This window comes from Sciurus vulgaris (genome assembly GCF_902686455.1).
Source record: "Sciurus vulgaris genome assembly, chromosome: 2".
Classification (NCBI taxonomy): Eukaryota; Metazoa; Chordata; class Mammalia; order Rodentia; family Sciuridae; genus Sciurus; species Sciurus vulgaris.
The window spans coordinates 22,727,252-22,799,340 of NC_136462.1; positions in this window are offsets into that span (position 1 = coordinate 22,727,252).

Consider the following 72,089-nt stretch of genomic DNA (forward strand, 5'->3'; position numbering starts at 1 on the left):
CTCAATGCTAGCCGCCATCTTAGGGTTACCCAAACGTGTCTTCTGCAGTGTCATACAAAAGTATCTGTGGCCTTTATCAGCTGCCTCAGATTTTCTCCATCTTACACATGGCCCCATACCTGAATTTATGGGCAGGAACAACAAGGAGGGTTCCTGCTATGGCCTACAAGCCTCTGTTCAATTTCCTTATGCTTTAATTTCTGGAATGTGACAAGAGTGCAGATAAAAGAAGAAAGCTATCATGTAACTTGTAAGAAATGTAATCTAACTAAGCTCATTTTCTTAAAAATTTGACTCAAATTACTTCCAAAGCCCTTTACAATTAGGTGAATTTTGATGAAAAGATTGAGACTAAGTTAAATGCTTTCAAAGTTTCTGTCCTAAATATAGGAAATGAGCTTTCCACTCTCCAAATTTGAACAAAGGCTTGGATGCCAAATATAATGCTTCCCAATGTGTTTGGGAAAACTTCAAAAATCATCTAATGGGTATTTGGCATAACAATAATAATAGCTTGGACCTTATGGGGTTACATTATTACCTCCAGGACATTCAGAAAAGCAGGATCCATCTCACGAACCCTGTGTCTCTAGAGTGAACAAATACTTCATGAATTAAATGACTTTAGTCCTGGAAATACGTTGAAACATTCTGCATGGTATATTATTGGGATGATATGTTTGCTACTAATTCTTTTTTGTGTTGTGATAATACCTCATTGTACAAGGATCCAGGAACTTCATCCTACCACACACCACTTGCATTTAAAAAATAAAGAAGGGGGAAGTGTCAGAAGCCATTATGAACTATGGATTTGTTTGAGCCATCATAAGGCAGGGAGGCTGCTTTTCTGGGAACTCCTGGGTGAAATTCCCCTGTTCAAGAAAGCCCAGATCATGTTGGTGCCCTGCCTTAGCTCACAGCCCTAGGTTCAAATGCGGCCACTCACAGATGGGTGTAACCTGCCAAGTCAGGAACAACCTGTTTTCCCCACTCTTATCCTGTTTTCCTGAAGAAGTTCCTGACTGAATCCGTTTGGTGTGTTTCACTATATGTAAAGCATTTGCAGACTTTTCTCTGTTAGGATCAGTCCCATCAGGTCTCTTCTACCCGTCAATGCCCCCGCTTTGAACGTGTGTGTGTGTGTATGTGTGTGTGTGTGTGTGTGTGTATTATGTAATTCTCATATTTTGTGTTCATTTCTTTTTTTATTATTTTTATTTAGCTTTTAATTTTTTACAGACTGCATTTTGATTCATTGTACACAAATGGGGTTCATAATTTCATTTCTGTGGTTTTACACAATGCAGATTCATACCATTCGTGTAATCATACACGTACATAGGACAATGATGTCTGTCTCATTCCACCATTTTTATACCCCCCTCCCTCTCATTTTCTTCTACATATGCTAAAGTTTCCCCATTATTCTTTCATTCCCCACCCCCACCCCCATTATATATCATCCTCCACTTATCAGGGAAAACATTCGGCCTCTGGTTTTTGGGGCTTGGCTTATTTCACTTAGCATGATATTCTTCAATTCCATCTATTTATTTGCAAATGCCACAATATTATTCTTCTTTATGGTTGAGTAGTATTCCATTTTGTATATATACCAGAGTTTCTTTATCCATTCATCTGTTGAAGGGCATCTAGGTTGGTTCCACAATCTAGCTATTGTGAATTGAGCTGCTATAAACATTGATGTGGCTATGTTACTGTAGTTTGCTGATTTTAGGTCCTTTGGGTATAAACCGAGGAGTGGGATAACTGGGTCAAAAGGTGGATCCATTACAAGTTTTCTTAGGATTCTCCATACTGCTTTCCAGAATGGCTGCACCAATTTGCAACTCCACCAGCAATGTCAAAGTGTGCCTTTTTCCCCACATCCACGCCAACATCTATTATTGTTTGTATTCTTGATAAAAGCCATTCTAATTGGAGTAAGATGAAATCTTAGAGTTGTTTTAATTTGCATTTCTCTAATTACTAGAGATGTTGAACACTTTTGCATATATTTATTAATTGCCTGTGTATCTTCTTCTGTAAAGTGTCTGTCTATGTCCTTGGTCCATTTATTGATTGGGTTCTTTGTATTTTTGTTGTAAAGTTTTGTAAGTTCTTTATAAATTTTGGAGATAAGGGCTCTATCCGAAGTGCATGTGGAAAAGATTTTCTCCCACTCCGTAGGCTCTCTCTTCACATCCTTGATCATATCCTTTGCTGAGAAAAAGCTTTTTAGTTTGAATCCATCCCATTTATTGATTCTTGCTTTGAATTCTTGTGCTTCAGGAGTCTTATTGAGGAAGTCTGATCCCAAGCCAACATGATGAAGATTTGGGCCTACTTTGTCTTCTATTAGGTGCAGGGTCTCTGATCTAATTCCTATGTCTTTGATCCATTTTGAGTTGAGTTTTGTGCAGGGTGAGAGGTAGAGGTTTAATTTCATTTTACTGCATATGGATTTCCAGTTTTGCCAGCACCATTTGTTGAACAGGCTATCTTTTCTCCATTGTATGTTTTTTGGCTCCTTTGTCTAGTATGAGGTGACTGTATTTATGTGGTTTCATCTCTGTGTCTTCTATTCTGTACCATTGGTCTGCCTGTCTATTTTGGTTCCAATTCCATGCTGTTTTTGTTATTATTGCTCTATAGTATAGTTTAATGTCTGGCATTGTGATATCTCCTGTTTCACTTTTTCTATTCAGGATTGTTTTGGCTATTTGAGGTCTCTTGTTCCTCCAGATGAAGTTCGTGATTGCTTTCTCTATTTCTATGAGGAATGTCATTGGGATTTTAATTGGAATTGCATTGAATCTGTATAGTGCCTTTGGTAGAATAGCCATTTTGACAATGTTAATTCTGCCTATCCAAGAACATGGGAGATCTTTCCATCTTCTAAGGTTTTCTTCAATTTATTTCTTTAATGTTCTGTACTTTTCATTGTACAGGTCTTTCAACTCTTTTGTTAGATTAATTCCCAAGTATTATTTTTATTTTTTAGCAGTGCCAGGGAATTGAACCCAGGGCCTTGTGCTTGTGAGGCAAGCACTCTACCAACTGAGCTATATCCCCACCCCCTTTATTTCTTAATATTATTTTCCTACCCTTTATTTCCAGTCAGCCCATACCTCAGACGGCTACCTACTCCCTCCCCATGCAGGTCGTGAACAGGATGTATTCAGTTTATACATACTTCATTTGATTAGTAATTTGAAAAGGAACTTCTCCTTATAACTAATCTAAATCTTCCTGCTACACACAAAGACTTTTCTTACCATGTTACCTTCAGTATACATGCATTTTCCATATATCTCTTCTTAATGTATGTTGAAGGCAGATTTTAAATCTTCAGTTTTATTGCCTTGATCTCTTTATACCTTATGATGGGTTTTCTTTCCTACCTTAATTCTGTGATCTACTCTCCTCCCTCAAGTACAGTGCCAGAAAACAACATGGGAAGTAATAGTGATGATCCTTCATAGACCAGGGCAGAGGACTTTTCCATAAAGAGGAGGTAGAACTTCATGCCAAAGTCCATTACTCCTCTAGAAGTAGTATGATCTCAAGGTCTTTGGTCTGTTGAGGTTACTATAGTGTATGGGTTTATTAGCAGAAAAATATTGTAAGTAAATACAAAAGAATTACAGGTTACATTTGTGTTTCTAGATAAATGGGTAAATTACTCAATTTCCTAAACTATGAAATCAGATATAATAGTACCTCACATTGAATTAATACTAATTGCTCACCACCACATCCAGCCTAGAGCAGGTTCTAACAAACACATTATATCAATCACTAATAAGGTCCACAGTATATCTGGATTTCTGAATTGATATCTGGGATCTGATTTTAACTCATTATCTGTAGATTGTCTTATGCACACATTTGATAATTATCTTGCAGAATTTATCTCTCTAACCATACAAACCATTCACTTTTCTTTAAAGCTCAGGGTTTTGCCCTGAGGTTCATGAGTGTAGGCATCATGAGAATGTGCCACTCAGATCCTCTGCTGCAGGGAATGTAATTGCCTTCTGCCCTCTGGTATCCATTAACATGCATAAAGCCCACACAACTCTCCCCACCAATCTCTGAGACTGACAAGGATACTAAGATGTGCCTGTTCCTGGGAGATGGGAACTATCTTCAGCCAATTACTCAACTTGGGAAATCTCTAGTGGCTGTGATGAACCCTCTTAGAATTGTACCACAGTCTAAGGTGGTTCCACCCAATATTCCTTACTTTTCTCTTTCCTTTACCTAAGTTAGACCTGCATCTTCTTCTTTCCTTAGTTCCCTTCCTATTATTGCTCAGAGACCTCACCTCTATTTAATACTTCATATTTTAGTATCTGCTTCTAGAGAAGCATGGTAATTGGCATAATTGAACTAGTTTTTGTTTAAAATTTTATGAGCAGGAACATATATGTCTTTCCACATTAAGATTATCTGTAAGTTTTATTAGCATTTTAAATGACACTGTGACCAACAATAATTTTTAAAAACTTTCTCTTCAAGTTCTACTCAAATTATGGATAATACCACCCCATTGCACTTAACCCAAAAAGGTGCTTAAGACTATTGTAAAAAGCATTGTGTGCTTCAGTGTTCTTTTGACATGATTTTGACATACCAGGATGTTATTCTTAGTGCCAACATAAAATTACATGAAACTGATTATTTGTACTCTTGATACTTGTACTTATATTGTTCTTCTATGGAACTTAAGTCCTTTTGTGTCCTTCTATGGACATTTTATTTTTGCCTTCTATTTCTAAACTTTGCTTTTCTTCTCTTCTCTAAATTAATTCCTTTACATCACATATAACCTGCTGTTTTGTATTTACACTTTTAACATTCTGAATCTATTGAAGGTAGCATTAGGAAATGCTTGCTTTTATTAAGAAAAACCAAAAATTACTTGTGAAAACTGTTTTATTCTTCGGAAACCCTTGAAAGCTATTCTTTGTTTACATTAGGAAAACATCATTAAAATTTGAAGACAATTTCTTTTTTACAAATTAAAAACTGCACAAATGTTTCCAAAATTTAAGTCGTAAAAGTTAAAGTGTATATTTTGCATTTTAATACTACTAGAAATCCAAACAGTTGAAACTCACCAAAAACAGACTTGCATTAGACTATACTAAATTTTTTATTTCATATCTCATGTTAGCTATCATCAATGAGAAGACAGGACTACCTTTAAAACAGTTCCACTTGTTGTATTTCATATTTTTCAATAATGTCTTATAGTTTATATTCCAATAGCATATATTATTTATCTTCTCTTTAGAATCAAGCAAATAACTTATTTGTATCTTCCCATCTACTCTATTTAAGCACAGTTTGGGTTCTTGTGATTGCTTATAAACCAAATCAATATTTGGCTCATTAAGATTCTATGATCAAAGTCCTTAGACTCCATGTTGATCTCTTTTTATCTGTAAACAGACCCTAGTCATCTTGTCTCTCTAATTGCTAAAAGACCTTTACCACAATTTGGTATTATACTTTCCATCAGGCCTGGTTTGAGACTCTCTGTCTCCCGAATTTAATCACCTTGCTGCCAATTGGGTTAACCTGACAGATTCATTCCCCTCGTTAAAGTAAGTTCTGTCTCATTTGCAAAGGAGGGCACCTTTTAGAATCAGTGTTTACAACTACACTTCCAGTCCAGAGAGGAGGACCTGACTTCAAGCAAGTGACAAAAGAATTATTTCGGCCCCATGGGTCAAATGAATATTTATATATAGCTTTCTATAGGTGGTCTTCCTCCAAAAACCATCTTCACCAATCCTACTTCTAAAGTGTATAGTTTGTAGAGATTAAAGAGAATAGAAATAATCTTTTAGTTCAAGAAAGTGGTCTAAGCATCAAGAATGAAGTTCTCATCCTGGTAGCTATGCAGGGACTATTCACATCTCCAGGCAGACCCTTCCATAGGAATTTGGAGGGAGAAAAAAGTTATTTTAATCCTGGTTAACAGTTTGACTTAGTTTTATGTTCATATTATCAAATAATACAAATAGTAAGAAAAGTTTATTTACTTCTTTTGTTATGTAGTGTTGCTGAAAGATTAAATAGAATAACAAACATCAGCTAACATCATTTCACACTCTGTAGTTACTCATGTAATGTCAGTTATTCCTTCCTAGCTCACCCCCTTCTTCTGTTCACCCTTTCCAAAAAAATTTTCAAGGTTATAAACCCCATGAGGCCAGGGACCTTGTCTAATTTAGGTGGCTAATGTGTCTCCAGATCATAGTGAATATATAAATTGGTTACAAAAAGGATTTGCACCAACCATCTTTAATAAATGTCTGCTCATCAGCCCTGTGCTATGTGTGGAATATGATGGATTAGGCAGTGTTTCTGCCCATAAAGAATTTATAAAATATATTGACAGACACATACAACTCTAGCTATCACGTAGAGCAATGAAAAGGCCACCACAATAGAGAAGAAATGTAGTACAAAAGAATCTGAGTATATTGGTGTTCAAGTAAGTAAATGCTGAATCCAGGAATTCTTGTGAAATACAAAAAATAAGATCATTGGTATTTTAAGAATAGGTTATGAACCATTAATTACTTTGTTATTCTTGTTGTCTACCTCTCTAAGAGGGAAGAATAGAACCATTCCGATTATTGTACTTCTGTATCTGTGAGTAGAAATGTTTTGAGCACTACTTCAAAGAGTATCAAGGCAAAAAAAGAAACCATACTGAAGAAAGTCACAGAAAAGAGCAAAGGGAGAGAAAAAAAGAAAGAGAAACTAAGTAGCCTGAAGGAAAATTCTTACTTAAGTGGACAAGAGCAGAAATCTTCATGACTTCGATTATGCTTACGACTATATGAGAAGAAATAGGCTTGGTTTGGATCAATAAATGAAATATGACATAGCTGAATACACAGATGCTAATGATGATCATAACTGATATTTCATACCGAATTTCAGCTTTCATAAACAAAGTTGAGGATAGAGAAGATCTCACCATGTCTCAGCATCTCTGATAGCCATGATACATTGCTAGCAACAATAAATGGTTGTTGAGAGAGGGAACTCAAATTGATGAAACATGACAAAATAGACAACTCATCTGACATTATAGTTTTCCCAAACTAAGCTCAAGGGTAATAGCATAGAGTCTTGGGATAACCACAGATTTGAAAAAAGACTAAATTTGAAAACTAAATCTAACTTTTGTTGTATCTGGAACCTTGAAATTTTATTTTGCAGCTTCTAAAACTCAGTTTCCTCATTTGTAAAGTATGAATGGTAGACTAACTCATAGGATTAGTGTATGACTTAGTTTCATGTTCATGTTTTATATGCACACATATGTATGTACATATGTTGATCCTATATATACCAATTATATATATAATGTCTATGTATACTCTTTGTGTCTTACACATATTAATAAACCAAATTTTGGATATTTTTCATGCTCTAATTTGTATTTATTTTAGCTGCCTGAAAACCTATAATTATAAAATTAAAAATACACCAAACTTGGAAGAAACAAATAAGAAAGTGAGACATCTGAGAAATGATCTGAAAATAACCGAAAATAAGGTAAACAGAATTATTTTCCCATGTGATAATGAAGAGTAAGGAGCAGAATTTGAATGTAACATGCTTCCCAGCAATTTGACAAAATTCACTTTACATTATGTAGATGCCAACTGAAGCAATTTAATTAAATAATCCCTAACAGAGAGGCTGTGGGTTAACTTCCCTGCCATCCAAACTGGTCTTCAGGGGCCCTTCTAACTAAATCAACTAAGTCAAAAGCTACTCGTGCCTTTTTTTTTTTTTTTTTTTTTTTTTTTTTTGTAGGCTCGACATGATACAGATTCAACACTGTAGTCAGCAATAGATTGATTGTGGCCTTTGGGAAGTCACATGGTTCGAGTTCCAAATTCCCAGCTGCTTCTCAAGGTCAAGCATGCCTTACTTGAAAGAGATATTTATTCCTGAGAACATGCTGTCAGTCCTGAAAATATCTCGAGGACCTAGATAAGAACATTACCCTGAAGAACAGTTTCTTTGGGGGAACCTTATGGTTGCCAGTGTAGTCTGTCAGAAAATAATCACCTGAAAATGTGCTTAACCTGCCTTATTACTGAAAGAAAAATGTATTGCAGCACTGCAGTAAAATTACTCTACAATAAATATGCTTCTTAGCACCTTCCAGTATGTAATAATGAAAAACTATAAAATGATTTTCTGAAGGAAGATATGTATATATACATATACATATGTATACATATATATACACACATATGAAATCTACATGTATATGTATATGAAAAATTTAACCTGAAGTTGCATATTTTAAAAAGCAAGATTTCTTCTTTAAGAAGTGTCTCTTCATGAATTCCATGCTTCAATAACTGCACTTTCCAATGAGTTTCTATACATTATTACTAATACATGTTTATTTCTAGTGTGTTGTTAGAGTTCACAGTTTGCTTTAATTTTACTTTACTTTCACTTGTTCTCTGTAATAACAATTCATATCCATTGACAACAGACGAATTGAATCTTCAGAGTTTATGCAACAAACATTATTAAGCACATACTGTGTGGAGGAAATTCTTATAGCCTAGAAAACAACATAATATAGTAGTGGAAAGTGTACAGTTTGCCTGTGACCTTGGGTTTAAACTCAGCTTCTGCAGTTACAGTTTTATGACCTTTGGCCATTTTTCCATCTCCTCCCAGAGTCTCAGTTTCCTCATATACATAACTGTACAAATGGCACCTTATTGACAGAGTCTCTTTGAGAGTTCAATTAAGTAATATACAGAGCACACACATTTCCTAATGTACAGTAGGTACCCAGCAAATGTGAGTTACTCCACAAACTTGAGGTTCCAGTTGCTGAAGAGACATGTGACAAATGTATCTTACTCCCCAGGGCAGAGATAACTATTATGTTTATCACTCAAATCTGTGTTGCCATATTAATCATGTTAAAGGCATCCTGCATTACACTAGTTTCTCAATTATACCAAACAGCACTAAAGGAGACTGATATTTTTCAGAACTGTGTTATAACTCATTTGAGATATGTCTTGAAGAAGTACACATTCATAGATTTGTCTTCAGCTTGTCTGATCCATTGTCTTAGAAATAAAGCATTTTATAGTTTATTAATGAGCACAGTTAATTCACACGCCCCTGGGTGGTTTTGATTTGCTAGCACTTAAAAAGGAGCATGCTATCCAATGCTGGAGTTTACCCTTTCAGTAATTAGGAAGAGTTCTATTAACTGCTGCCAAGGCTATTCTTTCAACTTATAGGTTGCAATCTCTATTCAGAGGAAAGATTTTAATTATCTCCTTAACCTCTCTCAATTCCACTATGATTAATAACTGATTGTAATTTGCCTCCTTCTGGGCTTTTCTGGGTTTGGTATCCACGGCTCTGTATGCCATCCATCCTAGCCTAGCCACCTTCTCAAAATTGGAAATTTGTTAACACTTTATTCTTGTTTTTTTAGGCCTTTCACCATAGTGAAAGGGGCATCTGCTGATCTTCTAAAGTTTCATGGAGACTACAACATTTCACTTTCTTTAGTCAGTAAATATTGTTGACTAGCAAATTTTGTCCCATTAAAGGATTAAATGTGCTCCCTTATTATGCATCTGTGTGAATAAGCTCTTCTAATCCTCTAGGTTCATCTCAAACATCAACTAAATGAGAGAGAAGTGGATAGAAAAGAGAAAGTTATCCAGGCTACTGCTAAGAAGACCGCAGAGAAGTCACAGGTGTCCAATGCTTCTATCCCTTTTGGGTCTATCTGGTTCTATTTTTACTTCTGGTGTTACCTTTTTCTAAAGTCACAAATGTCGTGGTGAATTCTTTGGTAGTGTTCACCAACATAGCTGGTTTTGGCTCTTAATTCTTTGTGAGAGTTGGCTAAGCTCTTACAGTCTTTTCCTGAAGTGAGTGAAAATACAGCATCCGCTTTGTCTAGTTTTCAAAGAATTAATGGATTTTCAGGTCCCCAGAAGATTTTATTCCTCAGCAGGGCAGTAATAATGATTAAAATGATTAATGAAACAATGAAGACATGAATTGTCAATAAATAACACAGCAGAGAGATTAGAAATATGAATACAAATTCTGGAGTCAGACTCCCTGAAAAATGAAACCCAAGCACTACTTTGTAGCTGCATAATCCTGAATGAGCTACTTAAAGTCTTTGAGTGTCTAACTCTTCTGTAATATATGGATAATAACAGTCTCTACCCAATAGAGGTTGTTTGAAGATTAAAATAAAAATCCTCAGTATCATCAGTATCATCAGTATTGCATAGTCAGAAGGAAACAATTATTACCTAATTACTGTTACACAAGAACATTTTGATTTAAATTTGAATCCAGTTAGAAATCAGAACACCAAAGAAACAGAACCCACAGAGAAAATGCCCTGAAAAATGGGCACATGAAAAACTGAAGGTCATAAACCCTTTATTAACATATTTCAATAACAAAATCAAAAACAAAAAGACAAAAACAAAAAAACATCTTCTCTTCATTTCAAGAGAATCATTTAGATCCTTTGGGATTAAAGGAAAAGGAAAAGGGCAAAAGCAAAAGAGCACAACTGTATGTGACCAGTCCCTGATGGCTCTCCTGTGATGTAACCATCAGGCTGCAATCAGAAGGTTAAATGAGTAGAACTGTTAGAGGGACTGAGAATTCACTAAGGAAAACTCCTGCTATGGATCTTGAAAATTCATCTTTCAGAAAGTGAAACAAAAAAATTGTGCCAAGCCTCTTTAATCAATGAATAATTTATGGATGATCAGCAGGAACATCCATCCAGACAGCTGATTAAATGCAAAGTATTTTGATAACAGAAAGTTATGTGTAGACCTCATAGAGGAAAGGAAGCAACCCCAGCAGTCAGGGCCAGTCCATATATTGATGGATGTTGCCCAGTGTCTTCCCAGCAAGTTATTTCCCCATTCCATTCCCCTGATCACTGGCAGGAAAAGTTACCTCCTCTGTGAGTTGTCTTTCTCCTGTCAAAATGATAGAGGTTAAATGTGGATAAGAAAGGCAATTAAAATAGATCTGTCACAAGTGTGCTATCCCAGTGTGCCATCCTGATTTCCTTCTCTAGTGTGAACTGCTACGAAGGATGGTAATTGAAATTTGCCAATGTTGACAGCTGATGACTAATATGGAGATTTTCATTACTTATCCCCCCTGGAATAGAAAAGAGATGAATGCATATTAAACTCCAGATGGAGGCAGCCGTGGGACAGGGAAAAGCAGACACTACTAAAGTTAGCAGTTCAGTAAGTGTTTGGAGAAGCCTATGACCCTCTGTAATTAAACAGAGACAGCATTAGCTTTCTTCATCTCCATCTCAGTCTTTCCAACATGACTGTGAGTGGGAAATTCTGAAGGGATCCTAAATAAAGTTGTTTCCTAAATTTGTGATCTCCCTGGGATTAGTCTTTTCCAGGAGTATCACCCAGAATTTGTATGTGGTTTCTGTCCTGGCTATATCTGATTGGTTACAGTCTCTGATGGAAAAAAAAAAAAAAAACAAGAAAAATCAAACAAAACAAAGGTCAGGAATTTCACTTCAGGAGATATGTTCAGTCCCATGTTAGTGGGGAGAGCGACATAAATACAATGATTATTTAGAATTAGGAAATAAAAATAGCTCCTGGAGGTGTACAAATGCCTCTGATGAGTCACTAGTGTTGGTTTTGTATCCTGTTTGTTTTCTGATCCACATGCTTTCTAAACATGTATTAGCATTTGGATATGATGAGAATAATTTGCTCTTACAGACTGAAATCAATTGAAATGGGAAAATGATGAAGTTTAAAAGTGAGTAACTCAATTGATCAGTCACCAGCAAGTTAATGGCCCCAATTTTACCAGAGAACTTTCCTTTGGGACCAGCTGGCTAAGCACTAAGTCTCCTGCTGAGACTGTGTTTGGTGTTCTTGGGCAAACTCAATGTCTGATGGAAATGTGTCACCACCAAAGAAGGAAGAGAATGCAAAACAAGACATGTTTCACTCTCTTTAGCCCTAACTACCACAAAAATATTTAAATGTGCAATGAAGCATTTTTGAATGCTTTATCTATTTATTTTCTATCAACATGTGGCAAAATATGAGTATATCCTGAATCCCCTTACACAAAGAATATTACAAATGCAACTGCTTATATTTTACTTAAAGCATTATTCTGCTAGTCTACATTCAAGAAATTATTGCTTTCCTATCACCAGACAATTGTACTATTTTACATAATTAGTATTCACCGGATGGTATTTTGCTAATAGGCAAAATCCTACAATGACAATTTAAATGGTTGGCAACATGCACAAGATAATTTGGAGTCACAGCTCTGCCAATTGCTAAGCAAGTGCAGCAGGAATGTAGGCTCTCGAAGCATAGAGAGTGCTGTTGGGGAAACAGCTTGTCCAGTTCGATCAAGTAAGCTTTGCTCACATCAAGTCAGAGCTCAAGTCAGCTGAGATCATTTCAGACTCTTACAAGAGGAGATGAAGTAGCTTCATTGGATAATTCCATTGCTCATCGTGAGTGGGAACATAGAAAAGGCAGATGGTTTTTAGTAGTTAAGATTGCAAACTCAGGCTGGAATAATAAAAAATCCTCTGTCTGAGACTGTGTTCCACTGCCAGTTAGCTCTGTGCACTTGGGTGAGGAAGCTGGTTCCTCTTAAAAGGATTCTTCATCGGTTTCAAAAGTAAAACCGGGACTCACCACTTTGAGCTGTGAGAATTAATTGAAATAGTTCATGAAAAACACTGCGCAGTCTGACAAGTGGTAAGTACTCAAAGTTGACTTTTGCTGTTTAAATGGGAAATGAACATATTTTGGAAATGATGAACCCCATGTAAATGGGCTTTAGAGGGCCAAAGATGCTCCAGAAAAATAACAAGGCTCTGGGAAGATATCTCATAACTTTCATCAACAAAAAACAAAAATCACCACCTTGTTATTTTTCAGTATAGGAGAGGTATGTTTATGAATTTTCAAACATATTCCTAAAAGTTCTACTAAGCACCTGGCACCCTGCTAAATCCTGAGGATAAAACAATGGGTCAGAACCTGAGAAAGGTAGGTACAGAGGAAGAGAACACAGAAATCAGCAACGAATTCATGAATAAATGTGAAATGTAATAAATTTGAAAATGAAGAGCCAGGTGTTACTGAAGCAGACAGTAGGAGAAAACAATCTAGATTGTTTATTAGACAGTTGCTCAGGTCTAACAGGTCAGCAGATTTAGCTCCCTGTGGAATGGACAGGGGTCATTCCCCTCACACTTCATCAGAGATGAATTAAAAACCAGTATCCTCAACCCAGGGTCCTGTGGTTGATGCAGTTTGTGTATTTGTTAAATTTATTGCTTCTTCTCAGTTATTTTACCTAGTGTCTTACCTACAATGAAATCATCATCATAACCACCATCATCATCATAGCTTAAAAATAATATGTAACATTTTAAATTCTCTGTACAAAATTTTGAGATGTTTTAAGCCAAACAAAAAGTAAAAACATTTTTTGAAGTGCTTTGTCGTCATGAACTAATGATTGTGTTTATATCGTCACCACAGGAAGTCTGATAGATCCTGAGGTGAAGACAAATTCTTCCCAGGGTGTCAGATGAGTGACACCCCATGGACTATAGAAAATTAAAAACTTCACAGATGAAATTGACAACCTGTTCTAAAGTCTGAATGTTGATCCTCTGGCAAGTCAGTCTCAAAAAAAAAAAAAAAAAAAAAAAAAAAAAACCAAGATTGAACTATTACATGCAAAATAGAAACTGAAGTCACTTCTGCAGACGCATCTTTCTAAACAGGAAAGACATACCTCAAAGCAGACCTCCCTCAGACCCAGGTTTCTGCTTTGCAGGCAAATGGGACTGAACTCAAACTCTGTCCCTGGGCTGATTAACATTAACAAGTCACTCTGCCTTGCTGAGCTTCCTGTCCTCATCTGTAGGCAGAAAAATGGGATAACATCTGGGTCAAGCACCCAGAGCAGTACCCAGAGTCAATGTATGAAATGATTGAATGTTAACCAATCTCCATGGAGATGACTGGACTTGAGCGGGTGCAGGTCAAGTAGACTAGTAGACTCTTTGAAACTCGAATGATAGAATTATTTTAGTGACCCAACAGTTTCTAACATACATCACTGGGTGGTGGCGCTCATTGGAAAATGTGACACTGATTTTTCTCTGTCTCATCAGTTAAATTTCCAAAAGTCAAGTGCTAGGTTGATACTCTGTGGTTCAAATTATTAACTCTAGAAATGAATACAGATGCTTCCCATTCCACACCACTGAACGGTCGGGGCTGATGCTATACAAGGAACATTAAACCTGGGTCAAGTTGCTTCCCCTCTCTGGATATCAGTTGCAGGGGACATGGTGTTCTGAGACCTTATGTAGTTCAGTACCTTGAAGGGCTGCTACCTCAGGAGATAAAAGCTATGGAGCAAATAGAGAGATCTGGATCCTCAGAATACCCCAATACCCCTAGTCCCCAGCCATTAATCGGAGTAGCTTCAATCTTGCCCATTATATGCTGTGACCTTCTATGTAATATGGTTTTAAAAGTTTTATAAGTCAAAACAAATAAATAAAACAGTGTTTTAAAAGAGCACACTCTCTGCTGGTCTGACCCTGCTTACTTCTCCAGTCCCCTTCCAGGACATTCTCTTTCTTAGTCACTTGACACTAGCAGCATTGACCCTCCTTCCGTGTCTTCAGTGTGCAAAGCTCTTTTCCACCTCAGGGACTTTGCATATGCTCTTTCTTCCGCTTTCGAATCTTTTTCTAACACTTTTCAATTGGCCAATGAATACCAATTCTTTATTTTCTGGATCTCTTCTTATTAATCACTTCTTTGGTGGGCAGGATCTAGTATGTTCATTTTTCTTCTGTATATGAAGCACTTAGTGCAGTGCCAAGCACAAAAACATTTTGTATCACTTGATTTAATGATTGCATACATATATTAATAGAATGAAAAAGGAATTGGATTTTTATTATCATTCATATTAGAATCTATCTTCACAACAGACTTTAGATTGTGAAAATAAAGGACAAATTAAATATGGTTTTGTTTAAAAAAATAAAATTATGCATACCATGGTATAGTGGGAAAAGCAGGACTTTAAAGACAAATGGTCATAAGATCTAATTTGATATCTGCTAATCACCTGCTGCATCAGTCAGGATTCAGTGCAGGAAACAGAATCCACAGTGAATTTTTAAAGCAGGAGGGAGTTTAATGCAGGGGATTAGACATTTATAAAATTGTTAAAGGGACTGGGTGGGCAGACTGAGCTGGGCTCTTTGAAGTGACTCCAAGAGTGATACATAATTGCTCTCTTAGTAAAGCACTACTGTAGAGATCCCCCATAATGACACTTGAACCATCTGCTTCCCAACATCAAAGAGATTGGGCAATGGCACCAGACTACTGCTGTAAGAAAGCCTCGCACTCTCAAGTTCTTGTGAACCAACAACAAAAGCTGAGAAGATAGCCTTGACTTCACCTCTATTGCCCAATTCCTGCATACTTCTACGTGTAATTGGTAGTAGTGAATTCAAGCTAATGGGAGGGAGTCCCGAGAAAAGCAAATCTGTACATAACAAGGTGAAATGAAGGTTGACCAAAACAACTCAGAATACTTTGTTCATTCTCTGTTTGAATTAGGACAAGTGTTTAGATTTTTCTTTTCAATGAAATGGATCTAGTACCTAGATCAAAGTTCCATTCAAGGACTAGAAATCATGCTTTTCTTTCTTCAACTTAGTGACTTGGGTCCTACAAAAAACTAGAATGACAAAGAGTCTATATACCTGGTTTAGATTAGGTGTCCCCCAAAAGTTCATGTGTAAGACCACACAAGAAATTTTAGTTGTGAAATGATTGGGTTATGAGAGTCTTAATCTAATCAGTGTACTAATTCCCTGATAAGGATTAACTGGGTGGTAACTTTGGGTAGATTGACTTCTAGGTCAAATTTTGACTGGGGTCCATCTTACTTTAACAAAATGACAACAATAATGACTGTGACTGTGGTATTACAATATTCTTAGAAGCAATTTAAGTAGCAAACTAAAACAAGAAAAGAAAAAGGCAAGAATATCCCATCTAACTGGAGGTAAATCTGACTCACGCATAATATTTGAAGAACTTTTGCCTAGAAACGTATGTAAAATATTGTGCATTAAAATCTTTTATGTGAAATCCAATTGTAATTCATTCTAATAGCTTCAATAGAATTGCAATTATTTTCCACATCCAAGTGTTTTCAGAAATAGTCATTGTGTTAAAGAGCAGCTTTAATGCAGAACCAATATGAGGTTGTTAAATATTTTAACTACTGAGTGAGTGACTAAGAATTAATATTTTAGGATTAAAATTCATTGATTATTGGAGTTTTGCTATCTAGTCACTATAAATCAATGATTAGTATTCTCTCTATGGAACAACTTTTATTTAAGAAGTTGATAAATCTAATAGCCCAAGCAGGGACAAAAATGCTGCCTATAGGTACCACAGCTTTTCAAAGTAGTTTTGAAGGAAGTCAAGACCTCTTCATTGCAGAGATATTTATATTTCAACAAATGAAACAAAAATCACAAAATTTTAAAGTGACATAGACCATTTGAAATCATGAACTTTAAACCGTTTATTACAGAAAGAAAAAAAAAAAAAAAAACGTGATTCATGGAAGTTAGAAGTCTCACAACCCATGAGCAAAAGTGCTGGTGCTATCTGGGTACCAGATCTTGTGACAATCAACTCAGCATTTTTATTCCTAAACACTTCCTTAAGAATTCAGATAGAAAAGCAATAGTCCTGAATCTGGAAAACATATTTTTGGAAACTTTTAATATAATACTGTATTTGGTCATATTTCTATTACCATAACAAAATGCCTGAAACAGGCTGCTTATGAAGTAAAGAGAGCTTTATTTTGGCTCATGCTACTGGAGGACCATGTACAAGATCAGACAGCCCGATGCCTATGCACTTTTGGTGATGGTGTCACATTATGGTGGAAACAAACCACTCACATCATCAGTTAGGAGGCAGCGAAAAGGGGGATGGGTAGACTCCTGTATCATTTTTGAGATCCTGTCCTTTATGACCCCATGGCCTCCCCAGATGCCCTAACTCCTAAAGATCCATAGCACTTCCCAATACCACCATTCTGGGGACCATGCCTTTACATTTGGAAACCATAACAAATATCTGAGTTTTTGGGTTTTTTTAATTTAGAAAATTTGCTCATATGCACTCGCTAGCTTTTAAACAGGTTACTCCTAGCTAACATGGCAACTTTGAGTAAGGAAAAAAGACAACTCTTGGGTTTTTGTAAATGTGTGTCAATCTAAAATTATTCTAAAATCAAAAGCTCATTTTGAAAAACGTACATTAAATCTAATCATCTGAATCTGAATATCTTTGGACTTTTAGGAAATTCCTTTTTCTTGATTTGCAAAGTAGATGATTAGATCATTACAAGGATTAAATTAAATGATAAATGCATGCAAAGGGCTTACCTCATATTCTGACACTTCAAAAGAGCAAATTTGTTTTCCAGGGCTATGGATACTGATTAGTGGTCGAGAACTTACCTAGCATGTATGTGTCCCTGGGTTCAATCCTTAGTACTGTTAAAAAAAAATAAACAGGGTGAGTGGGGGAGGGTTGCCATTATTATTAGCAAAATCTCAGAGGTATCCTTTCCCTCTTCCTACTCCCTTTTCTCCTTATTGTTGGAACGAGCAGGGATTGTAATCCTTACTGTCAAACGTCTTCAGGCCTTTCCATCCATGGTAATGATAAAAAACAAATAGTGTATATCACCTTGTCAATCTTGGTGCACATGTGATTGTCTATACGTCACTGTATACTATGAATTACAAATAAGGAGGGCCATTAAGGGAAAAAAAACTCACAGGGAAACAAATATTAAAGTACTTTTTTAAAAAATAAAATGGATTTTAAATAGGGCATGGTGGCACAAACCTATAATTCCATCAAGTTGGGAAGCCAAGGTAGGAGGATCACAAGTCTGAGGCCAGGCTCGGCAATTTAATGAGACCCTTTCTCAAAATTTAACCAAGTAAGCTAGGCGTGGTGGTGCATGCCTGTAATCCCAGCAGCTCTGGAAACTGAGGCAGGAGGATCACAAGTTCGAAACCAGCCTCAGCAAAAGCAAGGTGCTAAGCAACTCAGTGAGACAGAATCTAAATGAAATATAAAATACGGCTTGGGATGTGGCTCAGTGATCATGTGACTCTCATTTCAATGCCCAGTATCCTCACAAAAAAAAATTTAACCAAGTAAAAATAAAAAGAACTGAACTGTGTTTTCATGGCAGATTGACATTCCATTCAATCCCTAGTACTGCATAAATAAATAAATAAATACGAACTTTAAGCAATAGCTTTATTCACTATAGAGCTGAACCCTAAATGTTTTAGATGCAATTTAATATACATATGTTAAAAATTACTATGCTTAAAGGAAAAAAGAAAATTAGAAGAAGTTTAAGGTCAATATTTATTCCAAAGGGTGTTAAATCATACTGTAAATAACATCAACATAAAACACTTTAATTATATACACATGTTACTAGGGAGAAATATATGAAGACTTTTATCATAGTTATAAATTTTTTAGATCTGTCAGTTTAAAAAATTAAGGTTATTTTATTAGGGAATAAAATTAAGGAACTTTGAAAAAATCTTTGTTATTGACCTTTACCATCCAAATTACAAAGTGACATTTTCCTACACTGTTTAAGTATGACCAAGCAACAGACCAAATCTTTTTTTATTAGACTACATCTTCTATGTTATGTTATCTGACTAGATAAGACCCAAAGTCTTACTTTCATTGGCTGGGGTGTGCTTTTCAATTATACATTAATTACCTTTGTAAGAGAGGGATGGACTATTTAGGACTTGCTCAAGATCTGGAAGTTCTTAGGGGGACATTAATCTGAGAGAAGGGCTATTATGTCTTCCCCAGTCAAAACAGAGATAGTGGGTGTAGGAGCCATGGCGGGGGGGCGGTCTTCATGGGCACTGGCTTCACTAGTCTGATTGTTCCCCTTGGTAATGATCTGGAGGGCCTATCAGTCAGAGATGACCATGAGGCCTTCTTTTGCCCTTCTGTAATATTTAGCTACTGGGAGTATAACTAATGGGCTTCCCAATCTCTCCCCCCACACCCCTGCTCCTATTTCCTATCTCTCCTTCTATCTCTGTTTTCCCCTGCTTCTTGGTTTCTGTGTCTCCCTGTCTATCAATCTCCCTCTTCCTCTCCCTCTCCTTTCCACTCCCTCCTGTGTGTGTGTGTGTGTGTGTGTGTGTGTGTGTGTGTGTGTGTTCACTTTTTACTCAAATCTGCACTTCATTTTCCCTCCCCTCTTCTTCTCTAGCATCAGTTTTAGTTCCATATGGCATTGTCAGGGTTTTTAAATTAAACTTTGATGCTATGAGAATCTATATACAATATAGTGATTTAAATCTTTGACTCCAGAGTCATACAGCCTGGACTGAATCCCAGCTTTGCTATTTACCAGCTGTGAACTCTGGCAATTTGTTCAATCTCTCTAAGACTCGGTTTTCTCATCTGAAAAATGGTGACAATCATAGCTTTTCTCTCAAAAGAGTATTTTAAAGATTGAATGAGTCAATATGTACAAAGTATTTTAACCAGTTCCTAATTCATAATAGTCTCTGTAGAAATGTTTATTCCTATTGCTACTTTCATGTTTCCTACCAGAATTATCTATGAGAGGAAAATCAGGCAAATAATCTATGGGACAGGAAGTTGGCAAAGACGGTAGCTCAATGACCAAAAACCTGATTTTGCATTGGTCAGACGGCAGGCAAATGCTTCCCATTAGGAAATGAACGCTAATGTGAAAAGAGCGGAAAGGGGACTAGAAAAACAGGAGGCTGCTCCACAGCAGAGAGGGTGTCCCCTGCCACAGCTTTTGAATTTCTGAGAGCTTGAGGAGATCAAGATACCCATGGGTCAAATAAATGATCAGTTGCTTATGATCAGCTGAATAATGTCCTCCACACCAAAAAGAAGACTGTTCAAATCCTAATCCTCAGGCCTGTAACTGTGTTACCCTAAGCAGCAAAAGGAATTTCCCAGTCATGATTAAATCAAAGATTATGAGATGAGGCAATTATCTGAAGTAAATGCAACTCTGAGGGTCTACACATAATCACAGGGGTGAGACAGAGAGCTGTGGAGGTACTTAACTTCTGGTTTTGAAGGTGCAGAAAGGGTCCATGAGTCCAGAAGCTGGAAATGGTCAGGAAACGGATTCAACACTAAAGCCTGCCGGGAAGAATGCAGCCCCGCCAATACTTTGTCTTTTGTCCCATGAGGGATTCATCGGACTTCTAACCTATTAAACCATAAGATAATAAATTTGTGTTGTTTTAAACCAGTTATTTGTTATAGCAGTAACAAGAAACTCATAGCTTCCCAGTGTTTCTAGGCCTTTTTTTTTTTTTTTCCAACCAGGAAACACAGCAAAGTATCATCACTATCTATGGCTGCTTTAAAGACACTGAGGAACCAGGAGGCCAGGCCATGTGGATGGGTGGCATCAACATTTGCCCCGCCTGCTCCACACATTTCATTTTAGTTTCCTCTCCTAAGCTATCCAAAAAAGATTTGATTCTATTTTCAAGGTTTGAGTGAAAATTATTTGTGTATAAGTATTTGTTAAGAATTTGAATATTTGTAATTTTCATAAACAGTGCACCAGAAGCTCTGTTTCCTGTTAGTGGCAGAAGAGGAAGTATTTTGAAATTAAAGGCTTTCTCTTGATTCCACAGTCATTCAAGGCCAAGGTTACCTGAGCCTTGAACTCCTTCTTACCCTGTGTTTACTCTCTAATTGCTCATTGAGATGGTGTTACAGTGTACCCAACTAGTTGGCTTTTCTTCCCAGGTCTCTGTTCATCTTGAGCCAATAATAGTTTGGTGACCTAAATTAATCTCTTATCTCATTTCTCAGCCTGAGAAATACCAAGATACTGGTACCAAGAATACATTGTCTTTGTTCCCCTTCACTTCATACATGGCTCAGTCTTTGACCCAGTTCCCTGATCTGTGAGCTACTCAGCAAGGCATTGATTGATCAATGGCCATCACTTTCTGCTCCAGCCAAGCATTAGCTGACCTATGTCTCATCAAGAACTGAAATTCATGTTTCTATCAAAAAGGAAATAAGGAGAGGAAGATGAGAAAGATAGCATTGACCCTGGGGGATACACAGAGACCCCAGCTCTGAAGAGCAAATTCTACTTGCCTGGACTTGTAACTGAGTGTTAGCTACTATGTGATGATTTTATTCAACTCATTCCAACAGAAATTGATTGAGACCTTACTCTGGGCAAAGAATAATGATAATTAAGTCATGCATGGCATTAGGGAAACTGCTGACATTTGTGTTGATGACAGATACTAAAGAATTAACAAAATTAGAAGGGAAAGCCTAAAAAAAAATCACTGTGGTGATATAAGAGTAATACTAATTATAGTAATTTATGGGAACTGCTTATCACTAATGCCTAATTATTATGCAGCACAATCATGATTATGCATGCCATTAAATGTGTGTATGAAGGACTTTGCTGTGTGTTGTATTAGATTAGATTAAAACAATGAAATATAAACATGCGTGCTCAGTCCTCATAATGTGTTACTCATGAAGTAATTTATCATCTGCTCATAATTTTTAAAAATTAGAGAAAAATGCTTAGTCTATGAATAAGGTAGCTGGCTCTTTTCTACCAGGGAAACGATAAATTGATTAGTGCACTTGATTTTCTAAATGAGTCTCCTATCATTGCCATCAAGAATTGTAGAGTTTTTTTTCTCCCAGGATTTCTTATAAATAATTTTAATTTCCCTTTTCTAGCATTCTATTTGGAAATAAATGCATCTCTGAGAGTCTCATTATCTTGATAGTCTGCAGAAGGGATGAGAAAGAGTGAGTCAGACCAGTTTTGTGTGGATAAGCCAATCCAGGCATCATTTGTAGATTACTTGTCAATCAGCTAATCAAAAAGACCATGTCCAATTACCTCAGAGTTCAGTTAAAGCAACAGAATAAAACAGCATAAATGTCTCTGTGGTTGAACTGGGAACAAGGCGACATTCATTTCTCTTCTCAAAAATTCAACAGAAACTTCTAATATGAAAGGATTTGGAAATAAAGAATGGCCCCAATTCCATGAGACTGGGTTCTGACTCAATTTATTCATTTTAAGTCACAAAGTATTAGTAACATGTTATGCATCAGGCACAGTGTTATACATTGAGAATGCAAAGTTTCTACTTTCCCCCAGGAAACTTGTGGTCCAATAGGAGTTTCTGTGGGGTCTACATAGTGTAAGTACTGCTTTCAAGTACATGACCCTCTTTGGATATACAAGAAAATAAGCATGAATAATTAACTTTTGAAAGCTGTAAATAACTCTGATGTTGGATACATTAAAAACCTGGCAAACGTATATTTGTCCCATCTTCCCCCACCATGCCATTTATGTCCATACCACGATCAACCTCTGAGGCCAGCAGTGCACAAGCCTATGCTGCTACGAACTCTCTTTTCTGTTTCATGAATCCAGCTACATCATCTGAAGCACATGAAGTCTCTGGGAAATATGGCACAGAGATAGAAGATAATTTATATACTATTTGAATTGCTACAGCTATTTGTTCTAGTAAACGTCAATTCTTGCTACTCATTCCTTACCATCTTGCATTCCCAAATCCATCACTAATATGTAGCCTACCCCTCCCCATCAACCTCCTGCTTCATTCAATGGACTAATAAAAATGAGACCCCTTAGGGAAAATTCCTACCTCACTTTTATTTCTTGCTGGACTCTCATTCCTATTGACCCTTCCCAGGTCTTGCCTGCAACTGGTCCAGCTATTGTGATTTCAGGATCTCTGCTTTATTCTCTTCTTCAAACATTGCTCCAACTTCCTTCCCATTCATAAATGAAGATTGACTTTCACATTTGGGAAGGAAAATGCTTCCTTGCAACTGACTGCAATAAAAGCCATTCCTCTCACTGAGATGCCCAAGTTTAGCAGACATTGTTAATCTATAATGTCTCTACAGGTGGATACACACAACCTTGTTTGAATCAACTTCCAATCAAACTTCCTTACTGAAAAAAATGAGAAGACTAGGTTGTTTGGGTTAGATAATGACAAATGCTCCAAGGTTTCCATTTCTTCCTACTGAATTTATCCATTGTTTTTGGTTCTCAGAAAAGACAAACACAAATCATAACATTTACTTTCATTCTCTTGACTTTTAATATAAACAGGTTAAGAGGTAAAGTGTCAAAGATGAAGCCAGAATGAAGTAGGTAGTGCTGAAAAATGCTTAAGTTAGTGCCAGGTTACTGAACAGAACAAAATTTGAGTGGGAAGGATATTTTTCATGACTGTGATGTACATCTTCAAATAATTGTGTCTGAGTGAGACTCAAATTTAGAACTACACTGGATTGATGCAATTAACTGTAATAACCATAACTACCCCAAAATAATTCACAAGTGACAGTATTTCAAATCTATAGATGGAGACACATTATAAAATTTAGAAAATTAGAGTTGTACATCACCCATTGTACAAAATGAAGTCATAAAATGGTCTTAATTCTGTGTACCCAACTAGTTTCCTGTATCAACTCTCCACACTTAAAAGCTGAAAGTTCATGGTTTTTTTTTTTTTTTTTTCAATATTTTCTCAACTTTTAATATATATCTAGAGGAAAGCAAAGCCCAACAAGATTCAAATACATATTTTCTTATTTTTGCTTTTTCTAAGGAAAGAAACACTTAAACATGACAGAGTTTAATAGCTTTGTGAATGAGGAAAATAAATGCCAGCTAGGAAAATATTGGCTTCTCAGTAATACCTCTGATAAGCTTCCGTGTCTGTGAATCTCATGGGCCAGTTGAATGATTTTAGGTTTTACTGAAAAGTGAGGGATGGATCTAAATGATAATGATGTGCTACCTTTCACTGTGAGATATAAAAATCCAAGAAAAATACAAATGACTTAGAATATGTCAAGGGGAAAATTGTAGGTAAAAACTTTAGAATAAATTAGAATAAATGCTACATATGGAAAATGAAATATTAAGAGAAAACTTTGCACTCTTTTCAGGTATGGATCTTCAAATAATTAAGGGGGAAAATTATTATTTTGTAAACCTGAGAACTCAGGTAATTGTTATTTCATTTATATTATAATTTCAAAATGTACAAGTGAATAAAGTTTTAGGGTTTATTTAAAAATGAGAAAGGGTATTTCCAGGTCAGATATTATTTGCATGTAAATATCTATACATCCCTACCTCATCAGAGTCCAATTAAACAAAACTATATAAAAATAAAGTGAAAGTATTGGAAATTAGAAACAAGTATAATTTTTTATCATAAATTTGAGGTCTTTTGAGAAAGTACCAGTATGTATAGAACCAGCATCAGCTGGCTTCCTGATGAAGCAAGGCTCTTTAAAGGTGACAGATGGTAGCACAAGAAGGAACTCAGGCATCCACAGCACAGAGTGAGCAGCACCCACAAAGACCACTGAGTCAGGAAATCTGGAGATGAAATCCACTTACACAGGCCATGTGAGTCTCAGGTTCCCTTCCTCCTTCCCAGAAACTACTAAATTAATAAAGTAGTCCTCAAGCTGAATTATTCAGTGGGTTAGTTCTAAATGAAAGATGAATGGATGAAAATAGGTAAACATTCCTGATGGGCCAACATCTTCCCCATTCCTTCCACGAAGCGAGCCCATTAGCACAGCACTCTTCACCTCTTTATACTTACCGCTCATTTCCAAGTCAAAAGTGACTTCATTGATAAGGGAGGTTTTTGAAGAATAAACTGGGCATGCTCAACTCAGCTTACTCCATTGCTCTTGAGAGTGAGCTGACCAATGTGTTCTTCTCCTCTTCGGAATAGAAAATATGCAAACCGTGTACCCTGACTACAAAGCAATAAGCATAGGAAATAACATTTGGGGGAAAAACATTCAGGTACATTGAGTGTGTTCATTTTGGAAAAAAACCTTTTGATATGCAGACAGTATGTGTGTACATTTCTCTGTGTGTGCTTCATTTCTGATAATAGGAGGGAACCTATCCTCTATTTCCTTCCATCTCCACAATCATTTCACATATTAAACATTGAAAACCTATCGCTGCTGGAAAAAGTTCTCCAAAATAAAATATCTGAACCACGATAGTCAATAAGAGAGTCCTACACACACCACACACACACACACACACACACACACACACACCCCACATGTAATTTAGTATATCTAAATTATACATATACTTTTATATACACAAATTTCATTCAGGTTCTTTATACAGGTCAGAAATTTATACATATATATTCTTTTTAATTACATGTTCAAAATGCTCGTTCCTGATGGCAATGATTTTTACTCCTTGGGAATTTTATTTCCTCTAAAAATTACGTTAGAATATAGGAACATGGATATTTTAGTCCCATTTAAAATCAAAGATCCCTGCATTCATGATGAGTCTACAATTCTAGTTATCTGTGTAATCGTGGTCAAGTTATTGCAATATTTCAGTTCCCTCTACCGTTAAAATGAAATCCCCCGACAAGATAATCTCCGGGACCCTTCTTTCTACAAAATTAAATGTAAAAGAAACCCACAATTCTCCCAGCACCAAGCACCTTTAACTGTGCCTCATAAATAATAATAATAATGTTTCACAGAGTGTATGGCACCAAGTAAGGATTGTTTGCAAAATGCAATTTAAACAGATCGCATTTTACGGCTTGCCATTTACCATAGTAGTAAATAGCAAATAGGCAGTTGTGCCTACGTGTATTTGCTGATCTGTCAGACACTGGAAATAAGGCTGGTGCATTATCCCTTTATAAACCAGGGCACGAATTCATTCTCCGGGAGAGGCATTAAGTTTTTATTGAAAACGACAAACCACTGCAGCTGGGGTGAACCGCAGAGGGGGCTCCTTTCATTACTGTTTAACATATGCATGCACATTTTTCAGAATGAGTGCCTGGGTTTTCTCAGCCTGCCACTGCCAAGTTTGGGAGTCAGTATCCCTATCTATTTCCATGGTTTTAAAGACAACCGTTTGCTCATCATATTTTATTTACCCACGTCGGGCTCCCACTCAGCTTCATTCAACAATTCCAATTATGTGCTTCCTTCTTCTGATTCTTCACCTCGATGTTTCCAACATTATTTGATTCTACAGCTTCCCCAACATCCTTTTCAAGCCCCAGATGGTGATTTCTTCACAGTTGAAATCGCTAACACTCTTAAGATAATGTCCTGTAGCCTCGGAAATGGGAAAAGAGTGGTAATAATCGCTGATTCTCAGTGTGAAATCTCAAAACACTTATGCCTTCCTTTTTTAGAATATAATATGAATAAAAAGAACCTAGGTCTCATAATATTAACTGTCTTCTACATCCAATAAATAATCAAAATTGCATATGATTTATATAATTATAGAGTAATGAGTTGGGGTTGTATTTGGTATATCTTCATATGTCTTATTCTTATAAAATTTTCAATTGGTATAATTTGTTCTATCTCAGTTATCGTCTTATGCATGGCCTGAAAATGGAGACACTACTCTGAGATGCATTATACAAATTGGAGAAAATTTCATTCAGGCTCTTTACACAGGTCAGAAATGAAGAGTATTTAAATAATAGGACTGATTTGGTAGAACTTTCACAATTTATGGGCAGCTGATCAGATGGTTGAAATGTTTGCTGGTATTTTAATCTGTATGTAAGAAAGATAATTTGTATTTCAAAAAACATGACTGATTACTGTTGCTCAATAAAGCAACAGTAATCCCAAAGTATTGTAGAACTTGTGGGTGAGTTCAACTGAAGTTGCATGTACTCTGCACAGAATGGAGCGTGTATATTTAGGTTCGTGGGGAATTGATATATTCTGGTTGGTAGGTGGTTCTCTTTGTGTTTGAATGAAAATGACGGGTCACTTTCTCCTCATGGTGTATATATGGGTAGAACAGTATAGGTGCAAAACTCCCCCAAGTTCACGTACACACCTTAGAAGTTACTCTGAAATCTAATGTTCTTTCACGAGAATATGATGCATAACTTGCTTTCTCACCATAGAATGAGAACAATATCTTGAAAAGGGGAAATGTCCCATTTAACAGGAATAGCATCCAGAAGTCAGTTTTAAATACAATGTCCAGAAAATACAAATATATCAAGAACTCAATTTGGGATCATTTGAAGTAGTATCTAAATACAATCAACTATTATTCTTCTGAGTGGGTTGAGTTTATTCAGTATTGTTCACACAATGCAGTAAGTATGGTTTAAATGCGATTTAAAGTAAAAATTAAATCCCAAGCACAATTTATATAAATAACATAAATAAACAAGAGTAGAAAGAAAGCTTCCTTGATTTTGCCTACTTACGAATCCACTCAGGCCAAATCATGGAGATGAAACTGTTCAGGGACTGTGGACTCTATCCTAAGGATTCTAAAAATTGTTCTTCTCTTCTTTCATCACACATTGGCACAAATTTAACTTCCATGGTGGTATTCCCAATTAATAGAAAATGAGGTCTCGATCATCTTGAATACCATCAACACTAATGCTTACATAAGAAAGTCCAATAGTTTCATATGCAGTGAATTTTTAACATAGTACTTGACAGTTGAAAGTCTAAAAACAAAAGTAGTGTACTTCCATGTATTAAGTGAAGATTCTATCTTCAAAAAATTATTGTTAACTATCTAGGCTTGTTGCTATTGTTTTTCTTTAGTTTATCCAATTTCTAAAATTATTTTAAAGGTTAACAACATGGATTTCTGTTTTCTACAGATTACACAAATTAATTTCAGTACTTTAGAAAGTTAACAGTTTAATTTAGTTGGGATGAAATTGGGTGCAAAGAAGAAATTGAAAAACATTATGATTGAAAACATTGCAAAGGACTGAGTCTGGAATTAAAAGGCTGATTGTGTATTTGTGTTTGTGCACATGTGTGTATACGTGTGGATGTGTGGGTATGTTTCACAGGTAGCAAAATGCAAGAGAACTGGGAATGTTTTCTAAACAAAGAAATTTCTGGTAAACTCTAATCCTACCAAGAGCTAGGTAGAACTATAAACTTCCTTTTGTATTTAGATCACTAGAGTGATGTTTTGATACCAATTTTTACAACCTTAATCGGGTTATAGAAGATCTCCAAGTCTGTTCCCTTATCTTTAAATTGGGAATAATAAAACATATACTGTTGAAGATAATTTTCTTTGAGTCCTTCACATTTCTGCCTATCTTTTAACTCAAGACCCTGACAATATTTTGTTCCAAATTATCTTTTCAAGAATATTTATAGAACAACCAACCTTGGAAGACAGAGATAGTGCCAAGGTAGAGGCAGTACTTTGCTGCCCAGAATAAGGGCAATAATGTCTTCCTTTGTTGCCAAAAGCTCAGTTCTTGTCCCCAATGCCAATCCAATAACAAGGACAGGGTTTTGATAAAAAGGAGAAAGAAGGTTTATTGCTTTGCAAAAAGGAGAAATACAGGGGACTTCTGTCCCAAAGGCTGTGATTCTGCCCACCAACAAGAATAGGTTTTTAAAGAGGTGACCCAAAGGCTACATTTCACATGTTCTCTGTTGAAGTTGTAATTCACTTGCTAATTTGAGAGATAGTCATTTCTGAGATCTTCTGGTAACCATCCTCAAGTCTGGATTACTTCCTTCCTATGATGTGTGTGTACTTAGGGAGACATAACTCTGCCTAGAATGGGAAAGAAAGGTAATCCTGTTTCCCCTGAGATTAGGGAGGGGGAGTGATTAGGGAGGAGCAGGGAGAGAGGAAAAAAAAGAAACATGTCTATTTTAAAAATAAGTTACAGTGGCAGAGCTTCAAGGGATATATTTACAGCATAAAGTGGACCATTGTTATATGTTCAGGGCAAAAATCTAGCAGGTTTGCCTTCTAGACGCTTTTCAAAATGGGAACTTCCTGAACTTGAAATTCTCCTATAATGCAACCCAGGAGTCCCTTGGTCCTCACTGCACGACCTGACGGGGATTGGACTTGGGGAACTGTGCAATGTGAATCCTGTGGATTCCACTATTTCTTTAACAAACAGTTCTTTTTTTTTTTTTTTTCTCACCAAGTCTTATATCACCTACCTGCACTTATGAATCTGTGTCATGCTAAATTATTAGTTGGTAAATACAGAAAATCTCAGACCCTTCACAGTTGTTGATGCACATTTCATTTTGTGTGGTGATCATGTTATACAATACATTCATAACTCTTAGTGCTATGCTTAGAAAAGGAAGCATTAAAATTTTCAGTTTTAACGTTATTAATTATTACAGAAACCACAGTTTAATAACTTCTTATAATTTATCATTAAACCTCACCTTTCAAAAACTGTACTCAATTATAGATTTCTAGGATTTCACATAATTTAGCTTTTTATTTTCTTTCATAATTAAATTAAATTTAATGGACATTCAAATGGATTAAAAGTTTCACTTTCTTATGCTTAATAGTTTCATCTTTTTAACACTTCCAATTTTCTACTCATTTCAAAAAGAAAGACATAGTGACATTAAATAGTCAAGTAATTGCACAAAATTTTCCATACAGAGATATTAATATTGCCAAAATCAAAGAGCTGGCAGAGAGACCAAATCTAAATAGTGGCATATATTTACCAACTGGTGTATGAAAGCAGATTCAGCCTAAGGTTAGCATTGCTATTCACAGATCCTGAGAAGAAAGAGCACGGCACACCATGGGGGCTGCACAGGAAGGCAGCATTCACTGGAAGGTAGAGGGAGCAGGGGAATTGTGAACATGAGCCTTCACTGTGATTTCTGTGGGAAGGAACAGGAAAGGCAGGCTAAGTAGGCATAGAATTCACTAGTTTGAATGCCAGCACTTCTGGGGCACAGGTATTATCTCTAGTTGTCAGGTCCCTGGATGCTGTGCTTTGAAGGTGTCCCTTCCAAAATTCAGGTATTGCAAGGTGACAGAATAAAGAAGTAGGGCTTTTAAAAGGTGATTTGGTCATGCGGGTAGAGCCCCTGTGGATGGGATTAGGTGCCCTTAAGAAAGAGCTGGAGGGAGGGATTTCACCTCCCTTGCCTTTCTTCCTTCCACCATGTGAGGATGCAACATTCTTTTTCTTTGGAGGATACAGCAATAAGATGCCATCTTGAAAGCACAGAGCAGCCCTCACCAGACAACTGAAAGAGATGGTCACTTGATCCTGGGCTTCCCAGCTTCCAGAACTGTGAGAAATACATTTCTGTTCTTTATAAATGATCCAGTCTTCTTTTATAGCAACAGTATTCTGGAATGACAAGGATAGGGGAATAGCGGCCCTCAGTATGATAGCGTGTTAAAGGAGGTGGTTGGTGGTGTGGTCTCTGGACAAGATGAAAGGCACTCTTGCAGGTACTTTAATTCTCCATGAGTTTACTAGCCCTGGAAGGAGAGGCTGTTCCAGGGTCAGCAGATTCCAAGTTGTCAGGAACTCAGAAACACATGAATAAAACACTCTACTTCACAGGAAAGTTCTGAGATTTTATTAATTAATGTTTATGAACTATTTATGGATATTTTCGTGATATTTATCAAGGAATAGTATAATAGATTTGTATATATCAGGGATATTTCAGAGATACAAAAGAAGCAAGAGATGCTTCCCAATAGATAAATGAGATTGATGGGCAGACAGATGCTCCTTGCATCTATGGGGCAGGGGAAAGAAAGAGGGAGAGATTGCAAGATTTAGGCAAGTCAAAAATCCCAAGACCTTGTGTAGTATTATGCAGGGCAGCTCGTCAGGAAACCCAGTTAGAAACTCACCAGCAGTCCATAAACAGAATTCCTTCTTCCTCAGATACTCCTCAGTTCCCATACTAGTCTTCCAGTTGATTGGATCAGGACCACCCAGTTACCCAGAACAAGTTCCTTTACTTAAAAGTAAACTAATTATAAACATTAATCATATCTACAAAGTATTTTTATGACAACACCTAGATTTGTGGGAGTTTTGTTTTTGTTTTTTTTTTTAGTACTAGGAATTGAACCCAGTACCTCGCACACGCTAGGTAAGCACTCTACCACTAAACTATGTCTCCTGCAATTTTTTCTTTTTTTTTTTTTGAAACAGAGTCTCACTGAATTTCCCAGGCTGGCCTCAATCATGTGCTCTTCCTGCTTCAGCCTCCCAAGTATCTGGAATTACCAGCATGCCCCTCTGCAACGAGAGTAGTGTTTGATAGAATGTCTGGGTTCTAAAACCTAGTCACATTAGCAGTAACACTGACCACAATAGGCTCATCATTTCAGAGGGAATTTTATTTTTGGTCTCTTTCTTATTAGTAGTTATTCAAACAATAGTTAAGTATGTAATGAGAATAAATTGAATCAAAATAAAATTAAGTTGATTAAAATAATTTTCTATAAAAAAGACTAGAATTATTTTGTTGAATACTTAACTGAAGCAAAAATGAAAATTACAAGAATTGATTTTGTTATACTTGATAAATGTTTCTCTTCAACACTCTATGTTGAGTGTTTTCAGAAGTATTTTTCACTGAAGCAAATGATTTGATCAATTAAAAGAAATATTGAGTTAAAAATGTTATTAACAAAAATATCCATTAGTATCTAATTAAATACATCATAAGACAAAATATTTAATGAAAAGAAGAGGGTCTTATTGGGAATAAACTCACTAGCAAATTGAAAGTTCAATTCATATCAACCAAAAATCTCCATAACAACTAATATAAAAATTGTCAAAGAAAAATTTTCAGAAAGAAGGAGGTAAGGAATTCCACATTCTTGATACTGCTAAGATTTTAGTTATATGTTCTTAACCTAGCAAATAAACTTTCCATTTTTTTTGTTGCTTTCTCAGAAGGAAAATACAGAATATTTTATTGAAAATAACAAAAGTTCATCACCACCATTAGATATTCAACTCTTATTTACTGAAGTAGGTCATTAAGTTGCTATTACTCTGTTTTGTACTACTTAAGTTTTCAAAAGAAGGAAAAAGTACTGTCAACATAGGGAAAATAATTAAAATATGTGATAATGTTGAAGATAATTTAAAAATATCAAATAGAAATTACCAAATTTTTGTGTATTTTAAGTCAAAGAATGCATGTACATCTTCTAGGCTAGAATATCATAATGATCCAAAAGTAGAATTGCAATGTGTTCATCTTCGTGTAGTTTTTTAAAAATTGCAATTTAAAAAGTAGTAAGTTTCAAAAACACAAGGGACATACACAGCTGGGAAATTCAGCCCATTAAGATTAAGGAAGATTTATCAGTTCCACAAGTATACATGAACTCATACTAATGCCTCAAAAAACAAAACTACTGTTTGTATAACACTGTTCATCCTTAAAGTGCTTTAGCAACGCTATCTAATTAATAGGAATAGACAAATCCTGCTGTGTCCTTCAAGGCTTTCAATGGCATTTCCATGATTTGGAGCCTGATTAAATCCAGCATGTACTTGTTTCTCCTCCATAAAAATTTTGCAGCAATTACTTAAATAGCATACATATTCCAAGGAGCATATCATGGGAACAATCTTAATTTCCATGAAACTCTCTGCCTTTCAGATTTGTTTCATACCCCACACTCTCTTCTCTCCCTAAATCTTTATGATCAATTCCTTTTACCTTAACAATTGGTAGTCTAAACTTCTATTTGATCTATGTAAAAGAAAATTACAGAAATTACAGCTCACATAGTAATTTTAATTTACAGGAATAAAAATATATAACTAGGAGCTGGGGATGTGGTTCAAGGGTTGAGCCCAGCCTGGGTCTGATCCCCAGCACTGGAAAAAAATAAATATAGAAAATAAAAAAATTTTTAACTGTAGTTCAAAAATAGTCAATGGATACTGCTCTTCCCAATTAATGATCTGACTCTCATGTTAAATAAATAAATAAAAATCTTGAAACAAAAGAATAATTTACTTTTTATTTTTCTCCTTTTTTTTTTTTTTTTTGTTTTGTTTCGTTTTTATTTTTGGAACAGTCAACTAATGCTTCCCTAAGCTTCCTCGTTTGTCTTGAATTTTATTTAATAACTCCCCAAGATCTTGTTTTCTCAGTCAATAATCTGATACAACAAGTAGACTGGAATCAGAAAATGTCTGTCCCAGAGAGATAGCAAAACCGCCTAGCAGTCAAAAACTCCCAATTCAGAGTGCAGCTGCACTTACTCACGGTTTAATTTAAGAACTTAGAAACGAGAAAAGAAGTTGTAAGTGCGAGAAAAACTTGGAGCTTTTGGAATGCCTTTACCCAGATCTGTGGTTATTAATCGAACACTTACCTTTCTGGATATTTGTGATACGTATTCACAACACCCAAATTGTAAATGTAAGCTCGAGGGCGAGGACGCGTGGCCAAACAAAAGTCGGACAAAAAACGGCAGAAGCAAGCTTTATTGGAATTTGGCTCTGGCGAAATTCCCAGCCCTCGGGGTACAAGTCAGGGTGGAGAGCTGGAGAAAATCGCCCCTGGCCCAGGCTTCCCAGGATCTTTATAGACCAGAATAGGTGGGAGAAGGCTTGAGGGTTTAGCGTCCCCCTGGGTTTGGCTGGGAGCTCTGTTGATTGACAGGCGATTGCGAGAGGCCACTAAGGTTTATCTGCCGGTGTCTGATTGGTTGTTCTTTGGCCAAACCGGCTGCCTGATGACCCCACTCTCTGCGCTTGCGGGTGGTCGCCAATCTTCCTGCTCCCTCCCGTGTAGCTGCTTAAATCTTGACCTGACGGTAAACAGGAAGACAAAAGCTTGTAGTCATCAGAAAAGGAGGTTATCAAATGTAATCATTATTTAAAATCAGCAAAGAAATCAGTATCAAAGAAACCCTTCTTCAATGTTATGAGCCAGGAAGAAAATAATCTTTACAGACCAAGGAGCTAACGAAGAGTTTTACTCTCCTCTTTGAAAACTTTATCAATGACTGGGGAAGTCAGTGGTTCTTTCCCTCCATAAGCTTTCATTCCCAGAGAAAGGTAGTGGGGATCTTGGAACAATTCTGATAATTCAAATTCTGACATTCAAATAATGTCATTTATGGCCTCACTAGTACTTTATCTAGGAGAAGCATTAGGGAATCTTTATCACATTAATTCTGGCTTATGTAAGGAAAAATTCTAAAACCCATTCTTTACAAGGGCTTCTCCAAGAATCACCCTATCCTCACCCATTGACACAGAACAATTCCATGTCAAAGAACAAATGACACTAGCAAGGATTTCCAAATTCACTCCTATATCAGTTCCTTGTCCAACTAGCAGGCATTTAGCTTTAAAGAGACCTGTAGATATTTTACTCTGTTGCCTTATTGTGACTCATACTTTTCCGAGGCTGGATTTCAAAAGATTGATTCAAATTTTTTAGGAGCTGTCCTGCGTGCTGAAGTGGATACCAAAGAAATAACTGTAGACAACATAAATTGAAAGAGCTTTTATGAATTTTTTTTTTACTTTTTTTCTTTCTTTCTTGTTCATTTTGTCAGATAGAATAAGATTTTATTTCTGTTCCACCAAATACTATCTATGGTATCCTATCTGCAAGTCTTTATTTTCTCATAGTCATATTAATGGGTAGCTCACAGGAATTTTGAGAATTAAAAGTCATGATAGAAACAAAGGGCTTATCACATTTTATCACTCAAAATAAGTACTTATAAAATGTGGTTATTATTTTTGTTGCATTAGTCTGCTAAGAACTGATCCTTGTTTTCAATAAACAACTATCTACTTAGAAATACAATACAATCAGCAAAAAGATACCATTAACTTAATCATAACAAATGGCTAAGACAATACATTTAGAGAAATACAAATAAAGGATGGATTAGTGAAAATAATAAATCAAATATTTGAAGGTTCAAATTCATTTCCAGTGAGACTTCTTCTTTTATATTGCCATTCCAACAATTCTTGCTTCTAACTCTTGCCTGATCTATCTCTTTGGAGAAGAAAGAGAATAATAAACAACCTCATCATTTATGTCTCAAGTCTATATCACATTCCTGGCTCTCAAAATATAAAGGCCAAGTTTATAAATCAAGTGAGAGAGAAAACATATTAGAGTGTAGGTGTAAGTGTTTTTCAACTTGAGTTGAATCAGTGACAAGATGTAGTGACTCTGTCATAGGCAGTTATAAAAGCCAAGGTTTTAAAAATAGCTCACTGTTCAGCAACCATACCTGGGACAACAGACTCCATGACCTTCTGAACATATAAAACAGCTAATGCGTTTAATATACTTCTTCCTGAAATCAGGCTGGAAACAGATAAGCCAGTTTCTAATACATAGTAGAGTGAGCTCATTCAGAATCTTGAACTCCTGCTCATGACTGGGATAAGACTGAACATTGTTAGCAGGAAAATGATTCCCTCAAAGACAATTTCACAGGAAAGTGTAATTAACATGAGGAAAGTTGTTCTGATAAAATTACTCCAGCTTGGGAAAGACCATCAGAGCCCTCAAAGCCCTTAGTTCTGTTCCCCTGTTACTGCACAAGAGAGGTTCATTTTGAATCTCAAACGTTCTACAGAACACACTTTGGAAACCACTGTTTCAGCAAACCTATAATTGTTCAACCAATATCTGTGACAGAATTGGGGATAAGATTCTCAAATGGAATCAGTTCCTCTGCCAAATCAATTTTAGGATTAAAACATGACATTGTAGTTATCCAAGTTCACTAGGCTAATGTACCAAAATATCAGGTGAATAATGAAAAAAGAAAATTTTCATTCTCCTATTTTAATTGACTTAAGTATGGTCAGTTTAAGTAATTTTTAAAACTACATTTGCTTTAGGTGCCTATATATAATATCCAATAAACTACACACAATTTTAAAAGAATTATTTACTACAATAATAAAGGAATTTTTTACTCATTTACACCATTGATTGGCAAAAAAATACACTTCCCATATTTTAGGATGGGAAGGACAGGATGATTAGAAATACAAATGAGAAAAATGAGGAAAAAAATTAAAAGAAAGTAACATCCTATAGAGAGCGTAAATGGGAATTTTTCAGAGTAATCCTTTTAGTCAGCTTGGGTTGCTGTAACAGACTACTACAGATTGTTGGGTTTAAACAACAAAACATTTATTTCCCATAGTCTGAGTGCTACAAGTTTGAGGTCAAGATGTCAGTATTATTGAGTTCTAGTGAAGGCCCTTTTCTGATGGGGGCTGTGCCATGTGGACTATGCCAAGATGGTGCCTGGCGGCCAGCTGGAGGTTGTTTTGATCACATCAGCAGTGAGGAGGTTGATTGATATAAGCACACCCAGGTGATTTATCATTGGCTGTATTCAATTAAGTCCATGCACACAACACGTGCACAGGTGTTCCCGAGTGCTCCTGCTCGGTCCTGCTCGTTTTAACCTTTGCCGTGATAGGGCAGCTGGCTCCTCACCTGATCTCAACTGGTGTGGCCCCGCCCTCCGCCTCCTGGAGGGAATATAAGCAGGCAGTAGGCAGAAGGCAAAAAGAAGCAGCAGCAAGCAGAAGAAGCAGCTAGCAGAGAAAAGAAGCAGCTAGCAGAGTGAAGAAGCAGCTAGCAGAGAGAAGCAGGCAGCGGCAGAAGGCAGATCATAGAGTGGAGAACTGAGAACACACCTCTAAGTTGTAGAGCTCAGATCAAAGTACACGCACCTCAGATAGATAGCACCTAGTTCACAGGATGCGGGACCTACCTCTAAGAAGAAGCAGCAGAACTCTAAGAAGAAATAGATCTCTGATAAGCGTAGAAGCCTGTCTTTCTCTAAAACTTCCTCTATAAGCAAAGCCTATCTTTCTCTCAAAGCTTCTCTTCCTCTAAAATCAAGCAAGCCTCTTTTTCCTCAATAAGCTAGGGAATAAGCAAGCAAGCAAGGAAGTAGCACAGAAATAGAAGTAGTTTATTTCCAGTCCACCTCCAATAAATACCCGTGTTATTATTGCTGCAGGCGATAACAAATATCCGTGGGATTGTTGCCGTGGGCGGCGACACTTTTCTCAGTTGCAAACTGCCAACTTCTTGTTGCCTCCTCAAATGTTGGAAAAAAAGAACAAGAATTCTCTAGGGTCCTTTCCGTGGGACATCAGTCCCACTGATGAACACTGTTCCTCCATGGCTAGTTACCTCTCAAATGTCCCACCTCCTAATACCATTACGATAAGTGGCAGGATTTTAACATCTGGATTAGGAAAAATCAACATCCAGTCCATAACAATGATCTTACATATTCTTTCCACAATTTTTCCAGTTTACTCAAAGAGTAAGCAATATTATTATTCTCTCTTTGTAGAAAAAGAACTTGAAAGCTAAAGTTTAGAGGACAAAAATGGCATTTGCTTTTGTTCACCTAAACAGAAAATGCCAAAGTCATGACTCAGAAATTCACTTGAGTTGTGAAGAAGAGAAAAAGGGAAAGAGAAAAATGCAAAAATGAAACATCATGTGTAATTCATGAAATAAAAATTTCGTAAGTGGGACTTTTTCAATTAAAAACTTTTGCTCTATAAAAGATATTGCTAAGAGAATGACAAGGAAATATTTATGAAACACATGCCTGATAAAGATCTGTACCCACAATATACAAAGAAGTTTTAAGAGGCAACAATTTAAAAGCAATATTGAAACCTGGGTAAAATATCTGAATGGTGATTTACCAAAGAAGATATACAGATGGCAAATAAACACACGTCAAGATTCACAGCATCATGTCATTAGGGATTACACATTAAAACAACAAGATACCACTACATAATTATTAAAATAACTAAATCCAAAATACTGACAACACCAAATACTGGAGAGGTTATGGTGCAATAGGAACCCTCCTTCGTTACTGAGGGAGTTCAAAGTGGCACAACCTCTCTGCAAGACATTTGACAGTTTCTTGCAAAGTTAAAACTAGGCTTAAGCATAAACTCAGCTAACACATACCTTGGTACTTACCCCAAATAAGTTGAAAATAGGTGTGTGCACAAAACTTGCACATTGATGCTTATGCAAGTTTCTTGTCAACTTTTCCAAAACTTGAAAGCAACCAAGTTTATTGTTCAACAAGTGAAAGAATAAATAAACTGTGCACATTCGTACAATTTTATATTATTTCAATGACAAAAAGAAACGAGCTATCAAGTTACAAATAGATACTGAGGAACGTCAAATGCACAATGCTAGGTAAAAAAAAAAAAAAAAGAAAATGGAAAATGGAGAAGGTAAAACTACAAAGACTATAGAAAAAAATCAATGGTCTCCATGAATTCTGGGGAAAAGACAAGGAGGAATGATGGATTGAACACAATTAATTTTTTTTAGGACAGTGAAATTATTCTGTATGATTTTGCAATTGTGTACACATTTCATTATGCATTTGTCAAAACCCATAGAACAGGACAAAACAAAGTGGCCACTCTAATACAAGCTAATTCTTAGTTAATAAAAATTGAAAAAAGAAAGAAAGAAGAAGAGAGAGAGAGAATACAATGAAGGAAGAAAGGAAAGCTGGAACAAAGCCAAGAAAGCAACTACTTGAAGCACTACCACATATTTTTAGCATTAACTGCATAACTGTCATTACATTTGTTCAATTAATATTATTATGTCATGGTAATATTTATTTTACATTCTTCCTTTCTATTTAAATATCTTCACACCAAGTTGGCATGTTGGTGCACGCCTCTAATCCCAGCAGCTCTGGAGGTGAGACAGGAGGATGGCAAGTTCAAAGTCAGCCTCAGCATAAGCTAGGCACTGAGCACCTCAGTGAGACCCTGTTTCTAAATAAAATATAAAATAGGGCTGGGGAAGTGACTCAGTGGTCGAGTGCCCCTGGGTTCCCCAGTACCAAAAAAGAAAAGAAAAAACAATTTTCACACCAAATCTTCTGCAAATTAATCTTTATCCATCTCTGAATCAATCTTGTCTGGATACAACAGTTGATAGACCGATTTTTCTTTATTAGGACTTAACAATCTTCCACTTAATTGACTTACATTTTTTAGATCTCTCTATTGGCTCCCTTTTAAAAATTAACATCCAGGCAGACATGAAAGGCACTCATACACATGCATGTGCGCGCGCACACACACACACACACACACACACACACACACACACACACACACACACTTGACAAGGGGTCAAGTCTTCTGCTTTTTATTATGATTCTGATTAAACCTGACTGTAAAGTCTTTAGAGAACTCAAGGAAAAAGAAATGCCAACAACTCTTAACATTTCAAAGTATAGGAATAAAAAAGGGACAGATGACCAGTCACTAATCATGTCATGATTATCACCAACATGCTAAAAAATAAATTGAAAACCTGGGTAGGGAAATAGTGCCTTCTGGGGAGCTTTCAAGTAAGCAACTAGCTTTTGAAACTAATTTTCAGTTTAATGGACCTCCGAATAGTTGAATAAACAATAAATGATGTAGGGAGGAGGAGAATTAAGGAAGAGGCAGAATTTTGCATAACCTATCTTGAGAATGGAGGAGGGAAGGGGGAGTTAAGAATGAAGGTGAAAGGATTAATATTCAGTGTTATTTTTATTGCAAACATCGACAGGAAGATAATGAATTCTGGGCCTGGCTCCTGAGATGCAGGTTACCTCCATCAGGCGGAAGGAGGCATGAATAATTAATAATCCACTTCAAAGTTCACAACCCCCATCTCTTCCCTCAGGTAGTCATCAAGAGAGGCAACAGTCAGCTAATGGGAGGCTTGCTTAGTACATCTCATGCAAATTGAGCTCCTCTGCCTCAAGGTTTTCTGTCTTGCGCCAGCTCAGGAAGCAGCTGGTTCCCTGAACTCCAGGAGAGAACATTTAGCCCCTTTCAACCACCAATCAGCCACCAGTCTTAGCTTCTTTAAAGGCTCAAAACACCGCAGGGTTCTGGCCATCAATCAGTGATTGTATTTTCCACTCAGTCCCACTGAAGTTAGAAAGTTATTGTTGCTAGAAAACCAAGTCTGCTACCAAAAGCACAGAGCTCAAAGTACACAGGGACCTAATTTATCTGTTCACCCAAAACCAAACCAGCCATTGTGTTTCTTAAAAAGTTGAATTTCTTGCCCAGCAACCAAACAAACATCAGGGACCAAACAAACATCAGACTATCATGTTCAATGATTTTGATGTATTTTATTTCAAAGTTCTTCCACCAAACCCACTGTCACAGTTTCAAACTCAGGTGGCTCTGGACACCACCCCTACAAAGTTTTGATTAAGAATGTTTTTTTTTTGCTTTGTTTTGTTTTTTTTTTTTTTGGGGGGGGGGGGGGGGTCGGTATTTTTACTAAAAAAGAACTCAAGTGATAATGACGAAGAAAATCCTTCAGCTATACTGAGAAATACCCAATTGGCATTTAACCACTTAGCAACTGTGGACTAATGTGTTTTGAGGGGTGGTGGGTAGGTTTGATTTTTTTTATGTTTTGTTTTGTTTGTTTGTTTGTTTGCCAAATCACAAAGATGAATATCCTATGGAAGGTACCTGAAGCACCAGATTGAAACTCATGCACAGTATAAATAAAGCTGATTTGCGGAAGCAAGCCAATCAACTTGTATGTTTGAATATCTCAAGGTGACTTTGTGTTTGTTCATCCTTTCTGGAAAGGCCAAATGAAATAACTACAATTTTTTTTTTTTTTAAGGAAGGAAAAAAGAAATATGGAGAAAGCAAGCAAGCAAGTTGACCTATCTTATATGAAAAAGAGTTATTAATAGGTATCAAGTGAAAGAGAAAACTTCAGGAAAATCAGAAAAAAGAGAGGTACATAGCAGCTTGGTGGAGAACAATCCCAAGCAATCCCAATTAATTTATGGAGCCACCACTATAGGATTCTCAGCTGTTGGTCAGGGAATTTGAATAAATACACATAACCCTGTGCACGCTCACACGCTTGAGGTTCTTGTAAGGAATCCCACGAAAATCACACCGGACACGGGAAATCACATAAGGGAGTTTATTAAGCAAAGAGAGAGTCTCCCTGCAGGGTAAGAGAGAAAATAAGAGGAAATGAGAGGAAAGAGAAAGGGCGCTGCTAGAGAGAGTGGAAAGCGAGCAGGAGAAAGAAAGCAAGTCAGGGGGAGAGAAAAGATGGCAGTGAAGCTATCTTTAAGAATCCCCCGGGCTTACAGGGGACCAATAACGGAGAAGGATACTTGCAAGCTGACTCATGAACCAATAGCTAGCTAGGATATTCACAGACTGACAGTAGTTGGGAGGCGGGGAAAATGGCTACACCGGAAAGGGCGGGGAGAGCAGCTTTCAGACTGACAAGCTAGGTTGTGATGCAACAGAAAGGGCGGGGGAGCAACTTTGTATTAGAGTTCTCACATTAGAAAAATGGAGTATCCAAGTGCAAGTCAGCCTTTTACAAGGTCTGTTTGTCATCTACAATGTGTTATTGGACTAAATTCCCTTTAGCGTGAATATCTGTTTTCATTTGCAGAAACTTCACAGAGCTCAGTGTGTGCCTGTGGTAGTATTATTCCCTTTAACTTAATGCTGAAGCAACAACTGCTGGGATTTCTAAGTTATCTCTTCTTAATGTTGTGTGTGTGTGTTCTTAGGGTTACTGGTGCAAATATCCACGAGAGACACAGCTCTGAGTTCAAGCAAGGGTTTATTGATAGAGAAAGTCTGCCAGGCTGCCCCTCTGCAAGGCGCAGCAGCCTGCAGGAAAAATTTCTAAACTATTTAGTCATGTACAATGGAGTAGTTAAAAAATAACGGGTATGGTCCTGTAACTTACTTGTCGTCTTTGCTGTGGTTTCATTAGTTAGGGACTCTTTTGGGGTGGGCCTACAGGGGAGGCCATGCCTGGGTGGGGAGGTGCTGTTTTTACAAAATGGAGTTACTTGGCCTAAAGACCTAACGTATGTGTGTTCCCAAAATTCCCATCAATATTTAGACAGAATTCACTTCCATTAAAAATAAGTAAATGCCCTTTTTATCTGCATCATTCTTGCTCCTAAAGGTAAACAATTGGCACAAATGGGCAACTTAAGAAGAGTTAAACACTATTTTTAAATGAGGGCATTTTGTTAAGAAATCACAAGGATCAGTACAGTACTGAGATGGTTTGAACACTTGTACACGTCTTGAAATGTAATTGTCATTCTAACAATACTAAGAGCAGGGCCATTAAGAAGTGGTTTAGGTTGGGGGCTCCACCTCATGAATGGAATAATGCCACTTTCGTGGGAGTGGCTGGGTTCCTTATCTCAGGAATGGATTTTGATACAACAAGTCCAGCCCCTGCATCACTGCAACCTGCACAGCCAGTGAACAGTTCTCTGAACTCAGGTGGTTGGCAGATTGGGAAAATAAAAAATTATCTGAAATAAAGACAAAGACTCAATTATGGGTAAAAAGCGGGACTGCGTGAGTGGCTCAGACCTGATGGTGATACCACCATTTACTGGTGAGGAGTTCTGCTTCCTCAAATGTTGAAGTTTGAACATCAGAGAAGCACACCAAGGCAAGCATATTAAGCCGGTTTTATTTAAAAGTAATAATACAGACTTCTCCCAGGAAGGAGAAGGGGGCCATGGCTGATGTTTTAGAGTTCAAGAAGTGAGCACGCCCTACATCTTTTATAGATTAGGGTCTCTTTTGTTCCCTGCCCCCCAATCTCTCCTTCCTGCCTGACTAGGCCTAGGAGTTGCTAGTGACATAGCAAAAAAGGTGAGCAGCAAATGGCAACAAATGGGGAAGGGCCATGGGGAGGATTCAGGCAGGGGACATTATAGCAATTTCCTACCTGCAGCTTTTTGGGCAGTTAGGTAGGTAGCCTTAGTGATCAAAAGAGCTCTGGAGACACTGACATTCCAATCTCCCAGGGTGGTCTCCAACTTTCCAAACTCTGATGGCCTCGATTCCTCAATTTGACCAGATTTCCCACCAACTATTTGTCCTGAATTCTGGTTTCAATGGGGTCTGATTTGACAATGAATGAAGCTCCAAGTGTATGCTATATAGGTTTTAAACATCAAAGGAATTCAGTGTGAAAAGGCTTCTTGAGGTAAACAGGAAGAAGTTGTGGGCAAAACAGCTTAGCTGGGTCTGATCAGTTCAAGCCCATCTCTTCCACCTCCAGGCAACTGGGATTTGAATTCAAGACTTTTGAACTAGTGAAGTCCATGACAAGCATGGAATTCTCCCTATCAACATGGTCACCTGCAAATGGGTGTTTCCCTCAGTGCATTTCCCTCAGTTACATAGTTCAAAGCAAGGATTCATTCGCACCTTTATTCCTTCTGGGGGAACATTTGCCCTTCTACTCTTCCATTAGGGAATGACACACAACAGAGACCTCCTCCTCAGTGTCAGCAGGGTGGGAGATTGGAGTCCAGGATTCTTCTCCAGTGTGAAGACAATGCTATTTCCCTGTTGGCTTTTAGATTTACATGGGGATAGTTAGTCCTCTCTTCTTGCTTATTCCTCCCCTTTGGAATGGGATGTCTATCCCATCCTCACCACTATATTTTGGAAGCAAACTTTTTTCAATTTCATGGGCTCATGCTGGGGTCCAGTTCTCAGGATGATTGGTGCTATGAACCTTACCCATATCTAATTCAGATGAGGCTTTGAACTTGAAATTTTCGAGGTAATTTTGAAATGAATTGAGTCTTTGGGGCTATGAAGAGGGAAAGAATGTATTTCATATATGAGGACCGAAGTCTGGTGAGAGGGCCAATGGAATAATTATATGATTTGAATACTTTCCCCCTCTTAAACTAATGCTGGAATTCAGTTGCCACTGTCACAACATTAAGAGGTGGGACCTTTAGTTCATAAGTCCCTGAAAGCCCTGCTTTCAAGAATGGATTGATGCTGTTACAGGACTGGGCTCCTTGTTCCTGGAGTGGTTCATTATAAAAGTAAGAGTTCAGCTCCTTCCTGCCCTAACCCTTCCTGCCCTTCTTTCATGGGATGATGAAGCAAGAAGACCCTTGCCAGATGTCAGCCCTGGATCTTGGACTTCTTGACCTCCAGAACTGTAAGAATTAAATGTGTTTTCTTTATCAATTATTGAGTCTGTGATATTCTGTTAGAGAAACACAAAATGGACTAAGACAAAAAGTAATTGAAGAAAGCTTAGAAACCAGGTAATACCCAAAGACTCCTTCTCAAGGAATTATGTACATCTATTTTCTTTCTTTCTTTCTTTTATTTTTTTTTTTTACCTTCTGTCTCTATTTATATTTATTTATTTATTTATTTTTAGAAAAAGGGAAAAGAAGGTTTATTGCTTTGCTAGCAAAGGAGAAACACAGGGGACTTTTGTCCCAGAGGCTGTGATTCAGCCCATTAGCAGGAACAGGGGGCTTTTAAAGAGGTGACTCAAAGGCTACATTTCACTTCTTCTCTGTTGGAGTTATAATTCACTTGTTTCTTTGGCAGTGTTTTCTGAGATCTTCCGGTACCATCCCCAAAGTCTGGATTCCTTCCTTCCTATGGTGGGTGTGTACTCAGGGACAGAAAACTCTGCCTAGAATGGGGAAGAAAGGTAATCTGGTTTCTTCCAAGATTAGGGAGGGGGAGAGATTAGGAGGGAGCAGGGAGAAAGGAAGAGAAAGAAACATGTCCACTTTAAAAACCAGTTGCAGTGGCAGAGCAGCAAGGTCCCCACTATCAATTTCTACATTCCATTTCTGTGGAAAAAATGGGCGATGATGTCTCCAAGCTGCTTCCTGCCAAAAGAGGGTGGAGTTGGGGAAATAACCCAAAGTCCTTGTTCTCTACCAGGTGGGGTGTGGACAGTTAAGGGTATTCAACACCAGAGCAGTCCAGAGGTTCATAGTCCTTGCCTCTATTTTCTTCTTCTTCTCCCCTGTCCTATAATTTCTTTAATTTTCATCTCTCTACCCCACTACACTCCAGTAATTTTTTGAGGCCAAGTCATAATCACATCAGTACACACACAGCCTCTCATCATACTTTACTATAATAGGTGCTCAAGTATTGCCTACTGACTGCATGGGTGATCTCCACAGATCTAGCATTCCTCCCGCCAGGCACACATAACTTTTTTCATGCACAAACATAAAAACTGAGACTCTGAGAAGAAAAATAAAATGCCTCAGGTCCAAAGAATAGAATCCATATACCGTGTTTCTTCAGATTAGTATTCTCCATAATACTCTGCAACTTCACCTGTTTCCATATAAATGCATTCAATGAATTTTCTTATACTACTGTGCTATAAAACATCTCTACAGAAATTTTTTGTTGGTATGTTTATTTTTCAACATGTGACAGTTAAGGGGAAAAAGTTATAGAAATTTTCTTCCAATGGGGGACAAATCTTTATGTGTTCTTTACATCATAAAAAATATTGAAGCATTTACAATATTAATTAATATTAGAAACTGAAAGTAGTGTCAATCTTTGCATTTGGTACTAAACTGAAAAAGAGGAAAGGAATCAGTACTTGGTGGTAGAAATTTTGACTTCAAAGGACCCTTTATGTCTAATATTCAGCCCAATACTTTGTAATCTACAGCATTTTCCTGTTTAAGATAGTAAAGAAACAATTCTTGCAAATGTTATAGTTTGTTTCCTAGTGAGAAACCATGAAAAAAAATTAAACATCTCATGGAAAATCTATGGATTTGATTTATGAGTTTTCTTTTTATTTTGTCCCATTAGAGAATATTGCTTAGGATTTCACTATCACTGAGCATCCTCTCATGATTCATTAATTACTTTCACTCTCTAGATGCCCTAGGTATTTTCACCCGACTACTCACACTGACAAAGGAAAACCACACTATCATTGTCTAGCAGTGTTGTACCTCCAGGTTGACTCCCCTCCCAGCAACTCTCCAGGTGCAAGCAGCTGTGGAAAGAGAACCTTTGCCTCTCTGCCACATCTTCTAACACCCGCCACCCACTGCATTCTGCAAACCTTCCTTCTGCCTAGACTTCCATTATCTACTCTAGTTTTCATGAATCTTATGAGCAATATAAGAGAAATAATGAAAATATCACTCCAGAAATATATTTTTCAAATAGCCATTTGATTTATTTGTACATTCTCTGCTGGCTTATGCTTGACAGCATAAACACTTCTAAGTCTTTAATTAGTTTTCTTTCACACCTGTTGACTCTTTCTATTTGACTTCATTTTATTTGTAAGACAATAATTCAAACATATTAGGCCAGTTCTCAAACCTATTCATCAGAATCTGCCAGGGTGAAGGCAGGGCATCTATACATTTTAATGGACCTTCAATAATTATGACTATAAACCAGGTTTGGCAATACCCCAGTAAGACCAAGAATGTACCCATTGAAAATAATTGTAAAATGGTTGTATGCGTATGTTGATTTCTTTCTTTTTTTTTTTTTTTTCCTGGAAAGAGAATTCCTTTTCTTTTTTAAATTCTCAAAAAGATACCTTCAAGAATGGCATGACGTATGAATGAAAATAACTTACTGAAGATTTGGAATATTTTAAGAACTCAATCCTCTTCAATTGAGGCTGAAAAAAAGAAAGAAAGAACCAAAGAAAAAATTGAACCAATTTTCCTAAATTTTGCTCTCTGTTTACTGAGAATTACAGTTCCAGGATGCATAGGTCTGTTGAACTATAGCATGATTCTTATCCTATGCCAAAAACGACTCCTAAATTTATCTTTATACTCCTTCTTTTATTGAACCTCTCGATAAATTTGTTCAATATAGCTTATTTCTTTCATACCAGTATCTTCTTTGGAGCAGATAATCCCTTCCACAGTCATCTTTTCCTAGCATTACCTGAATGGATGTGAAGGTGAACAGTCAGGTCCTGTCCAAAGACTTCTGTTCAAGAAGTCCATTACCACATGTCAGGACTGAGTCCATCCAAAGGACATGCCTTTCCCAGTTCCCATAAAAGTGATTTTATATTTATATTTTGATATTATTTTTTTGTTTTTATATTTTTTTCCATTTTCTAATCTATAAAAATTAAAGTGGACACCTCTCGCAAAGGGTAGTGGGAAAAACCTAAAGAGATACTACACATGGGAAATATTTTGTAAAAACCTACAAGAAATGAAATCCAAAAAAGCATTTGTATTCTTTATATGATTACAATTAAAATTTACAGTTGACTAAGAGAATAGTCCTTAAGGTCATGAGAATAAGTCATATCTCTGCCTTCAAAGAGCTAACAACTTTGTGTAGAACCTGAAACAATCTATAAGAGTAATCTACCATAGATTAGGGTGAAATAATAAGTTACAACTGACTCAAATAAATCATAAAGTTGTAATTGACTCAAGCAAATAAAAGCAGCACAAAAATGAACATTAGACTAAAGTAGTCCAAAAAAGTTGATAGAGGAATTTAAGCTATTCTTTAAGAGCTGGTTGGAATTTGCATGGAGTGATGGGAAAGACTGGGACATGATATTTTTAATTATAATATTACTTTTTTTCCGCGAGTTCATCTGCTAAGGAGCATTCCAAATGTTTAATAAACTCCTGATCTTCCCGGGCAAGGTCATTAGAAGCATAATGTACTGGAACTATCATAATAGGCATATCAAGATTAATAAAAGGAAAGTAATTAGGGGAAATGTAAGATCACATGAAGACTGCCTTACCTAAGGGCTCCATTTCTTGCATAAGAGCATTGGTTATGTTTTCACCTCCACCTCGTTTATGGTAAGAGGGGCATTTAAATGTATGGTCTAAAAATAAGGAAGTTAATAAAGAGATATCCCTGCAGTTTTCAGTCCTCTTTTAGGAATTTTGCAACCTAGAGAAGTTCCTTCTGTGAACTATTCTGTGGAACACAGACTCCTTTTTCTATTCAATATTCATTTTATGCCTCAGGTTTGGGCACACTTCTGAGGTCCAACTCAAATGTTGTCATCTTAAACAACAAACTCGGGTCCTTTATTATCAGAGTCTGAAGGAAGAAATCAGGGACTAACATACAATGAACTGGCTTTCCATTTAGGTAGGTCAGAGAATTTTGAGGAATCAGAACAATTCCTACAAACAAGAATCCATATCAAACACAGTACATCTTGCAACTTTTCTATGTGCTCCATATTCTCAAGCATGCGATAAAATTCATGGCGAATGAAGTTTGGGTTTAATCAATGACTATCCTTCAGAGGAAAGAAGAGAGTGCAAGAACATTAGCCATTTCACCTCAGCCTTTTCCATCTCTTTCTGTTGGTCTCCTGTAGTTAGTTATAGGAGAAATAATTAATAAACAATCAAAAATATGTATTGAATGAATAAGTAAATGAATAAATGGATAAAGCCGGGTGAAGATTTTGAAAGCATTTAAACCTATAAACACATGGTTACGAAAGCAGACTTCAGTTAGCATTGATAGGAGCCCCAGCAGACCGATCATTTATTGATGCCTTTTATATGCCAAGCTTGGTAACTGGATATTTACACTCTGTCATCACTCTCCACAATAACTTCTTGAGGTGGATTCTATGCCTGTTGTATAAATGAGGGAACTGTAGCTCAGTAACCAAAGGTTGCACAACTCAAAAATAGCCAGACTAGAATTTAGAAACAAACCTAATTCCAAAGTTGAGGCTCACAGCCTCCATGGGGTTTCTATTCCTGTTTCTAAACCTTTTGAGGTTTCAGAGCTAGTCTCTGAAAATGAAGAACTCAAGGATAATAGGGAGAGAAGGGATTATCGTGAGGGCAGGGCTTATTGGTGGGTGGAATGGAGATTATCAAAAATCTCTGTGTAGATATCTGAATTATCAATTTAGGTAAATGCATAAGATCATCATATTATACAAAATGGGAAACAAAGTATAACTTTTGTGCACATTTGCAAGATGCTACCCTATTGACTTCAATGCAACTTTGAATTACCTTTCAAGTTTTCCCAGTGATGGTTAACATCAGTAATCAAAGTGACCACAGTTCTTTATAAATTCACTGTCTCCACAGGGTGCCCACCCCTTACCTCTGAAAGAAGAAGGAGAAATAACAAAAGTTCACAGCTGCCTTAACTCAAGGAACTCATAGTGAAGCTACTTAGAGTAGCCTGGATTATCTTTGTGCAGTGGTGACATTTACTGTGACATAAACTCTTTCTTGGCATTAAAGGAATTTTAATGATTTATTTTGACACTACCCTATCAGCCAAATACTCTCATCTATTGACCACTTTTTTGCTCCACCCACTTTATTCGTAAATAATTGAGCCAGAAAAGAAACTCTTATCTAGAGTTCAACTAAATTAACAGGAATATTTTCTAGCCAATCAAGCCTCTGTTTCATCAGCTATTAAAGTACAACAAATGTAAAGGGTAAATATCTAATAATGATAACTGTCCAAAAGGATTTGCTCTGTTTATTGAGGTGATTGCCTCCAATAACACAAGAAGGAAAGAGGGAAATAGGAGCTGTTGTACTAAGATAAAGATACTTAGGTGAACAAAGGCTTCTATGAGCTACTTTTCGAAAATTTTAAGAAATTAGGTGACCACACTGGTGTTTTTTTCTTTGTATTAATTCTTTTCAATTATACATAGCAATAGAATTCATTTTCTATTATCACAGTTCTCTATTTCCTGTATCTAAGTACTACCAAATGGTGATTTAACTCACTACCTGGTGATTTGATTTAAAAAAAAAAAAAAAAAAAGAACCTTCACCTGGAATCTGGAATAGCATCTGAATTTGCCATGATGTTAAGATGCATTCTTCCCTATTTGATTCTTAAATTAAAAAAAAAAAAGAATTGTGCTTCTTTTTTGTAAGTAACAGTATACAGCACAGTATTTCTATCATAGCAAAATTCACTGCCTCCACTAAAAATGTCTAGTGAAAACATGTAACAGAATAAGATAGGAATAAAATAGGTACAGGGCGTGCTTTCTCTCTCCTACTCACGTGCTTTCTTTCTCCTCCTCATTTCCACCCTCTCTAGCGCGCGCCCTTTCTTTTCCTCTCATTTTTCTCTCTTACCCTGCAGGGAAACACTGTTTGCTTAATAAACTCCCTTATGTGAAAAAAAAAAAAAAAAAAAAAAAAGATAGGTACGGGGAAAAGACTATTTAAACTTGGTAAATTTTAAAAAAGGGAAAAAGAGTTATGCGTTTCCTCATAAAAGGTTTGTTCTTTCTTTTCTCATAAATCATTGTCAGTTTTCTAATTCTATATATTACTGAACTTATCAGTATCAGTTTTACACAGGCAATTGTTATGTTTGTTATTAACAATGCCTACGTATCACCAAGGTTATTTATGTATCTGATTTTATTTATTAACCCCACTTTAGAGAGAAAGTGTATTATGCTGAACTAGAATAAACATAATTTTATTTACTCTGAAATCTGAGCTCATTTCCTTTTGCTATACTATGTCCTAAGCATAGTATTATATATGATACTTTGAGATAATATTTTATTAGGAAATTATTAGTATTGTGTTTATTATACACTTTGTGTATGTGTGTGGTACTGTGGCTTGAACCCAGGATCTCACACAGGCTAGGCAAGCACTCTACCACTGAATTACATCCCCAGTCCTTTATTTTTTGAAACATTTTTGAGATAGGGTTTTGCTCAATTGCCTAGGCTGGCCTAGAACTTACAATCCTCCTGCCTCCACCTCCCAATACCTGGAATTAGAAGCATGCACCAGCACACCCCACTTGATTATATATTTCTAAGTTTCCTACATCCTTGAGGATGAATGTTCAATTTTGATAGCAGTATATTTCAGAAATTATTATATAAACGGGGAAAATATAACTATTATACAATGATCTGATTTATAATCCCTTAAGTTAAATGAAATATCTCTATTATTGAATTTCCATTTTCTACAATGCATCATCATGAGATATAGAGACATTGTCTTTTAAAGATGTGTTTGCCTACTAAAATTTTCAAAGATCTCTGAAATAATGAAATCTTGCTTCTGCCTGAAAGTATCTCTATAGCTAGATCAGAGTGAAATGGAAAAAAAAAATAGATTTTTTCTCATGAACAATATATGTTTCATCAAAAGAACAAAGAAGCAGAGCTTCAAGTGCTGGATTTTCTGCCTCCCTGAGACGTTTCAGATGGTCAGAGGATGACAGTTTCTGAGGTTCCCGTTCTGAATTTTAACCTCCTGACATGTCCTTTCTACACTCCAGACATTTGGCGAACATGGGTATGAGAAATTACATTTATTGATTGTTCTGGATAAAGAACAAAGACTTTTATATACATTATCTTTTCTAATATAAGATTCATTATCCGTGTATAGAAAACACTGATCCATATCCCCCTAACATGACTTGAAAAGAAAGAAAATATGATTTTCTGTTAATTATTGTGACAACTCGTAATGAGATATGCCAGGCCAATTTAAATGGGTCCTAAGCCAGCAAGACTTGATTCTAGTTTGAATAAAACCGCCCACAAATCCTAACAAAGGGCATAGGGATGGGCCTCACACCTCACCATCTGTGAGAAAGAATCACAGAGGTTAATTTGGCAGTGATCATCCAGGAATTGAGCAGGGAGAGGAATCCTTATAGATAAAGCATAGTCAGACTGATCCCACTGGCAAGGCCTTCCTTAGAGGGAAGGTGGGCAACAGAATTCCAGCCACAGGCATTCAAAGTTGTCCAGTCCCAAAGGCCAGTCTCGGGATGTCCTATCCTGTTCTTATTGAGCAAGTAATTAATCTAACTGCCCCTCTTCAGAGTCAGTGTTCCACAAACAATCATCAGTTACGATTTGTCTTTCCTGATTTGTCTGCTGGCAGGAGGAAAACAGCCCACTTATGCACATGTTGGAGATTCTCACCTATCTGGCAGGATTTAATTTTATCATTATAAGTCAGTATGCTGACACTTCAGTGATGAACTGGTTTCCCCAGCATATCTGCCCGGCCTATAGGGATTCAATGAAAGGCTCAATTTAACAAGTCTACTAGCCAACAGGAGAGTTGTATCTCCAATGAGAAGTTACTGAATCATCATTGTGATTTTTTTCATCAGTTTTGTACTGTGATTCACGGGAGTGACTCCCTAAAAGGGAGAACCACATTCTGAATCTGCAACTTGAAAGCTAAGCTCTGAACACTGGTGTATTCACGGGGAGTTTCATGTGGCTGCTGTAATCCAATACCAGAATCTCAGTGGCCTAAATCAGCACACATTTATTCTCTCATACTTCCAGAAGTTACAAGTCCAAATCAGCCTCACTGGGCAAATCAGAATGTGTCTTCTTCAGAGGCTCTAAGGAAGGTTCTGCAGCTATTTTCCCCACACTTGTTGACTCTTGGTCCCTTCCTCCATCTTTGAAGCCAGTGATGGAGCATAGCATCCTGAGTCAGTGTCCGCATCTCCTCATATGAGTCAAATTTCCTTCTGCCTGCCTCTTAGGAAGGTATGTTTGCTTCCATCTAAATCTCACCAAATCATCCAAGATAATCTTCCCAATCTCACGATCCTTTACTTAATCCCCTCTTCTAGATCTCCTTTGCCATATTTATTCACAATCACAGGTTCCAGGTATTAGGACCTGGGCATCTTTGAAGTCCATTATACAATCTACCAGAACGAGTTTGAGAACTCACAGAATAAAACCTACTGGCCTTTGTAAGGAGTGATTGTATATGTTTTTCTGTATTTGTTGGGCAAATACTTTGACATTTTCTTTGAAATTCTACAAGCATTAAGTATCAGTCAAGGTTTCTTCAGAAAATGAGATTCACCTCAGATGGTTCAAATTAATGTATGATGATGGATAAGATTAAAGGAACTGACAATAGATGTGAGACACCCAGTGATTAGCAGCAAGTAAGGTTTTACATGACCACCCCAATGATGGGCAGGAAGAGAAAACAGTTACTAGAGACCAATGGAGAGAGGAACCCCAGAAGAGGGTTCATTCAATAGGAGCTCTAGCATGACAGGACAAAGCTGCTGCAGAGACAGCTGCCAAATCAGGGAGAAAGAACGAACTACCTGGAATTCTTTCCTTGCCTCCTGGTTTCTCTTGAGCTGATCCCAGCCTCAAGTCAGACAGAGGTAATCCCAGGAGTGTGATCACAGAGCAGGACAGAGATGGGTGAAAAATAATTGCAGACTTAGGAGGTAGAAGGGAGAATAACTAGCAAAAGTATTCCTATATTACCTGTAAAAAAATGAGTTTCAGAAAAATTAGAATTTCTGAGCAACACATTATATAGTTGACCTAAAACTTGAACCCATGTCTGTCTCTCTAAAAATCCTTTTTATTTCTCTCACAGCTTTCTACTTTATAGCATGCGGAGTTGAAGTTTGTCTTATTTTATGTCTGTGCCTCAGAACTGCTTAACAACAATCAGACAGTAAAGAATCATTCCTGATTTTTATAACATTCAATATACAAATTTATGTTATCTCCTCATTTATAATCTCAAATTGGTTTGTCTCCCTCCCACTGAGTCTCGCCCCTAGCACTACTTCTCTGACTTGAAGAAAAAATGTCTTGATTGTGTTCAATTATTCATCCTCATGGAAAACCCTGAATCAGGAATAATTAAATTCTATGCTTCTTCACCCCTGATTCCATATTCAAATGATTCAGGTTTCTTCTGCGTTGGGTTTCAGTTTCTAAGGATGTTTTTGCTTCCTCGCCAATGTCCACATAGAAATATTGATTTATGTGCCGTGTCTACAAAGAGATCCAATATATTCTTAGATGCTGCCTCATTTCCAGATTTTCTATTTTTCCAGGAAAAAAAAATGATTTTAACCAATAACTCTCTCCCGTTTTTTCCAGGCAGAGTGAATGCAGGCAGCATGACCTCCTTCAGAGCACTGCCCACTGTTTTCTTGTCTAAACCGAATCCACTTCTAATCCACTCACTGAATCACTCTCCCTCCCCTTTTGTGGCAGCCTCAGCTGATCATCACTCCTCACTCAAACGTCTCCACTCATCACCATTCTGAAGAGACTGCATTAAATGGCATGTGTCTGCTGCGTGGGAAACCAGAGGCTTGCTCTGAATCCCATGCACAGTTAGCAAAACACTCTTCTTGCCCTTCTCCTGACATCACCTTGCAGCCGGAAACTCTCCCAGTAGAGAAGGGGAAAGGAGCAATCAATAGCGTCTCTAAACCGAAGATGCCATTGGCAAGGATGTAGCACTCAGTCACCACTGCAGTGAACCACAGGCCTCTGATTAAGACACTTGCTTGAGCCTGATTGATCTGCCTGTCCACACTGCATGCAAACCAGCTCCCTACCCTCCCACTCTCTGCTGCTCATTCCCTTCACAGAAGAGAGAGTTCTTAAAGAAAAAACTGGTGCTCAGGTCTGCAGAGAGTTTAAAAGCAATTACTGATAGCCGATTGTTCTCTCTGAATTCAGATTCTACAATCAATCAAGAAAGATCTTATAGAAATGGCAACTGGAAATGAAAAATCTACATTATGTCACATCAACCAACCTCCTTATAGCCTTCTCCATTAAAGAGAGCTAGCTTCCAGTGGTCTATTTGTTCAACTTGACCTAGTTTAGCTTTGGATAATCCTGGTGTTTTCCTGACACAAAGATAAAGTCAAATCAGCTTCACAGTCAAATCTTGGACCATAACATTGGTGCATAGGTTTATCCAGTACCTCCCCAAAGGAGGAAATGTTAAGACTAATTTCATTTTCTGAGGCACCAGGTATATATTAAAAATATGCATAGGCATATGTTATAAAATACATATAAAAGCAAAGTTTCAAAATTTGTGACTGATTGTTGAAACTTATAATATGTAAATAGACTACACAGATTTACTTTATTTATTTCTATATAAAAAGAGTGGAATAGACATGTAAACGATGTATTTATACCACATTTACATACTGTATAAGGGACCAATACTTTTAGTGTGATTTATATTTACTATATAAAATTCACTGGATCACCCACAGTGAGGGGGAAAGAGAGTAATAACTAGCATTTACATCTTGCTTAATATGCCTTATATATATGATTAAACTTCCCTAAAACTCTGCCTTGTGGAGATTGTAAGTCCCATTTTGCCGAAGAAATGAAAACTTGTAAAAGTCATGTAACTTTCCTAGTATGTACCACTAGTGAATAGCACAGTTAGGATTAGAACTGTGTAATTTGTTCACTGATAGGGAGACAAAGAAGGATAGCTGTGATTTCTGCCATCAGTAATTTATAATTATATTGTGGAGATAAGACATACACAGGTAAAAGTTTGGGTGAGAAAACAAAACCATACAAGAAATGTTCCAGGTAATAAAAATGTCTCATTCCAAACAGAAGAGTATAAACAATAAGTACTTAATGTTCAACAGAAAAGAGAACTTCCTTTCTTTCAATTGCTTCCAGCCACGCTATCGGAAACCCTCTCCTCCATTTCCTCTTTCTCTTAGGTGTTTATACCCACCACAAACCCCTGGACAATTATTCTTCCCCATCATCTTGTCATTTACCCAAGTTTATTATATACTTGGTCTCTGACAGTTCCTAAGAACTCAATACATTCAACCTGCCACAGACCATATTTTCTTTCATTTTGCTGAATTCTTTCCAGCAGTCTTATATCTTTCTGGAACTGTGCCTCTTCTCTTGGCAGAGAAATCAAACCAGTCCAAATGAAACCAAAATGGTCTGAAACAAATGCCCCAAGTTCTATTTGCCCCTTGTACACATGATGGGTGGGGAATTTAATCCCATGAACTTCTCAGGAAAAACAGGGCTTAGAGTTCACAGCTGTTTGCCTAACAGTGACTGACACAGGGCCTGGGAGGAGGGAAATAGCTTGAGTAGCAATCATTAACGCTTAACAATAAATGGTAAGAAATTTAGAAAGACCTTCAGGTACTTAATTTACTTAATTTGTATTTTTAAAAGTATTATTTCAGTTGGCCGCTTCCCTTAAAAAAAAAAAAAAAAATTCTCAGTCCTAGAACATTTGGCTCTGTAAGACAGGTGACAGAGTAGAGTATAAACTTCTGCAGTCCCACCTGCATTATAAAAAATAAATTAATAAAAAGGGAATAAAATAATTGTATAATTTTTAAAAAGTATTTTGGTCTTGGTACATTTCTACCACTTAAAATTCGTCTATAGCATGTGTATTTTTTTTTTTTTCAGTACTGGGGATTGAACCCAGGGCCTTGTGATTGCAAGGCAAGCACTCTACCAACTGAGCTATATCCCCAGCCCTAATGTGTGTATTTTCAAGAGTGGATTGTAGGATTCTATAGAAAATATGTATAGATCAATTAATATAATGATGCAGATCAATTAATATAATATAATGCAGATATTATTGTAAGATGGGGGGGCAGGGCGAGTTTAGTGACCAAATAAAATTGGACAGAAAGTGGCCCAAGCAAGCTTTACTGGAATTTGGCTCCAGGTCCAAATTCCCAGACCCCCCGGCATACAGCTCAAGTAGGAACCCTGAGAAAATCTCACGTGGCCCGGCTGCTCAGGGTTTTTATAGGCTGGAATGGGAGGGGGATCCTGCTGAGTGACAGGTGGACGTTAAGGGTCAATGGAATTTTCTAGCCCACTTGATCAGTTACCCTTTGGCGGACTGGCCTTTGTCTCAGCTGCTCTGCTCTGCCCCCTACAGTCGCCTAAATTCCGACCTAAAATTATGACCAGGCATTAAACCTTGTTGTGAATTTCCTTAAGTAGACAGAGAGAGAGAGAGAGAGAGAGAGAGAGAGAGAGAGAGAGAGAGAGAGAGAGAGAGAGAGAGAGAGAAGGGAGCAAAGGTTTAAACATGGACCTTGTCTGATACTAAAACAGCTGATATCTTCACAAATGTCTAAATTTTTGCCGTTTCTGTGTAATAATGCACTTGCTCTGTGGAGAGTTCTTTACAAACATCACCTAATTTAATTACAATAATAGCAGGCACTAACCAATACAGTGCTTATTATACGCCAGGCACTGTTTTAAGAACTTTACCCATGTTAACCGATATAACCTTCATGATAACAATAGCAGCTATGATTACAGAGAAGTTAATCAAATGATTTTACAGATGGGTAAGTCAAAGCATAGGGGATTAAGTCAGAACTAGGACTCAACCCTAACCCTGATTCCACAAGCCTGTACTAGCCCTCGCTTTAGTCCTCTGCAGTGGGACATGCCACAGTGAACCAGGGTCACCGAGACAAAACTCACCAGACTCAGGACTCAGATCCAGAACTAACTAGCTCCAAAGCCTACATCTCTTCCACTGCATTCCACTGTAGTTCCTAAAAGAATGGTATCTCACAGGTCTCTATGCAAAAGGTATTTAGGAATTTAGAGCATGTATCACACAGATCAACAGTGAAGGCATTATATATAAGCAAAAATGACTGGAATGGGCGCAGACCTTGAGCGATCAGTGATGCTTTAATTAAGCAGCGGAGTTGATCAGTCAGTCATCAGAGGGCTTATTTTCAGGGGAGAAAATGGTGGGGGGCAGGCTGCAATAGGAGTCAGGGTTATATAGGTCCTCAGCAGAGCCAGGTCAAGGGTGAGAGGCTTGTTTAGGGCGGGGCAGGGCAGGTAGGGGAACAGTAAGGGAAGTTCCCTCCCTGGGGCCTATTGTCCATATCTTTCATTATATAAAAGTTAACTCACTAAAGATATGTCCATGGAAGTTGACCAGGAATGGTACTTTACAGGTATTTAATTGGATTCTAAGAAGTTACTTAGTCCTGGAGAGATAAGTTAGGAATGAAAGTGCAAAAGGACGGATGCAGACCTCAACGGATTCAGAGAAGCTTTTATTCCTTTGCAGACTCTGGTGCCTGGTGCCGTCCAGGCTCATTTTCTGGATATGTGAAAATGGCTGTCAGTTACAGAGGGAATTTTGGTTTTATAGAGCACAATAAGGATGGTTTAATCATTGGAAGCCATGCATATGCAGTTCAGGGGCTAGTTGTACAGGTTAAAACTTTGACATTGGAGGGTAGTTATGAAATGGTTGAAACTCGTTGTTGTCTGGGGTGATAGTGAAAGAATGGACATTTTTTTAAGCTGTCTGTTTTATCTCAACTCCCTAAGGTCTCCCTCCCAGTGACGGGAACAAAGCCCTTAAAGGTGTTCCAGGAATCAGCCCCAAACAGGGAGTAAGAGGGTAAATTGAGCCAGATAGCCAGATAGTGCTCAAACAGTAGGATTACCAGAAACTATTGACCAGAATCTACGCCCTGTTGTAAAATATTGTGAAACATGTTGTATGTTATCAGCAAACCCAGACCCCCTTTGCAATTTCCCGGCAGCTTTGTTCCCCTTTTCCCTTTCATGTGTGACCCCTCCCGATGTGTGGTCTCTGCCTTTATAAACCTACAAGATTTTCTGCTAGGGACTCGACTCCTGGACTCCTGCGTGAGTCACTAGTCGGGTCCCAGCGCGCTGGAATAAACACCTCTTGCAGTTTGCATCAAGTGACGCCTCCTGCGGTTGATTGGGGTTGCCGTCGATCCATGGGACAGAGTTGGGGTTTCCTTTTTGGGGGCCTTACAATAGGAGTCCAGATCCCAAGGGATGAGGGCTTAATTCTTGCCCATTGTTTACTTTCTCTAGGATCCATCGTTTTCCAGAGTCTTGATATTTCCTGTGCCTCCATTTAGGACTAATTTGGCATGAGGAAAGGTCAAGTTTCAGAGCCCAGCATTCAGTATCCACCCTGTTCCTTTAGGGCCCATTGTTATTAGGAAAGGATTTTCTGGGAGGTTAATCCTTGGCTAGTTTCCCCTTCCTCCTCCCCAGCAGCACCTTTCTCTATTTTTCTTGGTTGGGGGAAGGCTGTCTTGCAGGAATATTATTTTCCATAATCCTTCAAGGAAGAAAAGCCCTTATGAGTCCTTCTGCAACATTTTTCTCTCTGAGCACTGATACCACCAGGTATCAATGATGAATCCTGCTTCCTTAAAATATTGTAGTTTGAACATTAGAGAAGTGGCCAAGGCAAGTGTAGAAAGCAAATTTTACTTTTAAAAGAGTAACACAGACTTCTTCCAAGAGAGAGAAGGGGAGCAAAGCTGGTGTCCTGGTATCTCAAGAAGTGAGAGTGTCCTACCTCTTTTATACATTTAGGTTGTTTTGGTTCTCCTGCCCTCTTCCCACTTGTAAGGAATCCCACAAAAACCACGCTGGACACGGGAAATCACATAAGGGATTTATTAAGCAAACAGAGTGTCTCCCTGCAGGGTAAGAGAGAAAATGAGAGGAAAAGAAAGGGAAAGAGAAAGGGTGTGCGCTAGAGAGAGTGGAAAGTGAGGAGGAGAAAGAAAGCAAGTGAGTAGGAGACAAAAAGCAAGAGAAAAGATGGCGGGGTAGCTACCGTGAAGCAGTTGAATTACACTAGGCTAACAGGGGACCAATAATGGAGAAGGATACTTGTAAGCTGACTGGCAAACCAATAGCTAGGTAGGATGTTCACAGACTGCCAGTAGTTGGGAGGCGGGGAAATGGCTGCAACGGAAAGGGTGGGGGAGCAGCTTTGTACATCACACCATTTATCTCTCCTTCCTGCCTACCTGACTAGGCCCTGGAGATGGCTAAAAGGTGAGAAGCAGGTGGGCTGGAAGAACCAAGATGCAGTGATAGGGCAGGAACAGCAGCCCAGGGGGTGTTAATTAGCACCTTCCTGTCTGTTGGGGTGCTTTGGTTACACCCTTCTGGGAGGGCCAATATAAGCAGGTAATCTTGATAATCATGGGCTCTGGAGGCATTAACATTCCAATCTCCCAGAGATGGTCTCCAACTTCCTGGACCCAAACTGGCCTCTATTTTTTGGATCCAACCATGTTCATTGACTGCCTGTCTTTAGTTTTTGCTTCAACATTTTGGTAGAAGACTGACATCAGCAATGGAAAGAAGACCTGTATGTTCTGGCTATCCAAGAAGATAGGGACAATGTTCATGACTTACTATGAGAGTTGAAGATTTTGACCTGAAATCCTAACAGGCTATCAACCCAAAGAGTGGAGCTATAGGGTGACCTAGAAGATCAGATTAACCATACCAAAATTCCTTGGTCTTGTGAAGCAAGAACAGAGATCAGACAGTTAATGTAGATGATCATGATGGTCTGGTTGGGAAGATGGCAGCTGAGTCAAGTAGGGAAGATGGAAGCTGATTCAAAGGAAATGTAATGTTAATATCTTCAGGATACATCCCCCTCACTGGTGGCCAAAGTCACTTGCCGCTGGGGTATTGAAATGCTAATACCTCCAGAGCTCTTACCTCTGCTGCAACCTGTTTTAAGGTGACTTAATTCCAGGGAATTGTTCCTCCCCAAAAGGGGTGGTTAATGAATACCTGGTCACTTCCTTTCCTGCCTGGACCCTTGGGCAGCTTTGTTACAAAAGTCTGTTTCTATCCTGTTGTAACAGTGGTCCACTTCACCTTTTGAATATAGTTCTGAGGCTTATTTTTAAAAGATCCATGTTTTTCTTTTCCTCTTCTCCCTCAACCCCTCCCTAACCTGGGAGCAGGGAACAAGATATCCCTGCCTTATCTGTGCTCCACCGAAAGGAGATATCTGCCAGAGGATCTAGGAAGTGAATATCTCCCAAGTTAACAAGTGAATGTCAACACACCATCAGGGCACCCTGGGACAGCTTGTCAGGACACACCTATGTTTCCCTTTTCCTAGCAAAGCAATAAGACAACTTTTTCCTCTTTCTCAAAACCACATCCTCATTATTAAATTAACATTAATTGGCACTGGGAACAAAGATCAAGCTTTTGGCAACACTTTAAATAAAGCTTTCTTTCTACGTTTGCCTTGGCATTTCTCTGGTGTTCAGTCTTCACATCTGGAGAAACAGGACTGGCCCTGATTGATTCTCATCAACTTCGGTATCACTTGTCCCGTATTTCCAAGTATCTCACAGTTAAGTGGGACCATTGATAAGTTCTCACCAATGAGTGGAGAGTAAGAAGAGTCATACACAGTCAAGGAAAATGAAGAGTCAATGAAGAGTGTCTTCTTTGCCCTGATAACACTGGAGGCTCATGTTCAGAGGATGAATCTCAAGACAATATATAAAAGGTCTAAATTATCCTGATATTTCCTAGAAATTGATATTTAAAATTTATTTTGCAGAGGAATATTTAACTTTCTGTCCATTCTATCTCATTTCCACATGTGTTATCACATTCATAAGATGTAACATTGTTTTCAAAATGAATGTTATTATGGTTTGGATGTGAGGTATCCCCCAAAAGCTCATTGTGTGAGACCATGTAAGAAGGTTCAGAGGAGAAATGGTTGGGTTTTGAGAACCTTAACCTAATCACTTAACTAACCCCTGATGGAATTAACTGAGTGGTAACTGGAGGCAGGTAGGCTGTGGCTGGAGGAGGTGGGAATGGAGACATGGCTTTGGGATACATATATTTGTTTCTTGGGAGTGGAATCTCCCTCTCTGCTTCCTGATCACCGTGATGTGAGCTGCTTCCCTTCACCACCCACTCCCGCCATGATGTTCTGCCTCACCTAGAGTCCCAAGGAATGGACTGGCCTTCTATGGACTAAGACCTCTGAAACTGTGAGTTCTGAAATAAACCTTTCCTCCTTTACAGTTGTGCTGGTTGGTTCATTTAGTGACAGCAACAAAATAGCTGACTAAAACAAATGTATTACCAAATTTTTAAATTCTGAGCTCTTACTCACTACCTTCTGTCCTACAGTACAATCATATTATGTTGCATGCCTGCATCTATAATAAGTTTTTCTCCAAAATCAAATGGTTGGGCTTTTTACCCCCAAATCTAGTAACTCTTTTTCCTGCCATTTTTAAAAGTGTCAAAAATCTCAGTTCCAATCTACAGTTTGTCATAACATTAACTAACTCCACAGGCATGCCTTTGGACTAGGTACAGTTAAAATATTAAATAACAGCCTGTGTAATTATACTCCTGGGAATTGTCCCATATCTCAGCCACCAGGTGGCAATTTCATCACATTATCTGTCCCATTAGGTAAGCAATGGCCTAAATGGTGTGAAAAGATGATTTTTTTTTTTTCTTTCTGGAAAGTTGGTGCTTTAAGAAAGGCTGAGAGATATCAGAAACAAAGTTCAGGACCACAGATGAAAAGAGACAGAAGTCGTCCATTCTCTGGAAGGCAGGGAGTGACTGCTTTCTTCCTGCCTGTGGTTGTATCCAGTGCACTGCAAGTGGGTTCCGAACTCTATGCCCAAAGGAATAACTTAGCTGTCAACTGAGATCACATAAGAGAAGACTAATTTTAGAGTACCTGCAGACATTCTGATATGCTAATATTAGAAATCATATTATTTCTTGGAAAACTATAGACTCTATGCTATTTTTTCCCTGTTACTTAGACTTCCAGATTTCTGGTCAACATTTTCATTGTTTTTCCACTTTTAGTGAATATCATCCACTCACTGATATTCAAATTTTAGTGCACCAGAATCCCCTAACATTGGGTGCTACTCCCAGAGTTTCTGACTTGGTATGCATACAAAGACCTTGATAATTTACGTTCCTAATAAGCCCCTTGATATTCATGATGTCTCTTATTGAACACACCTTGGAAACTGTAAGGAATCCCACAAAAACTACGCTGGACATGGGAAATCACATAAGGGAGTTTATTAAGCAAACAGAGTGTCTCCCTGCAGGGTAAGAGAGAAAATGAGAGGAAAAGAAAGGGAAAGAGAAAGGGTGCGTGCTAGAGAGAATGGAAAGCAAGGAGAAAGAAAGTCAGTCAGGGGGAGAGAAAAGCAAGAGAGAAGATGGTGGTGAAGCTATTTTTAAGAATCCCACTGAGCTAACTGGGGACCAATAATGGAGAAGGATACTTGCAAGCTGACTGATGAACCAATAGCTGGCTAGGATGTTCACAGACTGACAGTAGTTGGGAGGCGGGGAAAATGGCTGCACCAGAAAGGGTGGGGGAGCAGCTTTGTACATTACAGAAACCATTATACTAAGTGTCAAGCACTGGGACAAATATTTGAGATACAGCAGTGAAGAAAATATAGTCACTGATATAGTCACTTGTAATTATAAGGAATTCGACAAAACACACTTTTCAAGCTCCTTTTTTCTTATTCTATAAATGAGGTTAATATCATCTATCTTATCAGTTTGCTATAATATTATAACAAATACATGCAAAGAATTTTTAAATTAGAAAGCACAGTACATGATCTCTCACAAGGATTTGCACACATAGAGGGGAGAGAGAGAGTTAAACAGGAAATTACCACACAGTGTAAGAAGGCTAATGTCTTCCCAATTTTAACTTCAGCTGAAGTGGACACTCACAGGAAGCCCCTTCTAAAACAGTTCCTCCCCTTCCCATCTAGATTAGGTAGAAGGAGGAACTATATAACTGGATAGTATTTGAAGTTGTATATACATAATTCTTTCAGGTGTAAGCGATAAAAACCAAACTTAAACAAGGACAAACAAAACGTACATACATATTAAGAGCAATTTTAGTTTGCCCATGGAAAGCAGAAATCCAGAGGTAGAAATGACTCAGCTGGATTCAGGAGTTCCCTTGATTCATTCTCTTTGTCTCTCACCCCTTCCTTCTCCTGCTTTTTCACAATTGCCTCATCATTTGGCTCTGCTTTCCTCAATGTTGTCTTCAGTTTTAAAAAGGCTGTCTATAAGACAAGTTGGATGACCATGGGTGGTCCTGCATGAACCAAGTCCCCATCTGAATGGTGGTCCCCAAGAGAAATGTTCACCTAGAACCTGGAGTGGGACTTTTCTTGAAAAAGAGTCTTTGCCTATCTGATTAAGTTGATCATTTGTAGATGACATCCTCTTGAATTAGCCAGGTAGACCTTAACTCCACTAGTATATGTCCTTATGAGATACAGAAAGGAAGAAGAAACAGGAGAAGGTGATATGAAGATGGAAAATAGAGAATGGAGTGGCGTGTGTAAGCCAAGGAATACCAAGAATTCCAGTAACTTTTTGAAGGTAGGAGAGAATCAGTCATAAAACAGACCCTCCTTTAGAGAAAAGAACTATGCTGCAGATAGCTTTATTTTGTATTTTTGGCTTCCAGAACTGTGAGAAAATTAATTTCTGTTCTTTTGATCCAATTTGTGGTGATATGTTATGGCAGCATCAGACATTAGCCACCATCCTCTGAAGCAAGAGCCGAGGATTTCTAGTCAGCCAGGCTTGAGTTGCTTTCCCAACCCTTCAAGCATAGGACATAGAAAAATGATTGACTATATCATCAAAATAAGGCCAAAGAAAAATTATGATGATGATGGTGGTGGTGGCTAATGCTTATTAAGTGCTTAATATTTTCCAAGCACTGCTATAAGCACTTCATGTTTGCAATCTCATTAAATCTCACAACCAAGGCTAGGAGATGTAGTTCAGTGGTGGAGCACTCGTCTACTATGTGCAAAATTCTGGGTTTAATCCCTGGCACTTCCCAAAAAAAAAAAAAAAAAAAAAAAAAAAAATCCCAGATCTCACAACTATCATATGAGGTACACATTGCTATTATTCCCATTGTGCATACAGCAAACTGAGACTCAGTGAGACTAATTGTTTAACACTTAGAAAGGAATATTCCACTTTTTATGCATCTTCAACTGCATTTCGTGAGGGAAAAGTTTGGGTCTAATGCAGCCTAGACGATTGGAGAGGGCTGGCAGTTCTAAAAGACATTTCTAAAAGACCTGCTGGGCTGGAAATGATTGAAGTCAGACCTTGCACCTTAGTCCTTTTCCCTAGCTGCATTACATGTAGCAAGCTGGAGAACAATTATCTTAGTCCCTGCCTTTTCTATGCTCTAAAATGTCACACTAAAGAGTAACCATCCGTCAGTGAGCCTTATGGTATTTAATTAGTAACTCAGTTGCATTCATATGAAAGTTCTAAAAGAGTTCACTAACCTGGAGACAAGTGTGTGCTGAATTTGAAAGATGAGTGGGGGTGTCTAAACTAATGATCCAAGAACTAACCTAAGCGATGGTGTTTTATTCCCGCCTCTTCTCTCCCTTTAAAATCAGAAACGATGCGATGACCTCTGACTGCTAGAAAAGAAATTGGAAGTGCCTAGTTCAACAAATCTCTAGTCATAATAAAACTCATGGTTGCTATTAAAATTCCTGTGTCTAAAATGAGAGTGAGGGGAATACATTAGAACATGGGCATATGAGACACAAGGATGTGAATCAAATACCAGTGTGACTACAAGTACTTGACAATTTCCAGTTACCTCCCACCCCTGTTCCATTTTGCACTCTTTTCTGATCTGCTCTGTGTCCTGGGAGGCTGGCCCCAAAACCTCCCTTGAATGCTGGCATCCAGTGGATTCATTCATTGGGAAACAACTGCAAGAGCTAAGAAGGCAAGAATGACAAGGGTTGGGTATCATTTTCCTCCTTCCATACTAAATTGCTGGCAGTAGCACTGTTTACAAGCCTCCACTACTGAATTCCCCTCTGTTCTTCCACTCCTCTATGGTTCCAGATATAATCAGGAGCTAATAACACTATTTCCTGCCTTGGTCCCTTCAGACCTAAGGAGTTGTAATGGTTCCTGAGATTGCTAAAGCTTGTAGTGATTCCTGAGATTCCTTAATAACCCTACCCTACCACATCTGTACATGTAGGTCCTCATTAAACTCACTGTATCAAGAACTGTTGCCTATAATACCAACTGACATGGCTACTCATTTATCAGTCATTTAATGTTGATTCTTGACCTATCTTTAGTTTCTGTTTGGTCAACTAAAAAAATGGAGAATGGACAATGATATTTACTTTGCAGTGTTCTTGTAGATAATGTACATGTTCTTTGAGATGATGTGTGATAAGCTTCTAGCTTAACAGTATGCACTTGATGTATGGCCATATAAATTCTAAAGAGTATAAACTCTAACATGTGCTGTCATGTAATAGTATGTTAATATATCATATACATTTACACACACTGTATATGATATTTGAATTCTTAACCCTGTGTTTTAGTCAGCTCTTTTGCTGCTATGACTAAATGAACCGACCAGCACAACTGTAAAGGAGGAAAGGTTTATTTGAAGGCTCACAGTTTCAGAGGTATAGTTCGTAGAAGGACGGCTCCATTCCTTGGGGCTCAAGGTGAAGCTGAATATCATGGTGGAAGCGTATGGCAGAAGAAAGCAACTCACATCATCAGGAAACAGAGAAAGAGAGAGACTCCACTCTCCAGATACAAAATATATACCCCAAATTCATGCCCTAATTCCTTTCTTCTCTGGTCATACCCTACCACTTTAATTAATCTGACTAGGGATAATTCACTGATTGGGTTAAGTCTCTTACAACCCAATCATTTCTCCTCTGAATTTCCTGCATTGTCTCACATGTAAGCTTTTGGGGGACACCTCACATCCAAACCATAACACCCTATGATACTCATGATTGTATGGATTCCTTGTTTCATTCTTAAACTCATTGTCTATGAATTTGTTCACCGTCTACCCAACTACATTAAGTCAGTAGAGACAAAAAGAAATATGTAGAATTAAGTTTAACTAAAGAAAAATTTACTGAGCATCTATCTATCTCATGTCACAAATTATAGTCAGCTGAACAATAAGAACAAAGTGCCTCAAGTACAGAGAAGTAATCTATTTTTTAGAATTTTTTCTTTTCATTTAAAACTTAAATTTCACACAATTTAATATTCTAATTTAATTGTGCACTTATTGTCTTAACAAATGCAGACAACTATGTAACTCAAACCTGTCATATTCGCCCAAAGGCTTTCTCATGTCCATTTCCAGATTTTTCCTGCCCCCAGCCTGATTACTTTCATCATAGATTAACTTCAACTACTCTGATTTTTTTTATTACAGATTAACTTTGTTCCCCTGTATGTAAAAAGTCATTTATTCTTTGACTGTTTCAAGATTTCCAGTTTATCATGAACTTTCAACAATTTAATTATGCTATGCTTTTTTTTACTGTAAATTTTTAATTGTCCCTACAAATCCCCAAGGTTCTATTAAATTTTTTCTACTAATTTTTTCAACTTTATTCCTTTTGTCTTCAGATTTGTTTTCTACAATTTATCCTCGAAGTCACTGATCACTCGCCCTGTCATCTTTATTCTGCTTCTGAGCATATTCAGGGAATTCTAATTTGGTTTATTTTGTTTCAGTTCTAGACTTCCCATTTGTTTCTATGTGTTGGGATTCTCCAGAGGAACAGAAGAGAAAATGTATCGGCATGATTATAAAAGTAGATTATATTAGATTGGTTCACAGGACCAGAAGCTGGGTGATCCCACAATGGCCATCCCCACATGGGAGAATCGAGAAACCAGAAGTTGCTCAGGTCAAGAAGATGGAGGCTCAGAAGAAGAGGGACCAATGATGCAGCCACAGTCCAAGATTGAAAGCCTGAAAACTCCTGGAGCCTCGTGGGTCAGAGATCACATCAGAAGAGGAAAGGAATGGGAGTTCAGTTCCCTTGATTGATGGCAACAACAATCCATGAACCGAATCAAGAGGACCCAAGCTTGCCTCCAAAGCAGCTTCCTCCTTCTTCTGCCTTTGCTTCCTTCTGGAGCCCAAGCCCACTAGACTGTGCCACCCAACTTGAGGGTAGGTCTCCTCCCTCAATTTACTGTCCCACATGCCAATCATCTCTGGAAACACCTCATCAACACACTCAGAAGTCTCTTTATCCCAGACATCTCATAATCCAATGAAGTGAACAATTCAAATTAAATATCACATTCTATTTTCTGAAATTTCTTGTGTCTACAGCTAATTTTCCTTGACTTCATTAAGTATAATCCTACAACTACTTTAAAATATGTCTCTGCTAATTCCATCATCTGGATCATTTATAGTTGATCTAACTTTCTTGAATTCCTTTTCTTTTGAGTCTGGTCCTCCACATAGTGAATAATTTTGTATTGTATCCAGACATTGTGAATATTATGTTACGGTGACTCAGGATTCTATCAAGTTCCCCCAGAAAGTACTCATGTTTTGTTTTTATAGAAAATTAATGAGGTTGCACCCAACATGCTAACTCTGTCTCTTGGGTAGAACTCAATTTCTGTTCTGCCTTTTGTCATTACTTGGGAGGCTTTGAGTCATGAACCAGGGATCAGTCAGAGACTAGAAGAGTGTTTTTACACATAACTTGGGGCTTCCCAAATCTGCCTCTCTCCGTATCAAAAGCACCCCCTGTCTTTTCATAGCTAGTTTCCCCCAAGTCTGTTCCCTGTTCATCAGACCAGAAAGACTTCAGGTACCCTACCTTTGTTTACAGCTTTTTTTATTCACCATGATCAAAAGACCTGACAAGAACAATCAGAGGAGGAAAAGTGTATTTGACATTCACAGTTTCAGAAATCTCATTCCATCGACAGTCGACTCCATACCTCTGGACTCCAAGTGAGGCAGAACATTGTTGCAGAAGGGTGTGGCAGAGGAAAGCAACTCAGGACATGGTAACAGGAAGCAGAGAGAAGGAGAGTTCTGCTCACCAAGGACAAAATATAAACCCCAAATGTAGGACCCCTGTAACCTACTTCTAACCACACCCTACCTGCCTATAATTACCACCCAGTTACTCTGTATCAGTAGATTAATGCACTGATTAATTTAAAGCTCTCATAACCCAATCATTTCATCTCTAAACTTTCTTGCATTTTCTAACACAAGAACTATTTGGGGACCCGCATATCTAAACCATAATAGCTTGCCCTCAGCACAAAAACCAAAAGAAAAAAAAAAAAAATCATCATGATCTGATCCCTTCTTGCAAACTTTGACCTCTCCTCCATAATCTGTCTGCTTTCTGTTGCTCCCCAGGATCTTCAGGCCATTGTTTTCTTATATCTTATTGGAAATTTAAGTTGTTACCTCTAGGAAGGTTGTCCTTAAAAGAAATCCAATAAGCAAGATAAACATGAAATTTATGTATACAAATGATATCTATGATAGGGGAAATTGTGTAAGAAGTAAGCAGCACTATTGGAATACATATGAGGTTAGTACACCTAAAATAATGGGCCAGAAAGAGGTTTCTGTAAGAAACATTAAATAAGCTACAATTTGAAAAATATACAGGAACTAGCTAATTCAAGGAGGGCTTGGATTAGAAAGAATACTTTATGTTTTAAAATAATAAAAATGCTCTAAAAATTCAAGGTCTTTTCCATCAACTTATTTGAATTGTAGTTAATCAAGGTAGATGAAGACTACAAAGTGGTTATTACTGAGTCATTGATAGAATTAGAATTGGTACAAAGCTGAGATTTCTGGATAAACATTGCAAACAAACATGCCTCAGCCTTGTCATGATAGGAACAGCAATGGTACAAAGTCAAAAGCAAATATTTAGTGCCTGCTAGTCTCTTCTGGCTTGTTGATTTCAACTTTGCCCTGGGTAACTTACTAACAAGAAATTAATTGCAAATTGAAATTGATTCTACCTAAAGCATATCTAACCAAATATGGATATTCTCTCCTTTCTCCTATAAATGTGGAGCATCCGAGAAACTCAACTGTTAGAGAACTATTTTTACAACAAATGCCAAAGTATTCACTGTTTTCTATGCAAACATTAATAGCCATCACATATTCAAACACTCCAAAGAGAAGAAGCAATTGACCTGTGACTTGAAGGAGTCTGAGCAGCATGATCTACTTGTGTTGTTTAGAAAAAAAAACTAAGGAAAAAAAATGACCTTCAATAAAACAGCTTTTTATTGCTGAAAGAAGAATTAAACTAAGTCATATCACCCTGAGTCATTAAAGTGAACCTATGCCAGAATTTAAAAGAGAGTGATTACAAACACTCAAATGAAAGAAAATATCAGGGTCTTCTACCACTATTAATACCCTTTTTTTTCTAGCTACTATAAATGTTCCATGTTTGGAGTTCAGATTTGGTTTTATGGATGAAAATCCCTTATTAACGACTTCAAGAAATATCTGGAAGGTGTGGGGGAGCAGCACATTTGAGGTCTGCATTTTTGTAGGAGAAATGGATAGACTTTCCAGGAAAGCACTCATTTAAAGAAAAGTGAAGGCCTGGCAGGCAAAGAAAGAATCAAAATTAAGGCTGGAACATCATCTTTCATCCAAATTTGTCTTACAAAGAAACCCCCATATACTGATCCTTCCACCTCTGAAGATTGTGAACAAGACAACCTAGAAGATCTTTGTCTATGTTACATTTGAATACACTTAAATTCAGAATATTTCACAAGTTTGTCACCCAAGAATTTCCCTAATATCAACCCATTTGCAAAGTAAATAAATAAATGAAACTACTTTAGTTAGTTTTTGAGTCACTGTGAACAAAATACTTGACAAGAACAACTTAGATAAAGGAAAGTTTATTTGGTTCCCTTAAGCAGTATGAAATGTCCTTCTTTATCCCTTCTGACTAACTTTTGCTTGAAGTCCTCTTTATCTGATATAAGGATGGAAACCCTCACCTTTTTACTGAGTACATGGTAGATTTTTTCCTATCCTTTCACCTTTAGTCTGTGGATGTCCTTATCTATGAGATGAGTCTCTTGAAGGCAGCATATTTTTGGGTCTTTCTTTTTAATCCAATCTGCCAGTCTATGTCTTTTGATTGATGAGTTTAGGTCATTAACGTTCAGGGTTATTGAGATATGATTTGTATTCCCAGTCATTTGGGCTTATTTTTGGTTTTTAACTTGACTTGGCTTCTCCTTTGATTGTTTTTTCCCTTAAGGCAGTTCCTCCCTTTGTTGACCTACATTGTTGTTTTTCATTTTCTCCTCATGGAATATTTTGCTGAGAATATTCTGTAGTGCCAGCTTTCTGTTTGTAAATTCTTTTAACTTTTGTTTATCATGGAAGGATTTTTTTCTTGTCTTCAAATCTGAAGGTTAGTTTTGCTGGGTATAAGATTCTTTGTTGGCAACCATGTTCTTTCAGAGTTTGAAATATGTTGTTTCAGACCCTTCTAGCTCTTAGGGTCTGGCTGAGAAATCTGCTGATATCTATATTGGTTCCCCCTATATATAATCTGATGCTTTCTTTCACAGCCTTCAAAATCCTATCTTTATTTTGTATGTTAGGCATTGTCATTAAAATGTACCTTGGTGTGGATCTGTTGTGATTTTGTGTATTTGGTGTTCTGTAAGCCTCTTGTATTTGATTTTCCATTTCATTCTTCAGGTTTGGGAAATTTTCTGATATCATTTCATTGAATAGGTTGTTTGTTACTTTGGTTTGTATCTCTGTGCCTTCCTCAATCCCAATAATTCTTAAATTTGTTCTTTTAATGATGTCTCATAGTTCTTGGAGGTTACATTCATGATTTCTTACCATCTTCTCTGTTTGAGAAACTTTATTTTCAAGATTAAGTATTTTGTCTTCATTGTCTGAGGTTCTTCTTCCAAGTGATCTAGTCTGTTGGTGATGCTTTCCATTGAGTTTTTTATTTGGTTTATTGTTTCCTTCATTTCAAGGATTTCCGGTGTTGTTTTGTTTTGTTTTGTTTTGTTTTGTTTTGTTTTTTTTCTTTTGGGCAATCTCTTATCTCTTTGTTGAAATGATCTTTTGCTTCCTGCAGTTGCTCATTCAACTGCTTATTGGAGTGATCGTTCATTGCCTGCCTTTTCTCCCTTATCTCATTCTTTGCTTCATGAATAATTTTGATTATGTATATTCTGAAGTCCTTTTCTGACATTTCTTCTACCATGCTGTCACTGGATTCTATTAATATAGAATCTAGGTTTGTTTGGATCATTTTCTTCCCTTGTTTTCTCATGCTGTTCATGTATCTTCTCCTCTAGCAGTGCAGATCTGAGGTATTGCAGTTTCCACCTATAGGCTTATAGTGACCCTATAGGTTTCCAAAACCTTTTTTTAAGGGGGCGAGCAATATT